The sequence below is a fragment of the Vombatus ursinus genome, unplaced genomic scaffold (genome assembly GCF_900497805.2).
Source record: "Vombatus ursinus unplaced genomic scaffold, bare-nosed wombat genome assembly UNPS02014355.1, whole genome shotgun sequence".
Classification (NCBI taxonomy): Eukaryota; Metazoa; Chordata; class Mammalia; order Diprotodontia; family Vombatidae; genus Vombatus; species Vombatus ursinus.
The window spans coordinates 278,745-350,833 of NW_020954133.1; the positions used below are offsets into that span (position 1 = coordinate 278,745).

Below are 72,089 nucleotides of genomic sequence, written 5' to 3' on the forward strand. Positions count from 1 at the left end.
AGATTTAGCAATTAAGAGTTCATTAGATATTTTCAATAGCAGTTGTAGTTGAGTGAAGAAGTTGGAAGCCAAATGTAAAAGGTTGAAAAGTGAGTGAGTGGCGAGGAGAGGAAGTAGAAGAGATGAATGTAGTCTAGTTTTTTTCGGAGCCTGAGGACTAGTAGCAGGCCCTCTTGGAGCTGGAGGAGATGGTTTGAGACCTAACTCACCTCATCGGGAATCCCCGTGGTGAATTTATTTTCCTGGTAGAGTTCATAAGCTGATAATAAGAACCAACTCTAGAGAGTTCAGAGAAAGTCTAAACATGTCGCAGAGAATTCAGAAGTCAACACTGGAAGGACCACAATTAACCCAAGACAAAAGACTAATTGTAACAAGGGATTATTTAATAATTTTTTAATAATTCATCATAATTTCTGCTATTCATGCAAATGTACATTAAATACAAATTATTACAAGCAGATATTATAATTTTACTTCAAAATAAAAACTTTCATCTTACTATCTCTTATATGTGTAAATTCAGTATGACATTTAATCCTGCTTGGTCTGGAAAAGATTAATGAGTTTGAAGTCATGAGAAACCTGTGGTCAAATCCCACCATTGATCTTTGAAATTTACTAATTGTGTGACCAAAGGTAACTCACTTAACCTGTTTGATCCTCAGTTTCCTTATTGTAAAATGAGATTGTAGAGGGCTATTGTGAGAATCAAATGAGAAAATATTTGGGAAGCTTTTTGCAAACCTTAAAAGGTGGAGAAATCATGAGATATAGTGGACAGAGAGCCAACTTTGAAGCCACTGGATGTGGGCTGAAGTACCACCTCTGACTCATACTTGTTGTATGAGCCCCAGGGCAAGTCACTTAACCTCTTAGAGCTCTGGGAAACTCCCTAAAAACATGAATTGCAGAGAAAGTGGCAAATTGCATTGGTAAAGGTTCCCTATGTAAATGAAATCACAAGTCCAATCCCTAACCCTAAAATACTACACAGCAACTGTTAATTATCACTATCGATTGGACCTTAAAGATCCTGTAATCCAACCTCTCATTTTAGAGATAATAATAAGAGCTAGTATTTTACAAAGCACTTTAAAGTTTGAAAAGTGCTTTACAAATATTACCTCATTTGAGCCTTACAATAATCCAGGGAGGTAGGTGCCATTATTATTCCCATTTTGTAGATGAAGAAACTGAGTCAGACAGAAGTTAAGTGACTTGTCCAGGGTCACGCAGCTAGTATCTGAGATTGTATTTAAACTCAGGTCTTCAAGTCCAGCAGCACTCTATTCATTGTGCCACCTAGCTGCCTTTGATGGGGAAACTGAAATGGAGAAACCGAGGCCAAAGAAGAGGGAAAATGAATGTTAAATATAACAAAAAAGAAGAGAAAAATGTCTTAAAAATTTGTTTTCTCCAACCTCAGCTGGATTATCATTATTGCATGGCAATTTTATTTATTTCTGATTGATTCTATGACTCTTCACATTGTCTATGCCAAATCTGCTCTCTCTTCAAGACCCTAATTCCACTATGACTCCTCTCTTTCTCAATAGATAACCTTTGTCTTCTACTTTACCAAGAAGATTAATGTCCTCAGTTGTCTCCTTTTCTCCATACCCTAAAACTTATGTCTTCACCTTGCTTTTCTTTCCTATTTCTGTCACAAAAGATGAGATGTTCCATCTCCTTTTTAAAACTAACCCTTCCATTTGTACCTTTGATCCCATTCCCTCCAAGTCCACTGGAACCTTGCCCACTGATAAACCTCCAATGATTCATAGGAGTTTAAACTACAAGGCATCTTAGAGCTCATTTTGTCCAACCCCCTAAGTCAGTCAGTCAATAAACATTGATTACTGCTATGTGCGAGGAACTATGCTAAATGTTGGAAATACAAAAAAAGACAAAACAGTCCCTGCCCTCAAGAAGCCCACAATCCGATGGACAAAACAATATCAAAAAAAAGTGCTTTTTTTAACTTTAACTTAGCTGAAAAATGGAGGTGGGGAGAAGTAAGGGAGGGTAATTGACACAGCATGGTGATGTTCTGCAGCCAGGTGGGAAATGAAGAAGTGACTGCCCTGAGTGCCTTCATTAAATGGTGGAGGATGTCTGCGATATCAGCCCTCTACACTCTCCAATTAGAGGTGCCTCAGGGGCAGGGGGTACCAGGAAAATGTTCAGGGTTCATAAGTTTCTGGAGACAGTGAGGAAGGCCAGGAGAATAATCCTTCTGCATTCTCATTCTATAGATAAGAAAACCAAAACCCAGGAGATGAAATAATTTGGCTAATGTTACTCAGATAAGGACTAGAGCTGGGATTTGAACTAAAATCTTGGGTTCTTTACCCTAATCTATGGTTACTCCATCAATTTTTTGTCTTATTTCATCTTTAATCTAGCTCTATTCAATCCTTTCCTCATTATCTATAAATATGATCAAGACTCCTGTTCTTAAAACAAAATAAAACAAAAACAAACAAAATTTCTCCCCCTGCCACTCCACACACATCCTGTTATCCCTCAAAGATGTAGCAGGTTCAAAATTGGACTTTGAAGGAAGGGAGTTGTTGTTCAGTCATTTTTCAGTCATATCAGACTCTTTATGACCTCATTTGGGGTTTTCTTGGCAAAGACACTGGACTGGTTTGCCATTTCCTTCTCTAGCTCATTTTACAGATGAGGAAATGAGGCAAATAGGGCTAAGTGACTCTCCTATTTTCCAACGTATTGTCTTGTATCCCTGCCCTTAACTGTGACAACTCAGCCTCCTCTGCCACCTCAATAATGGATTAAAAGGTAGTGTGGACTTTCCTGATCTTCCATCCATACTGCCCCCCCTCACATCCCTACATACAGACCCAGGAATAAATAAGGGTTGAGGCTCTAGTGAGGTAACATCCTCTCACTGCCATCTCCAAGTGAATGGAAAAGGAGAGATGGAAAACAGATGTCCTTCTGCCTCCAACACACAGAGAATCCTCGTAGACAAAAAAAATAACAAATGATCAATGGGGGCAAGGGGAAGAAAGCTGATTTCCCGGGAGGGTAAACAGAGAAAGAGGTTCATTTGGGGAGAACCCGAGGGAAAGAACAGAGGAAGGTTGGAAGTTCCCTCATAGAGTGGTAGCTACGGCATCCTTTTCGCATTCCTAAGCTTCCTAGGCCTGGGCCCATAGGTCTGACATTGGTGGGAGAGGGGAGTTGCTTTACCCATGCTGTTTTCTGTCTTCTTTCTCCAACCTCTTCCCTGAGATTAAGTTCTAATTGTGATCCTAGATTTGGGAAGATGATGATGGGGGCTGGGGCTAGACAAATGTATTCCTGCACAAGTATATGTGTGTTTAATTGTGTATGAGTATATACCTTTAGGGATATTATTTGTGTATGAGGTATGTAAGTGTACCTGTATGAGTGTGTGGATGTGGCTACGGCTGTGGCCTCTGGCCTTCCTTCCCCAAGGGCACTGAGCTTCACATCAGTGCTTGCTGAGTTAAATACTTCCCCAGAGACACACAGGAGCCTATGGCCCTAGAGACCTGTCCTGGGGGGAGGAGGTCTTTGAGAATACTATATCAGTTTGTTGCCCCCAGTCTCCCAGTCAAGGCTCCCTCAGCAGGCAGCCACTTCAGGCCCTGACTTGTCCATCTATCAATCTGCTCTTCTGAAGGGGGTGAGTGTCTGTGTATCTGTCAGCATCGTGGTAGGAGTGACAGTGTGTCATAAGACTGTGGGCTTATTTATATGTTTGTGTGTCCAAAAGGTTTATGTATGTGTATTACATACATATCTCTTTGTAAGCACAGGTGAATTGGAGTCATTGGTAGCATCTAGTCTGACCTAGTCATAACTCTTTAGTCCTGACTCTGTCACTGATTTCACACATACACACACACACACACACACACACACACACACACACACACACACACAGAGTCTACTAGTAGGAAGAAAAGAGAAATCAATGGACAGGGGAGAGTATTTATTGGGCTGGGGTTAGCTGAGGTGCTTGTTGTAGTCATTAACAAGCTTATGAATTCTTAGAAAAGAGGAAATAGATCTCAAGCTGGAAGGGAACTTGGACGGAATCTAATACAGCCTTTCATTTTATAATTAAGGAAACTGAGGCCTATAAAGTTAGATACCTTGTCTAAGTTCACTTAGTAAATCACAAAAGCAGAATTTGAATCCAGAACTTTGGGATTCAAATCCAATACAGAACTGTTTGCAGTATAACATAACATATCTCTAAAGTTAGCACATTTATTTTGGGAACTCTAGACCTAGTACAATTTGCTCCTGTTCCTTTCATTAACAAACTTATTCTACTTTCTCTAGAAAAGCAGATTCTCTTTAAACAGTGAACCTTCCCTATCATGAACTTAGATAGATCAAGTATTGAGAGGCTCCTAGCTAAGCCAGTGGGACAAGTTCTGGACAGTAACAGCATCCTATCGGGATAGCCAATAGAGATAAGGATGGTGATACATAGCAGGGACAGTGAATGGAGAAGGTGCCAAAGATGATGCTCTTCAGAGAATGGGCGTGTGTGTGTGTGTGTGTATGAGTGTGTGTGTGTGTGTGCATTTGAATTTGTATACAAATCTACACGTATGTGTATTGGAATATATTTGTGATTACATAAAACACAGCTTTCTAATCAGAAGGCTCACATCTTGTTATAACTGTATCTGCAGCTTTCTCCTGGGCAGCCCAGGATTGCCTCCACTCCATAGTACCCCTAGATCCAAGCCTCTTGCATGTGTCCTGTAACATACCTTCCTCACCTTGCCAATTCCAATGCAACTCATGCAGTCATATTATTTCACCAAAGGGTCCAGGAAACTTATTGCACAAACTGTACTGAAGGTTTGATGTCTTGCAGTTCTTTCCTGTTGCCAGTTCTAGTTTCCTCTCATTTGTATCTCCAGTCCAAAACTGAGCTATTCTCTTCTGTTTTCTTGAGCACGAAAAATAAAGTCAAGATCCTTTTCTCTGAGGCCTCACGTCCATCTTTTCATGCTGGAAACATTTCCCTTTCCCTTGGGCACTCAGTCTTCAAGTCAGCTTACCTGAGCAGCAACTACCCATAAATGTACCTCTGTACTTCTGCACAGAGCTCTACAGCTTGTACTCATCATCTTATTTCCTTTTTCTTTCTGAATCATCTACAACTATCAGGGTTCTTCACAATATCACTGATCTCCTCCAACAAGCCTCAGCATCACCATGGGGCATCAGTCAAGTTCACCTAAATATCGATAATGTCTCCCGGTCTTCTCAGACAAACATTAACATAACTAAAATGAGTTACATTTGGGTTACTTAGGACTTGGCCAGACTGGGGTTTATTCTCAAAGCCTGATATATTAAGTAAAATGAAAGAAGAAAGTCTGGCATAGTAAAACTCAGAGACAACAAACCTCAGTCCTACATCTGGTTCTGGCCCTGACTTATGGTGTAACCTTGGCTAACTTACATGCTCTCTGTGGGCCTTATTCCCTATTTATAAAATGGGGGAGTTGGGTACAATTATTTCTAAAGTCCTTTCTAACTCTTAACATTCCACATTCTATGTTAAGGCCCTTCTAGCTCTGGTATTCCATATTTTGGGTTGAATGATTATTTCCAGCTTAAATATTCTATGGTTGTGTGATTCAGGGACAATGAGAACATTTGTCATAAAAAAACAAAAACAAAAACAAAACAAAAAAAAAACTGCCAAAGCTCTCCCAAGGGGAGAGGCAGCATGGTATAATCAACAGAGGGCCCATCCTGGAGTCTGGAAGTCATAGTCCCATCTCTAACTCCCATTTTCCGTGTGACCCTAGGCACGTGATTTCACCTCTTTGTGTTCCCAGGCAACTCCTTGAGACTGAAAAATTCCAGGACAGTTGGGAATCTGCATTAACAGAAGGATTTTCGAAAGCAGGAACTATCTTTTGTCTTTCTTTGTTATCCCCAGTTTTTAGCACAGTGCCTGACACTTAGTAGGTGCTTAATAAATGCTTGTTGACTGGTTGTCCTGATGAAATCCAAGGCCTAGGACAAAAATAAATAAATAAAATTCTCCCAAGTCATTGAGAATAATGACAACCAATAATAACAATGATAAATGATAATAGCTGCTGACATTTATACAGTGTTTTAAAGTTTGCAAAGTGATTTATGTATGTTATTTCATTTCAATCATTTCAATTTCACAATAACCTTATGATGTATGTATTATAGATGTCATTATCCTCATTTTACAAATCAAGAAACTATACCTTAGTAAGGTTAAATGATTTACCCATGGTCATACTTAGGCTAGTGAGTGTCAGAGGCAGGATTTGAACCTAGGTCTTCCTGACTCCAGGATTCCTTCCACTGTGGGATCGTGTAGTATGGAGTGGTATGTGACTGAATTGACAATGGTCCTTATTGGAAGCTAAGCTTGGGGTATTTTTTCCAATGACAGGCAGAGTTAACCCATGGGAGTCCTGGCTAATGTCACCCTTTCCCCTTCACCCTTTTTCCTGACTGGCATCCCTGGTCTAGAAGCACAGCATGGCTGGCTCTCCATTCCCTTCTTTGCCATGTACATGGTGGCAATCATGGGCAACACCCTGATCCTGGCAGCAGTGCGAGTGGACTCCTCTCTACATGAGCCCATGTACCTATTCCTGTCCATGCTGGCCATCACTGAAGTAGGTGTTTCTGTCTCCACATTGCCCACCGTAATGGGCATCCTCTGGTTTGATGCCTGTGAGATAAGCTTGGGAGGCTGCCTGGCCCAGATGTTCTTTATCCACACTTTCTCCTGCATGGAGTCTGGTGTCCTGCTAGCTATGAGTTATGATCGCTTTGTGGCCATCTACAACCCACTGCGTTATACGACCATTCTGACCCTGCCCCGAATCGTCAGCATGGGTTTGGGCATCACATTGAAGAGTGTGGCATTCATGGCCCCACTGCCATTCCTACTGCAACGCCTGCCCTTCTGCCACTCAAATGTCCTCTCCCATTCCTACTGCCTCCATTCAGACCTGATCCAGCTACCCTGTGCTGACACCACCATGAACAGCATCCTGGGCTTGTCCATTGTCCTGGCTTCCTTTGGGCTGGACTCACTGCTCATAGTGTTCTCCTATGCCTTAATCCTTCACACTGTACTGGCCATGGCCTCAAAGGAGGGGAGACTGAAGGCTCTCAACACCTGTGCCTCACACATCTGTGCTGTACTCCTATACTATGTGCCTATGATAGGAGTGTCTGTGATGCACAGAGCTGCCAAGCATGCCTCGCCCATCGCCCACACTCTCATGTCCAGTGCCTACCTCTTCGTGCCCCCTGTGCTAAATCCTATCATTTATAGCGTCAAGACCAAACCCATTCGCAAGGGAATACTTTTCCTCTTCTCCTGCAAGAGGGTTCTGCCCTGAGGACTTTTCTTGTCTAGAAGCAGAGACGTTGAATCAATCAGGTGGCATGGGTATAGCTCTCTGCTAGGCCCTAAAGTGAGAAAACAGGAAAAAAAAGTGTGCTACTACTACAAAATGTATCATTTGATTATAAGCTGCTTTGTACAGGTGGCTACTTGTTTCATGGGCTAGTCTTGATTCTTCAATCAGCCTGGGAACTCCCTAAATGTAGGGGGTGGGGCAAAGTGAAGGGGCAAGGACAGGATTTCTGTCTCCATCCTTCCCAGCACAGGTTTATTTACACCTGTAAAAACTTCTTAATTCATTGAAATGCAAGAGTCCTGGTGCAATGCATCAGGAACGTTTTGGACACGTGTTTACTTGAAGGTAGCAGAGTTATTCTATCAGATGATTTTAGCAATTACCCAAATGGAGTACAATATTTTTACCGTCATCATGCCTGTTTTTGTTACATTATTAATTCAACCTGTGGACAAGGGTGTTGCTCGGAATATAAAATGTTATAGAAATTTCGAGAGTGTTGGTTTATTACATAATCAAGCACTATACAGAACTTTCAGTCTTATAAAAGATGAATTTTTTAATGTTGCTTGTGCCTCAAACTGTTAAAAATGAAATAGTAAAGGTCTTGGAGAAAAAAAAAGGAAATGCAAGAGTCTCATTTGTTTGGAATTAGGTTGGGGGGGGAAGGGGAGGAAGGAAAAAAGGTGCTTTCAAAAATTGTGGTTTTTAACCTGAAAGGATTCTAGACGCCGTGAATTGGAGTGAGGGGAGGAATCAGGTGACCTAAACTCTGCCTTCAGAAATGAAGATGAGGTTACTTAAGAGAACCAAGGTTGGGTCTGACTTTTGGGATTGCCTGGGCCTGACAGTCTCTGCCTCCTAGTAGGAAGTGGGGGAAGGAAGAAGGACCCCTATGTAGGATTTATATTTATTTTATTTTTACTTTTTGTTATTTTGCACTTGACAAACTCCAGCAAACAGGACCATTTCTCTCTGCAGAGAAGATCACTAAAAGAGGATGACATGAAACCAGCAAGCTCTCCTCTGTTGGCTTTAAAAGAGAGGGGAAGATAAGGGAAAGATAAGAATGGAAGAAATCTCCCAGTTACACCAAGACTCCAATTCATAGCTCTGTTTATCTTGTTCCCTTTCTGTGTTTAATTTATGTTTACCTTTTATTTAGGAAAGACTTTTTTTAAACCTTATCCACTTCTATTAGATCAGAGGGGACTTGAAGGATTTAAAGAGTCCTACTAGTCATCAGAGAGGCCCTACTGGAGTCCAAAGTGCATTTTTGGGTTCCCTGACCCCTAGAACCTGGATTTTAAGGCCTTAAGAAGTAAATATTAAGCCACAGATAGGGCAAGTCTGTTTAACTCATTGCTTTTAGGAACAAATAAAAACACTGAATCTAGCCTGTGAATAGGATGCTGGTCCTGGGGTCAGGAAGTTATTGTTATTCAGTCATTTCAGCCTTTTCTAATTCTTTGTGACCCCATTTGGGTTTTCCTTGGCAAAAATACTAGAGTGGTCTGCCATATCCTTCTCTGGCTCATTTTACAGACGAAGAAACTGAGGCATATGGGGTTAAATGACTTATCCAGGTCACACAGCTGTTAAGTATCTGAAGCTGGATTTCAACTCATGAAGGTGAGTCTTCCTGGAATCAGGAGACCTGAGTTCAAATTTGGCCTCAGGCACTCATTAGTTGTGTGACCTGGGACATCCCTTCACCTTTGTCTCCCTCAATTTAAATGACATTGTTCCTTTCTGTTAATCTAAATGTTTGTGCCTCAAGCTGTTAAAATGATCTAAATGTTTGTGGAGGAATGTACTTTCAAATGAGTCTGTTTTGAAGTTTGTTTAGAAAAATTTGTTGTTTTGAAACAAAATACAGAAATCCTTTTTTCTTTTACATAAAAAAAAGAAAGTGCTGTGAGAATTTTTATTTCCAGTAGAGGATCTGTAACAGAGAGAAAAAGCATGTGTGGAAGACAGGAGTGACCCGGAGATGAGAAACTACAAGGATAGCATTATATTCCCTGCTGAATTATCTCTATCATCTCCCTCCTCTCTGCCCCCCCCCCGTCACCCCCACAACAAAATAAATCAGAATAAAAATCCCAAAGCTTATTTTTTGATTGTTGACTTCAAAAAAGGACAAGATAGTGTCTATATAATAGGAAATGTTCAAAATGACGGTTGAATTTAAATAGAATTAAATGCTAAAACAGGAAACTAGACTGGTTTGTCACCTAAACCTGTTATGTTGGAGGATGATTCAACCAGCTTGAAGGTCCCCAGGGAGAACAGAGCTACGGCCGCTGCAGCGAAGCAACAGCTGTTTCCTTCCAGAGTCACTGGTGTGAATGGATGGGTATGGAGGGCAAACAACTATGTTTTTTTATGTTTCCCTCCCCAGCTACTAGTACAGTGCTTTGCATATAAAAGAAGTTTATCAAATGTTTGGTTAAATGTTTGTTTTTCAGTTTAAAAAAAATCAAACACATTTTGAGGCACTGATGGATAATGGCTTATGTGAAAATAGTAAGTCCCTTTACAGAAGCACAATATTCAGAATGAGATCCCTTGTTCCCTAAGGCCACAGACTTTTCAGTTTGGAAGAAACTTCAGAAGTCATTAGGCTGAACTCACACCTAAGTAGGAACGCCCTGTACAGCAGGGATTCTTCTCCTTTTGGCAGTTTGGTGAAGCCTATGGACCCTTTCTTAGAACACACACACACACACACACATATGCTATATGTATACGTGATATATGTATATGTGATATATATATATATCCATAAAATAAAATACACAGGAATAAAAAGGAAACCCATTTTTATTGAGATGTTATCATTTTTTTAAAGCAAGTTCACAAATCTTGGCTTTAGAATCCCTCTTCTACTGTATATCCACCTTCTTCCAAATGGTTCTTAAATTTTTCTTTATTTAGGGTCACCTGGAAAGGGTGAATCATTCAATAGCTCAGTGGCACCACTAAGTGGAGCTCCTGTGATTTTCACCCTTCACTGGCCACCACTTCCCTATATGTGTCATCCACATCTAATAGAAAGTAAGCTCCTAAGATCAGTTAATGTCTTTCTTTTATATTTCTATCCCTAGCCTATAGTGTGCCATGTGCCTGAAGCATAGAAAGTACCCAATAAATACTTTTTTTTAAAAATGTGCTCATTCATTCATTCATTCACTCTATGCCCTTCAGTGAAAGGAAAGCTTCCTCATTCAACATCTTCACTTCTGTGCCTGTCTAACATTAGGAAGTTTCTCTTTACATTGAATTGTAATCTTCCTTTCTGCAACTTCCCCTCATTGCTATTTCTGGGGTTTTACAAGATAAATTTACTATCTCTTCCACATGATACTTAATTTTTATTTTTTTAGGCAATTGGGGTTAAGTGACCTGCCCAGGGTCACACAGCTAGTAAGTGTCAAGTGTTTGGTCTGAGTCCGGATTTGAACTCAGGTCCTCCTGAATTCAGGGCCAGTGCTCTATTCACTGCGCCACCTAGCTGCCCCCGATACTTAATTTCTTGAAGACAGAAATGCTGATCCCTGTGAGTCCAGGGTAAATATCCTCTGGGTATGGCACGGTCTCCAGGACCTTCACCATCGCAGATACCCTCCTAGAGAATTGTGCCAAGTTCATCTTTGTCCTTCCTTAAATGTTGTAGCCAGGCCTGAGCATACTATTCCAAATGTCTTCTGACCAAGGCAGAGTACAGCTGGACTATGTAACTTCCTTACTTCTGGATGCAATATTTTTCTTTTTGAATCTTCATTCCTCTCCAGGCTCCACTCCTGACTAATAATAATAATAACATACCAATACAATGATCCAATGATCCATACCAAAGGACTAATAATGAAGCATACTATCAGACTCCAGAGAAAGAACTGATATTGTTTGAATACAGACTGAAGCATGCTATTTTTCACTTTCTTTTATTTGAGTCTTCGTATACAAAATGACTAATATTGAAATGTTTTACGTGATTGCAGATGTATAACCTATATCTGATTGCTTACTGTATCAGGGAAGGGGGAAGAGACGGAGGGAGGAAGAGAATTTGGGACTTGAAACTTTAAATAAGATATTTTAAAATTATTTTAACATGTAAGTAGGGAAAAAATAAAATATATATTAAAATAATAATAGCTCACATTTAATAGCAGTTCAAGGCTTGCAGAGCGTATCATTTCACTTTGTCCTTACAATAATACTGAGAGAGAGGTGCTATTATCATCCCTGTTTTATAGATAAGGCAACTGAGTTAAGTGACTTGTCCAGGGTCACAATGCTAGTATCTGAAGCAGGATTTAAGCTGATTCTAGGCCCAGTGCCCTATCCATGGCGCCAACTCGCTGTCATACTTTCTCGAACATGCCACAGCAACCTCCTTGCCCTAGAAACTCATTCTACCCTGTGGACCCTTCCTTTCCAAAATAAGTTGTGTTGGTTGATTATTGGTTGATTCTTCCATTTTAAGGAAAGTGCTCAGGTCATTCATTTCTTCATTCCTCTTGGGGCCTCATTCTCAATTCTTTGGGTTTTCTTCACTGTTCCACTGAACAGGATGCTTTCCTTCTCACAACTCCCTATGCCCCCATTTCAGCTTTCTTTTATGTGTAGTATTACCCCTTTAAAATGTAAGCTTCTTTAGGGAAGAGCTTATCTTTATTTCTGCTTATATGTGTGTATTCCAAGGGCAGCTAAATAGTTCAGTGGATAGAGTGTCAGGCCTGGAGTCAGGAAGACTCTTCTTCCTGAGTTCAAATCCAGTCTCAGACACTTTCTACCTGTGTGACCCTGGGCAAATCACTTAACCCCGTTTGCCTCAGTTTCCTCATCTATCAAATGAACTGGAGAAGGACATTCCAGTATCTTTGCCAAGAAAATTCCAAATGGGGTAATGAAGAGTCAGATATGACTGAAAAAGACTGAACAATATATGTATTCCCAGCACTTAGTACAGTGCCTAGCACATAGTAAGTGCTTAATAAATGCTTGTTAAAAAAATAAATAAATGCTTGTTAAATGACTGATTTTTTTTTTAATTGTCACGTGTTGACACATATTGACCTTGCATTTCACCAGAAGGCTTTGGCTTTTGTTTTTGTTTTTGTTTTGTCCAATCTTTGTAATTTTTAGTAATGTTGTTTGTTTTGCAAAGCTGTAACTAGAGTGGAACAGCAAGAACATTGTCTTAGGATGATGAATTTAAAGGGTACTGACCATATGTCTTTTACCAGGAAGAAACAATTGTACTTAGAACCTAATTAGCAAGAACATTTGATTCAAATAAGAAACTATCATGTTGCATATCCTTCTTCTTCCCAATATCCCATCCCTATTACCTAGGCCCTAGGTGACTTCCTCTCCATATCCATCCTCACCCTCAGTATATCCTTTCAGGGTCTCTAATACACCCCCTCCAACCGAACTGTAATAGTTCTATCCTTTCTCCTCTCCAAACCTCTTTCTACCTTCCCAATCTCTTAGGTATTAACATATTTTACTTTAAGTGCTTAATAAATATATATGGATTGACTAACTGACTCTAGTTCAGAATGGTCACAGAAGGGAAGGGACTTCCCCTACAGTGAGAGGAAGAGATAGGGCCCTCATCCATCTCTAAGGGTTGTAAAGCCTGATATCTTTTGTTTCCTGGACCAACATCTCCCGACATTGACAAAAGTTCTTGAATATGGTCTGAGAAGTACACTATCATTTTTCACTAAGTCCCTGGCTCAATCACTGTGAATTTAAGGGGTCAGAGATCCAGGGAATGTGATAGATCTTCAGAAGTTGGTCTAAAAGGAATGTTTAGATTCACATCCATTAAATGTGCCTGCTAATATGTCAAAAGAGTGAGATTGGGTGACTGCTACCATCTCTTCCCTCAGGCTGACTTCTGGTGACTTCTTTCTCTAAGGCCTTTCCATTTCCTAATTTTGTTGTTCCCTTAATGGAGGGAAGATTCTATGGAAGATGGAGGTGAAGAAAGGGGAAAGAGCCCTGAAAAGTACAAAGAAAAGAGGATGAGCTAGAGATGCCCCCTTCTGGCACTCACAACTAACACCCACCTGGAGTTGTCAATGGATTCCATATGAAAGCCTCTGAATAATAAGGGGAAATTTGTGGTAGGAAAATAGAGCCATCTAGTTTGAACGTTCTCAGACGGTGTTTTCTTAGAAGGTTGGGCTATTCAAAGTGGCCAGGCATTCAGACCCTCACCTCTTATAAATTCTAATAAGACAGAAAAAAAGATTATAATGTAAATATTTAATTAGAACTCTTTAAAACAAATGATCCATTTCACATATTAGTCAATTGATCAGTCAATAAGTTTTTAAAAAATATCTACCATGTGCCAGGTACTGTGTTAAATCTTGGGAATACGAAGATAAAAATTAAGTAGTCTCTTGCCCTTAAGGAACTTAAATTTTATCAAAGGGAAAAAAACAAAATATGCATACACATAAATATTTATAAATTATCAGGATTTGCACTAGACCTATACTTTCACTGATACAGGAAAATTGTGGATGAGGAATCTCCCTCTACCAAGGTGGGTCACAGAATCATAGAATTTGGGAATTAGAAGGGATTTCAGTGTCCAGCAAGTAAAAGCCATACCAAAAAAAAAAAAGAATCTTCATACCAATCAAATAATTGTGTAACCTTTGTCAACGTCCTCTCTGAGATTTCTAGTCTTACAGAGGTGTCTAGAGCACTGAGACTGGCCCAGGGGTTACAAAATCAGTATATGCCACAGGGAAGATACAGGTTTTCTGTGCTCTAAGGCCTGTTTTCTATCCACTGTACTATAGGGCCTCTCATAAACAAATATATGCCAAGAAATACAAATACATTTACGATGTATTTGGACTGTACTTTCCCCCCCGTATAAACTTTATAGCACACTGGAATGTTAATGCTCATTTTATAAGACTGGGTTATAGTTCTCGTATCTTTGTTTTTACAATAATAGCTGGTCACATCCAAAATTTATTTGAGTCCAGTCTTTGGTTTTGTCTCCATCTTCAGTGTTTCCGTGGGACGGTGTGATTCACCAAGAATTCACTTTATGGCACCATTTTCAGGATATCATTCATTTCAAAAGCAGGTCTTACTTAAGAAAAGTGTTATCTTTAGAAAAAAATATAAATGACTGGAATTGTGTTCTATAGCCTGTGACTCAGTGAGCCGCACTACAGAAACTTGTCCAAACAGATTAGATCACAGATCCATCATCTAGATTTCCTTGTCCTTCTAGTGGCACCCTATCTAAATGATAAGTATAGAAAATAGGAGATAGGCTTCCTATGCTTCTTTACCAAACCTAGAACTACAGCATGTGGTGTAGGGAGCTGGTGGTTCATCCTAGCTCCCTCCGAACAGAGCTTCTTGCTGGGAATATCCTGATGAGCCTCCAGCGGATCTCTTTGGTCTTGATGGAGTAGACGACAGGATTGAGCATGGGAGGGACAAAGAGGTAGATGAAGGACATGACTGTATTTAGAAATGGAGGGGCATGCTTCCCAAAGTGATGGGCCATGGACACACCCACCATAGGCACATAAAAGATGAGAACAGCACAAATATGGGAAACACATGTGTTGAGTGTCTTAAGTCGCTCTTCCTGAGAGGCGATTGCCAATACGGAGCGGAGGATGAGTATATAGGAGAGGAGGATGAGGACAGAGTCCAGGCCAAAAGCAGAAACCACAATACAGAGGCCATAGATGCTGTTTGGAGTGCTGTCCCCACAGGGTAGATGGATAAGATCTGAGTGCAGGCAGAAAGCTTGGGACAGAGTATTGTCCTTGCAGAAGGGCAGATGCTTCAGGAGGAAGGGAAGCGGGAAAACCATGAAGAAGCTTCGGAGTACAATTGCCAAATTCATTTGGGTAACACGGGCATCAGTGAGGATGGTAGAGTACCGTAGTGGGTTACAGATGGCTATGTAGCGGTCAAAGCTCATTGCCAGAAGGATTCCTGACTCTGTCCAAGAGAAGAAATGGATAAAGAACATCTGGGCCATACAGGCCTCAAAGGCAATCTCTCTGGCATGGAAACAGAAGGTGGCCATCACAGTGGGCAGTGTGGACAATGACACACCCAGGTCATTGACTGACAACACAGCAAGGAAGTAGTACATAGGCTGGTGAAGACTTTCCTCCTCCTTAACAATGAAGAGGATCAGGCAATTACCAACAACAGAGACAGAATAGAGGGCACCAAACAGCAGGAATATCCACTGCTGGGAGGCCTCAAGTCCTGTGAAACCAGTTAGGATGAAAGGGGGTAAACCAGAGTCATTGGTGAGGAAACCTTCCACGTTGGGACTTTTGATCAGACTACACAGCTACATTTCAAAGAAAGGAAAGGAAAGGACATATCATTGTGGAGTACCTCAATGTAACTATCAAGGTCATACAATAAAGTTTATTTTTCCCTACTCCCCAATGTATACATTATGTTCCACTTATGTGGGTCAATCATGGTTTCTTATCCTTAATCCCTTTCATTTTTATTACATGTCTAGAATATCCACCCTTCCCTCCTACCCCATATAAAGTTTCCTTTTAGACCCCATTCAAAGTTCATCTCTTCTAAGAAGCCATCCTCTGACAACTCTAACACAAGAGAACCTCCTCCCTTCCTGTCTATTCTCAGGATTAATAGTAATAATACTATTTATCATCACTGCTCTTCTTTTTAGAATATATGTGTACATATGTATGTGTATATATGTATGGATGCATATAGGTATACATACATAAGTGTGTGTCTAGAAAGAGTCGGTAATTCATGGATGCCACTTGCCCAAGAATAGAGACAGCTATAACAAGCATACCCTCTGATGTTCATAGAAAAACTCATCAAATCTCAGTAATAAAACTAGGAGAAATAGAGATGTTAATGTAAGATGTTGAATTTTTACTTGATAGGTAAAACTGAGGCTCTCTGAGATGGTATTCATGACAATAAAATGGCCATACTTTATCCAAGACTTACAAAGCACTTTAGTTAAAGCTATTTTTTTGTACCCTGGTTTTCTCATTCCCCCTCCCCCATTTTCTAATTCCTATTCAAATTACCCTGAGACCTACTTTCTTTTTTTTAATTTTTTATTAATTTATTTTGATTTATCAATAATCACTTCCATATGCTTTTGAGTTTAAAATTTTCTCCCCCTTCCACCCCACCACCCTCCCCAAGACGGCACACAATCTGTATATAGGCTATACATTTGCATTCATATTAAACATATTTTCACATTAGTGATGTTGTAAGTAGAAATTAAAACCAATAGGAGGAACCATCAGAAAGAGGAAACAAAACTCAACAGAAGAGAAAAAAAATAACAATTCAGCTTCCATACTTCTTTGTTTGAGTGAGGATAGCATTTTCCATCACAAGGCCTCTGGAGATATCTTAGATCCTTGTATTGCCAGGAAGGGTTAAGTTTATCAGTATTAGTCATCACACAACGTGGCTGTTATTGTGTACAACGTTCTCTTGGTTCTGCTCGCTTCACTCAGCATCAGACCATATAAGTCTTTCCAGGTTTTTCTGAAGTCAGCCTGTTCATCATTTCTTATAGCACAATAGTATTCCATCACATTCATATACCACAACTTGCTCAGCCATTCCCCAATTGATCCTGAGACCTACTTTCACGTCATTCAGATAGATATAGGCACATATATGCATATGTGTATATGTGTATATATATGTGTATATGTGTGTATATTCCTTTGCTTAACTTTATCATTACCCTTTATCCTTATCCTTACTCTCTAGTGGCCAGCAACTCAAAACTGTTAGAAGAAGAGGAGAATCTCCATCATGCTACCATCAATCTGCGTGTAGCCCCTGGCTAAGATGGAATATGTGTACCTTTAAGCATAAATGCTTTAAAACAAACTAAGACATGATCATATTCATTTGTTTGTTTTTTAAATAGTGGAAAATATATAGGAAAAGTAACCCATGAAAAATAAGGTATGAAAGCTTAAATATACATTTGCTTGGAAGCATCTACATTTGATTAAGAGTAATTAAGACGGGAGCTGTGAGAGCCAAAAAAGCTGCTCACACATTATTGTAAATATTTCTGCCATATCAATACATGTAGGTATATTATGTGTATATAAATATATATATATATATTTGCATGTGTGTATATATGTATATGTGTGCGTGTCTATGTGTGTGTAGAAAAATCAATAATTCACAAGTATCTCCTGGGAATATCCAATAATAGGTGTAGTAATAAGAAATATGTCCTCTGAGGTTCATACAAAAATTCAGAAAATGTCAATAATGAAACAAGGTGAAACAGAGATGCTAATATAAGATGTGGATTTTTAACTTGATAGAAATAGTATTTGTGACTGCAAAATGACTATACTTTATTTACAAGAAACAGATTAAATTAGTTTGACTCCAATTTCTAACAATATTCTTGAATGTGTTATTAAAGGGAAGATTAGTGAACACAGAAAAAAGGAAGTGATGATTACAGAGAGCCAATAAAACTTCAGAATGAACAGATCTTATCAGACTACCTTCATTTTGTTTGATGGCAGAGTTACTAGGCTGATGACTGGAGAGAATGATAGGGAAATAATATACCTAGATTTCAAAGATCATTTTACAAAGTTTCTCATGCTATTCTGGGACAAGAATGGGACAAATTTTAAAATATGAAATTAATAGAGTTAAGGTAAATGTTTATGCTCGAGTTAAAAAATAACTTCACAATCTTGGTTAGGCAACAGTTTGTTAAAAACATTGACACCAACCCCCTAAGGATTAGTGTATTCCAAGTGAATATCAATATTGTGACATAACCTGCCAAAAGAGCTGGTATGATTTTAGGCTATATTAAGAAAGGCAGGGAGTGATGGTTCTCTGTCCTTATCACCATATCTGGTAATTATGAAGATGCAGAATAACTTAGTGAAAGTAGCTTGTTTACAACCTAGAATCACCTACCCAGCAAAACTGAATATAATCCTTCAGGGTAAAAAATGGTCATTCAATGAAATAGGGGACTTTCAAGCATTCCTGAGGAAAAGACCAGAGCTGAATATAAAATTTGACCTTCAAATACAAGACTCAAGTGAAATATGGAAGATGCAAACAGGAAAGAAAAATCATAAGAGGCATATTAGGGTTGAACTGTTTACGTTCCTACAGGGAAAGATATTTGTAACTCATGAGTCCTTTGTCAGTATTAGGGTAGTGGGAGGGAAAAAAACTATATGTATGTATAGATATAGAGAGAGAGGGCACACAGTGAGTTGAAGATAAAGGAGTGATATCTGGAAAATAAAATTAAGGGGTGAGAGAGGATTATACTGGGAGAAGGAGAAAGGGAGAAGTAGAATGAGGTAAAATATCTCACATGAAACAGACAAGAAAAGGCTTTTACAATGGAGGGGAAATGGGGAGAGGTGAGAGGGAATGAGTGAATCTTATTCTCATAGGAATTGGCTTAAGGAGGGAATAACATACACAATGGGGTATGGAAATCTATCTTACCCTACAGGAAAATAAGGGGGAAAGGGGAGAGAGCAGGGGGTTGGTAGAGGGGAGGGCAGATTGGGGGAGGGGATAATCAGAAGCAACACTTCTGAGGAGGGACAGGGTCAAAAGAGAGGATAGAATAAATGGAGGGCAGGATAGGATTAAGGGAAATAGAGTTAGTTTTTCACAACAGGACTACTATGGAAGTGTTTTGCATGACTACACATCTATAACTTGTACTAAGATGCTTACCTTTTCAATGAGGGTGGGTGGGGAGGGAGGAAGGGAGGAAATTTGTAACCCAAAGCTTTAAAAATACATGTTAAAAATAAAAAAATAAAAAATTTATAAAAAAAAAAGAAAGTAGTTATTCTATTTCATCCCAAAGGATGAAAGTGAGAGCAATGATAGGAGTGAAGGAGAAGGGAGAAGTTGCAGCTAAATAGATATAAATTTAATTCAAGAAAAGACTTTTTGGCAATGAAATCTGTCCATAATGGAATAGCCTACTTTAAAAAGTAATAAGTAGCACCTTACTTATTCTGACCTATGAATGAAATGGTATAAGGAACTCCCACTTTCAAGTCAGACCAGTTGCTGTTGTAACATTCAGAATCTTAGTGAGTTGCCTTGGAGCATTGAGAGGTTAAAAGACTTACCCAGGCTCAATTAGCCAAAATATGTCAGAGACATTTATTAAGTGCCTGCTATGAGCCTAGTACCTTGATAGGCCCAAAGAATACAAATACAGTATGACAATTTCTGCTTGCAAGAAGTTTCTCTTCTAATAATGAGACAGCAAGGACATACAGGATAACTTAGAAGTCTTTGTGTACTTTTAAACTGTTTGGGTTTATTAGGGTTGTTTTAAACTTAATAGTTTAAAATTTAAACTTTAAAATTTAAATTTAAAATTTAAGTTTTAATAAACTTAAAACTGAACCCAGATGTTGGGGACCCCCTGTGTATAAGTATACATAGAACAAACATGAATATAAAAAGAGTAACACATTAGGGAAATTATTTTGACTGTTGTGTGAATGATGGATTAGAGACAATAGATCTGAGGCAGGGTGAGCAGCTGGGAAGCTGTTACAGTTGAGATACAATAACTAGGGTAGTGACAATGGGCTCTGTTTAGGGAGATACTGCAGAGAAAGGTTCAACATAAATTGGCAACTGATTGGCCACTGGGGAGAGTAGGGAGAGAGCTGAAACAAGGATAAGCCTCTAATTTGTTGCCTGAGTGACTGAGAGGAATGATGTAATCAGCAGAGGCAGTGGAGTCAGGTTGGAGGAGAACTCAGAGATATTTTAGAACCTTTAGTGAAAGTGAGTAGGAAAGTGAGTAGACTCTTACAGGGTCTTATTAACATGGGCTTTGTAATGACTGTAGCAAAGTGTCAGAACTACACAACAACTAGCCAATCAGAAAGGCTTCTGAAGCCAAAAGCTGCTGGACATAGCAGTGCGCCTTTGTGAGTGAACTCTAGCTGATTTTGGAGAAGCCTGTAGCTGCCCAGAAGTCAAAAAGCTCAAGGGCAACTGTGGGCAGCAGCTGCAGACTCAAGACCTTGCTCCGGACTTTCTAAACATCCTGGTTTATTGTGTCCACAGAAGCCTGCTTCCTTAATCACCCCCCTCTCCCCACCCCCATAGAAATTATATTATCTCGCCCTTTTTCCACTCCCTTTTGAGCAACTAAGAACTCTCTCCCTCTCTGCTCCCTTGTAACTACTCCCCTCCCTTACAGATTCTTCTTAGACAATAAACGCTTTAAATTAGTGTATAGGACAATTTCATTTCAGGTCCATTTATGAGCCTGGGGGTCTTTTGTTAACAGTCTCAAATAGCTCTGCAAAAGTGGCTTCTGAATCCTGATTTTTAGGGAAGGTTGTCTTGGGATGAGATTATACTTCTAAGGAAGGAAGTGGCCAATGCTCATTCAGACCCATCTATCTAGCAGATTCTAAGTGGCTCTTCTTAGAGACCAAGCATAGCCCTTGACAGGTATTACCGGGGAGGGGAGCACAGAGTACTTACCTTCCTTGCCTAGAGGGCAAAGGAAGGGCCTTGGGTAGAAGCAGCACTGCCACCAATCCCTGCCAGCCCTCTACATTGATGATGTAGTCTCCCAGGACCAAGAGCTTTATAAAGGAATCACAGGGGAGTCTCCAGGGATTTAGGGACTCAGAGGCCCTGAGGTCTATTCAGTCTACCAGGAATGAGTAGAAAGCTGAAAGGAAGGAGGAAGGTAGAGAGGGATATGTGGTTTCTTGGAGTCTAATTTGGCAAGGTCAGTTTGGCTAAGATTCCTGTCTGTTAAGCTTAACTACCAGTTATCTCTGAACAATGTATAACGTTAATCATCAGTGCAATTGGTATTTGGCTCTGAGCTTTCTCTTTTTATACACTGCACCATGACAAATTCTGTCCGGACTGAAACAAGCTAATGACACTTCATTAAGGATGACTTTGTGACCAGGGTTAGAAGTTCAGTGTAAGACTAAGGTTGGGGTCCAGGGCTAGACTTAAAGCTCATTTCCAGGTACAATTCTCCAATCAGAGTTTTAGCAGCATCTGGGATAATCTTTGACAGGGATTAGGGAATTAGTCAGAGGTTAGGATTAGGATTCATGAAGTGACCAGAAATGAGGATCAATTTGTAACCCATACCAGAGATCATTCTGTGGAAAAGTTTAAGGTCAGTTTTGGCCAGGAGCAAGCAGTCTTTAGTAGGGTTCAAGGCTTTGAGCCTGAAGTTAGGACTCAAGATATGACAGGACTTAGAAGACAGTTTATGATTGAGGCCAGCGTTTAACCTAGGGATGGTATCTGAGCTCCAACTGTATGCCTATGGGTACAGTAGTATTCAAACTTTTTGATCACACATCTCTATCAGTAAAAAATATTTAAGCATGCATCACCTACATATGTATATGTGTTTACTTATAAATTATATACATGTAAAACTACACTAATGATTAGTTGCATTAAACATTTTATACAAAATAGAAATTAAAAGGAATGAGATAAAGGTCAAAAATAATAATCTCATCTCTCCTAATCCCAAAGGCATCTGCTTATTAACTAGTTTGCGCTGGGCCCTAGCCAAATGGGGCCCTGGCTTTTGTCTACCCTGTAAACAGAAGACAAACTGAGCTGGTCAAAGATTCCCAGAGAGATTCTTGTGTCCTTGGTCCCTTCATTAGAGTTTGGGGGGTCTGGTTTATGAAGGAGAAACTAAGCCAAAGAGATCCTGATGGGGCCATTAGATTGCTAGAGGGAGCTGGACTTCATGACCAGGTCATGTCTCCACTCAGCTCCCCCCTTTAATGATGAAGTAAATGAGAGGGGCTAAAGACTCTTAAACCACCACCTCATTAAGTGTTCACCAATTAGAGTTGAATGTTTTTCTTGTCTGGGGCAGTCCCAATAATGTGCAGTGGCATTCAATAAAAGAAGTAATAATAAAGGAAAACAGATGGGCATTTAAGATGATCTGAGACTGCCTTAGGTTACCAAGAGAGATCACTTTATTGATCAATTTATTGATTATTGGCCAGTCTAAATAATAAATTGATTTTTAATAGCTGGAAACCTTGGCTCTTGAAATTTTTTTCTTGACAGATTGGTGAACCTGTGTGCTTATAAGGATGATGGGAATTCTAGGGTAATAAGGAAATTTAGAAGATGGGTGCGTATATGGAGGAAAAAAATGTTTTAGTGAGTTTAGTGAGTTGTCTAAGTAAAACTGAAACCCATTTATGACTGCTTATCATCTAGTGAAACTTACTCTTTCCTTCTAAAAATTAAAAGTGGGAAAAAAGGGACTCTTCCTCATGATTACAGCCCCAAAGTATACAACCAGCCCTCAGATAGGTGTCTGTTGTGTCCATGTGGTGATTTGAGGTCCAAAAGGTTGGTATAATGGGGGTTGGGAAGGATTTGGCCAATAACGTTAATGCAGCAACTACTGTCTTTGCCCAGGTGGAGACTTGGTTATAACTGCCTCAGCAAATGGCTAACTCCTGGTTCAGAAATAAGGAGGTTGGGAGCATGGATGGCAGACAGAGGGAACAAAATGGAGAAGTGTTGAAGGATAAAAGTAGGTGTGGTTGTGTGGGAGATGGACCCCATAAATGGCTATCATGGGGGAGAGGGGGAAGTGACCTATCTTCCCACCCAACAACTGGCTGATCCCGTATTCATTGGGGGCAGGTAGGACCCTTTTGGGTGTCAAGCTTTATGGCCTCTAATTTGAAGGCCAATAGACTCGAACTTTGGGCTGAACCTGATTAGATGAAGTTTAATTTAAAATAGTTAAACAGAAAGTCTTATTGTCAGGAGCAAAAATTTGGTTGGAAGAGGCAAGGGTAAGATATCAGGGAGAAGATCTGGGCAAAAGAAGTAAATGATTTGTGTATGTAAGGAACAATTTTTGTGTAAAAAGGATCAGCCTATGTATCACACTCAAGAGTCAGCATTACTTATGCCTGTACAATGTAGAATGTATGGGAGCTTTGGAGCCATGTATGAGTCAGGACTAAAGTGCTTGCATTTTGAGAAGCCAAGAGCCAGAAGAGCTGATTGCTCAACAGATGTTTGAAAGGGACTCAGTACCCTTAGTTTCTCTTCTTTTTAAGCTGCAACTCACATTATAATTGTTTTGAGTCACTTACTGTGAGGGGGAGTGGGAAAGAGCAGCTTACCCTGTTTCTCATTCTGGCTTCCAATTGGCTTATGAGCACATGACTTCTAAAGCATATGCCCTACTTCAGCAAACCTAAGGGTAGATTTCAGCTCCTTCTTTGGTGTTTGTTCAAGATCAACATGTCCTGGCTTGGAGCTGACCTCATGAGTTTAAGAGATCTGCAGGTCTTGGGTCCCATTGGGTAAGAGCCAAATAGTGGGAGGGAGGCCCCAGCAACTATTCCAGAGCTGCTAGAGAGGGCTGCCACCAAAAAAAGAAGAGAAATGGACCAAGACTGGCTACTGTACCAGCAAACATTTTTCTGAAGGTCTTTGGACAGTGTGGAACAGAAGTTTACAACCAAGAATCTCTGATTTAGAGTCAAAGTGATTATAAAATGACTAATTAGCAGTCCTGCAAAAAATCTGCTTTATATTCTGATGAAATTTAAATATCAGTCTCCCAAGAGACTGTAATAGTAGTCATATCTTAAATTACTGAAACTTATTTTAAATTGTTCTGTTAATGCACCCTGTGTATCTTTTATTATTAGCCTTTCTTTTGTGAATAGGAATAAAATACCTAATCCATACCTGAGTCATATTATATGCTGAGTACCACTTTTAACTCCCTTCCATTTCTCGAGGAAATCCTAAATGTGAGCCAAGATCTAAGCTAAGTAAATTTGTCTCTAGGGCACCACTGTAATTGTTTAATGAGCTTAAGAGTATGAGAAAAGGGAGCCTAATTCCCCCCCTGATTAGAGGCCAGGCTCCCTAAAACTAGACCCAGTTCAAATTATCTGCCTGGGTCCAGAGCAGAGGGATTCATAAATGGTATTTCATACCACAGACCCTGTGGACCTAATGTTAACCAGGAAAGCCTTACTTCATCCAAGGCAGCCTGTTCCATTTTTTGACATGTTTATTAGAAAGACCTTAGTTCTGCTGAGCTACAGCCTTCCTCCCAGTGTGTATCTTTTACCTCTTGGATTTAATTTCCTCTGAAACCACACAGAATAAATCTATTAACTACAATCAGAGTCAAGATTTTTGCCTATGTGACAATATCCTGCAGTTTTGTTTCTCACATCCTACTAAAGCAATAAAGATGGCATACAGACAAGGGGATATGAGCCCAATAAATACTTGTTGAATGACAGTAGATGTTAGGACTAGCAGAAATAGAGGGAGAGGTTATAGAACTGCTTGCCCAGGTGCTCACCTTACCACATCTACTTAATGAGCCAGTGTGTCTTACATAGTGCCCCCCAGATTCTTCACTATTGCCTCAGGCCCATCAGGATAGCACCTTAATAAATTCTTTTTTAGGATCAGAGATTTTTATTTAGCATTTGGAGAAACCAGTCATCTAGTCCATTTATAATAATTGACTTTTACATAGCATTTCAAAATTTACAAAGTGCTTTACACTTTACAAAGGCTCTTTCGAGCCTTACAACAATCTTATGAAGTAGGTACCACAGCTATTATTATACCCATTTTACAGATAAAGAAAATGAGGTTCAACATGTTAAGTGATTTGTCCATGGCCACACGGCTAGGAAATATCTGAGGTGAGATTTGAACCCAAGTCATTGAATTTGAAATCCCAACAAGAAGACCTCCAGAACGGGGTGGGGGGGATTTCATTATTTCTTGGGATAGCCCTTTCCATTTTGGGATAGCTCTAAAGTTTTAAGAAGTTCTCCCTTACATTGAGCTGAAATTTACATCTCCAAAAACCTCACCCATCCACCAAAATTAATCTTAGTTCTTTCCTTTGGGCTAAACTAATTAATTTCCCAGGTTCTCTTTCACCTGACCTCCTTTTAAATCCTTGAAGTTAGTATTTATATCCCCTCTAAGTCTTCTCTTTCTTAAGCCAAAGATCTCTAACTACTTCAGCCAATCTTCATATGGCATGGTCTCCAGTCCTCTCATTATCTTGATGACCCTCTTGTAGACAAAGTAAGTTCTAGTTGGTTCCCATCAGAATTTGACCCTGAAAAGCATCTTCAGTAGCCTGCAGCGTATTTCCTTTGTCTTGATGGAGTAGATAATGGGGTTGAGCATTGGTGGCACAAAGAGGTAGAGGATAGACATGAGGATATGGACCACATGGGGAAGGCTGCCACCAAAGCGGTGCACGATGGACACACTCACCATGGGCACATAGAAGATGAGCACAGCACAGATGTGTGACACACAGGTGTTGAGTGTCTTGAGTCTCTCTTCACGGGAGGCGATAGCCAGTACAGAGCGGAGGATCATGATGTAGGAGAGGAAGATGAGTGCAGAGTCCAGGCCAAAGGTGAGGAGTACAATGGATAGACCATAGTGGCTATTGAGGGTGACATCAGCACATGCCAGCTTGATCACGTCCACATGTAGGCAGTAGGCATGAGAGAGGACATTTCGTGTGTGGCAGAAGGGCAGCCGCTGAAGGAGCAAGGGGAAGACCAGAATGAGCAGGAAGCTGCGGAGCAGTGTGGCCAGCCCCATGGCAGCAATGCGGGCACTGGTGAGGATTGTGGCATAGCGAAGTGGGTTGCAGATGGCTATATAACGATCAACGCTCATGGCCAACAGGATTCCAGATTCTGTCCAGGAGAAGAGGTGGATAAAGAACATTTGGGCCAAGCATCCCTCAAATGTAACCTCAGGAGCATGGAAGCAGAGGGCAGCAAGGACTGTGGGCAGTGTGGACAGTGAAACACCCAGGTCATTAACTGACAGCAAAGACAGAAAATAGTACATAGGTTGGTGCAGACTCTGTTCTTCCTTGACAATGACTAGGATCAGGGCATTTCCCACAAAGGAGATGGCATAGAGCAGGAGGAGTGGGATGGCCAGCCAGGGCTCCATTGCTTCCAGTCCTGGAAATCCTGTTAGAATGAAGATAGGGGAGCCAGAAATGTTGGTCCTGAGACTGCCCATGAGAGAAAACATGGAGTCTTTGTCAGCATCCAAAATAACTTTCTGGAGACACAGAATGAGAAGAAAAGAATATCAGACAACTTGTAGTTCAAGAGATATAGGTTATCACTAAAGATAAGCCAGAATGTGTCACCAGTGTGTTGGGGGAAAAGGGATGTGAGATAGCATATGTACTCAGGAAGCACAAGATAGTCAGAGTTCTTTCAATTTTTATTTAGTCTTCTATTCCCAAGGCTCACAACTAGCATGGACAAGAGTGTGAGACCCTCTAATGAGGAATGGAGAGAGATTTTTTGTGTGATGCAATAGAACAAATACTAGATTTGCGGTAAGTGAATCTGGGTTCAAGTCCTGGCTGTGTCCCTAATACATATATCATTTTGAACAAGTGCTGTCTGTATTCTAAGTCTTAGACAAAAGTTGAGTAAGACAACCTTTCTTAAGTATCTATATCCCCAGAGTTCACTGTCTCTTGGGACTTTCTGCTTGGATCAAATCTTCTCCATTATCTCTCCACTTTACATTCTCCAAACTTTTCGTCTGTGACATTATTCTCTTCTCACAAGAACCTTGTTATTATCCCAGTTAGATAAAGGAGGAAACTAAGGACTGCAAAGATGCGTCAGTTTACTTTGGGAGTCTCACATGGTATTAGTGGCAAAGCCAGGACTAGAACCTAGGTCTCTCATTTATAGATGGCTATTTATATTCTTATCTACATAAATGTGTTTACATTTCCATAAGTCCCATGTTTCAGGGTAAGAGGAACAAATGCACTGTCATGGACTCTCAGCAGCTCCCTTTCACTTGCAGGATCAAATAAAATCCTATGTTTGTCATTCAAACATTCAAAGTCCTTCATAACCTGCTCCTCTTACCTTTCTAGTCTTCTCAGCCCTTACACATATACTCCCCACACTTGCCCCCCATAGTCTGAGATCAATGATAATGGCTTGCTTACTGTTCCTTGAACAAGAGACTCCATCTCCCAGTGCCAGGTAGTTTTTATTGGTTGTTTCCTTCTGCCTGGAATTGTCTCCCTTCTCATCTGTGGCTCCTGCCTCCTCTGGCTTCCTTCAGTTTCCAGCTAAACTCCCACCTTTTGCAAGAATCCTTTCTTGATCCCTCATAATTCTAGTGCCTTCCCTCTGTTGATTATTTCCAATTTATCTTGTGTGTAACTTGTCTGTATATAGTTGTCTACATGTTGTCTCTCCCATTAGACTGTGAGTTCCTTGAAATCAGAGACTTTTTTTTTCTTTCCCCAGCTCTTAGCACAGTGCTTGGCACATAGTAAATAGATGCTCAATAAATGTTTATTGACTGGATGTCAATTAACACTGAATATCCTGGGTATAGGGCAATAGTAGGATGATAGCCTTAGATGACTGTATTTCCAAGGAAGAAGCAGGTAGATTGTGAACTCAAAAAAGCAGGTTGTGATGGAGGAATGTAGTATTTAAAGCAGGAAAGGAATTTAGAGGTCACTGCTACCCTCTCTCCCTCCCCCAATCATTTTACAGAGGAGGAAACTGAGGCCCAAAGAGGGGAAGAGACTTCCCCAGGTCTTTTAGATAGGAAGGCTCTGTTATTCTGACTCAATGAAGTTTTGGATCCAGGGGGCCTGAAGGTGGGGAGCTGTGGGGAAAATTAGAATCAAAGATTTGGATCTGGAAAGGAGCTAGGATCAGAGGATTGTAGATTTAGAACAGAAAGGGACTACAGAAGAAGTTCATCTGGTCCAACTCCTTCATTTTGCAGATGAAGAAGCTAATGCCTAGAAAGATTAAGATGCGGCCAAGGTTACATAGATAATAAATGTTAGAGCCAAGCTTCCTCTGACTCCAAATCTGACAATCTCTGACAACCCATGGCCTCTGACTCCAAATCAAGCATTTGTTTTCACTGGACCAAAACAAGGAGGCTGAGGGCCCTTCTCTCTAAGGTGTTGCCTTGAGTCCACTCTAGGTAGGGCTTAAAACTAGGCAAAATAAGTAGAGGACTAATCACCACCCTTTAGCTGGTAGGGGTGATTCTAGATGGGCAGCTCAGTGGCACAGTGGATAGTGTTGGAGTTAGGAAAACTAGAATTCAAGTTTGGCCTTAGATATTTATTAACTGTGGGACCCTGGGCAAGTCACTTGACTTGTCTCCTACAGTTTCCTCATCTATAAAATGGGGATAATAATGACACCTATCTCCCAGTATTGTGAGAATAATATGATAATATTTATAAAGCACTTTACAAACCTTAAAGCTCTATCTAAATGCTAGTTACTAATATTATTATTATCATTATTATTATTGGCAACAAGGGTCTAAGCCAAAGGAAGTTAGAGAAGCTAACATAATCATATAGGTTGAAGGAGCATTGGTTTTGGAACCAGAGGACCTGGGTTCAAAGCCTGACTCTAATATTTACTGACCTGCATGTCCTCACAAATGTCCCTTTGTTGTGTGGGGGGATAATGATATATATATATATATGTGTGTGTGTGTGTGTGTGTGTGTGTGTGTATATATATATGTGTGTGTGTGTGTGTGTGTATATATATATATATATATATATATAAAATTTTTTTTTTTTGCTTTTTGGTGAGGCAATTTGAGGTTAAGTGACTTGCCCAGGGTCACACAGCTAGTTGAGTGCCAAGTGTCCATGGTCCTCATTTTCCTCTTCCATAAAATAAAGGTGCTCATTTCTAGTTGTAAATCCTAAGATCATAATGACCTGAAAAAAGGACTAAAGAAATTGAGATGGTTTGCCACCGCACTTCCAATAAAACAGGCCAAAGGAGTTATATTTCTTTCCCAAATCTATGAAGGTTTGTTTGAGAAGAATCTTGGGAGAAGATATTGAGCTGTTACTTGAAAAGAAAATTGAAGAAGACAGTGGGCAAAATGAAAGCAGGAAGAAACCGGTTATACACAGACACACACACACACACACACACACACACACACACAATATAAAGAAGACTACCTAGAGAAAGGGATAAAAATCAAGTCACTCTTAGATTTAAAAAAAAAAATCAACTTCATAAGTCTAAGATGAAGGAGACATGGCTAGAGCTAGATGTTCATCTGCATGAAAAAAAGAGAAAAAACTGATCTGGAGAAGTTTTAGCGGATGTCGAACTCAATGACTAAGCAATGGAATATAGTAGGCAAAAAAAAAACCTGATGACATTTTTAGACTGAATTGAGAGGAAGAGTGTCTAGAAAGCAGCAGATGATCGCCTATTTTCTTCACTGATGAAAATGTAATAAGAGTATTGTATTTACAGTATGAGTATAACGTTTTAGAAAGGACACTGATAATTTGGAGATCATTTTGAGGAAAGTCACCAAGAGGAAGACCTTTGAGAAGATTTTATATGAGGAATTGGTGATGTTTAGCCTGGAGAAGATAATACTTATGCTTCAGAGTTGGGAGGCATCCTGGTGGCCACTTAATCCAACCCATAACAATCAAGTGATCATTTAATCTTTACTATCTTTATGTACTTGTGCATTTGATGTCTTGAAATTCAACATAAAACTTTGTTTTTCCCCATTAGATTTAATCAGGTTAGATTGAGTCTATCATTCAAACTTGTTAAAAGGTTTTTGGATTCTGGAAGACAACCTAGGAAGAAACATAAAATAAAGTCATATGGAATGATCTTGAGGGCCTTTACCATCTTGGTTGATCTCCTCGGGATGATCTCCAGCTTACCAATGTTGATCCTAAAATGCTCCACTCATACTGTTAGCAAGACTGCTCTGTTAGATTCTAATCAATGAAAACTAAAGGTAGTCACTTCTCTTTCTTGCCTAATGCATTAATTATTCTTCCTAGCTTTAGGTCAACTATACCTTTCATAAACAAGAATAAACGAGCCACCAATATTATCATCTGGCCCATTGCTAAGGATTTAAAACTGGAAGAGACTTTGGAGGTCTTCTGGTTCAACTTCCTCGCTGCACACATGAGTCCCAGAACAGGCTAAAGTCGTATGTTCAAAGTCACACAAAGAGTAAGTGACACAGCGGAATTCGAACACACAGTTGGGATTCCAAACTCAGCACAGTTTTGGCTACAACCACAGCTTCGTTTGAAACACTGAACAGCCCAAGGCCAAGAGCATAGACTCTCAAGGTCCAGAGAGGGTGATAGCAGAGAGAGGGCTCATTTTGTGGCAGGACAGAAGGATATCTGGGGCACAGTGAGGGATAACAATTGAGAAATAAGGTTCTCAAAAGGCTAAAGCCCCCTTCTGTGTGTGCTGTGTGTTCCACACACAGCCTTAAGGGAGCTGAGACTCAAACTTCCCCACACACAACTATGGTATCTTCCTGGCCAATATACCATTTACTATGCTCATCCCCCAATCTAAAATCAAGTGGGATTTCTTATCTATTTTTGTTTTTGGTTCTATACGTAATCAAGAGCCTAGAATAACCTCATCCAATCCCACCTTCCTTCCAGAGGAGACCCTACCTTAACAGGATGATAATTTTTCATTGTTTTAAAGATGTTCAAAAAAGAATTCACCCATTCTTCATATTTTCACCAACAGTTCTAGGGTCTAGTACCTCTCACCATCACGAAGTTGTATCTGGAGTTTAATCTTAGTACCTCTGGTTCTAGGTTATGACCACGTACCTTTCTTCTCTCTTTGTCAAAGGTGAGCCAGAAGAACAGCCCTGTAGAGTTTTTTTTAGTTCTGAAGCCTCTCTGATCTGGTCTAGAGAAAAGGGGGCTGATTCCATAACTGGAGCAGGGAGGGAGAGAGGGGTAAGACCAAGAGAGAAGGGTCCCTGTCAAAGAGACAGGAAAATGTAAGAGAAAGGAGAGGAGGGAAACAATAAAGGTGAAGAAGCCCAATACAGCGAGAAAGGGAGAGAGAGCAGATGAGTAGGAGGGGAGAGGAACAGAAGATAAAAGGAAGAAAGAGATGGAAGAAAAATGAGGGAGTAAAAAAGAGAAACCAAAAAGCAAGTAGGAAGAGAGAAAAACAAAAACAAAATGAAAAGGAGACGCGGAACAACTTCAGCAGGGCTGAGAGGGAAGGGGAGCCCTCCCCCGACTGGCCCCACAGGTTCTGGGCTGAAGAAGTCGCAATGGACCTCAGACATAGCTTTCCCAATGGCAGGGTGTCAGGAGGGGGAGCTGACACCCCATTCGGGAGCTGAATTTTTGGCTCTGTGCTCAAAAAGGAAGGCTTAGTATCTCCCTCCCCAAGAGATGAACCTCTGGGGATAGTCTAATCACTATGACATCCCAGGAGTACTTAGCTAGGCTGAGGCCTGACCAGGCCTGATGCTTAACCCCAGAAATTCTGGCAAGGCCTCTCTGAATTGGGAGAATATGTGATAGAAAGAGTGGTTGCTCTTAAAGTCGGAAGATTAGAGCAACAATTCTAACTTTCAGAGACTCCAGAACTTGTCATATAACTGCTCTAACCTTCTTACGTAAAACAGAGGTATTGAAAAAACTCACATTTATATGGCACTGTATGACTTATAAAACACTCTTCTCACAGGGGTCTCAGTAGGTAGGTGGTGTAAGTTATTCAACAAGTATCTAGGATTATTTAATTTACATATGGATATGGAGGTGTATAAATAGGTATATGTGTATATGTATACATGTATGTATATTTGAAGACCTATATACACACATGTATATACATATATGCATGTATACATATGTGTGTGTACACATATATACATACACATACATACATGCACACATACATGCATACATATATCCTTATCTGTTAAGGAAACATCCTAGGGTATCCCAGAGATCCTAGGATATTTAGGTGGCATAGCAAATAGAGGACCTGGAGTCGGGAAGACCTGAGTCCAAATCTAGTCTCAGACACTTATTAGCTGTGTGTTCATGTCCAAGTCACTTAGGCTCAATTTGTTTCAATTTCCTCATTTGGAAAAATGAGGATAATAATGACACCTCCTTCCCAGGTCCACAAAGTTGTTATAAGGATAGAATGAGATAATGTTTGTAAAGCACTTAACATAGTGCCTGGCACATAACAGACACTATATAAATGTTAGCTAATAGTAATGAATTGAGTACTAGGCCCAGAGTCAAGAAGATCCAAGTTCTGGCCTCATACTTACTAGCTGCATGGACCTAGGCAAATCACTTTACCCTGGCCTCCATTTCCTCATCTGTAAAATGGGGATAATAATATCATTTCTCTCTCAGACTTGTTGTGAGGCTCAAATGAAATAAAATATTTTAATATATAAGAAGTTCAAGAGACATAGTTTCTGGATAATTAGTCATTTTATTAATTATGCTAGCAGATAATTTAATATAAGGGGCCATGGCACTCTAGAAAGTGTCAAAGACCCCTCATGGATCCCACTTACTGTTTATATGCCCTTGGAAGAGTGGGTGTTTCTGAGGGTGACAATCAACTCTGATTAACAATTAATGAGAAGAATGAGTTTTATGATGACAGGTGGACCTATTCTAATGAGAGGCTAAGGGATGTGACTCTGATCAGTCTTCCTCTCAGATCACCCCCAACCTCCAGCAATCTAGACAAAGGATCTACCCCCCCCCCACACACACACTCAAGTCTGGGTAGAACACAATGGCTTCCCCACTTGGGTAGAATCTGAACAAGATTGAGGAGAAAGTTAATCCAGTCTCATTATCAGCAATGTCTTTCAGATGCTAGCTTGACCTAGTAGAAAATAATGAAAAGGAAGGGAAAAAAAAACTCTGGATATCCCCAATAATTTTTTTTAATAATCATTTCTATCAATAGTAAAATAGTTTGCCATTCTAAAAGCGCTGCATAAATGCTAGCCATTATTATTATTATGAATCATAGGATCATAGAACTAGAGATGAAGGAGACTTCAGTGGCCATTTACTTCAACTCTCTCATTTTACAGTTGAGTCAATAGAGGCACAGGAAAATTAAGCAACTTGAACAAAGTTTATAGGTATCATGGGTGGTATTTGAATGTGGGCCCTTCATAAACAGTGCTCTTTATGCTATAGCACATTCCCTCCATAAAGACTCTGGGTTGGAATATTGGTTCTGCTATTTGATAGATGTGTCCCTTGGGGTAAGACATTTGACCTCTGTGGTTCTTGGTAAAACTGAGTTTTAGATGGGATAATTTCTGAACTTCCTCCTAGCTCCAGATCTAAATCCTATGAACATTACTTATGATGATCACTCTATAAACTCTATTCATTATTTGTGTCAAATACATAGTCTAGTATAGGCAATAGAAGCCCTCTCCTTCCCATTGTGAGAAAGGGTAGGACACAGTATCTTTCCTAGGAGTTTACAGAAAGTTGTACACTTATAAAACTCCAACACATCTCTGGACAGAATGTACTTCTGGTGTAAGAAGTCCAGTGGTGGAGTAAACTTCTTGGCTTCTGTGGCATCTAGAGAAAGTCTAGAGGGTCAAGAATAAAGCTTGAAGAAGAATGAAGAGATGGCTGGCCTGAGTGCTTTCCTTAAAATGGAGGGTTTTTTCCCCATCAATTTTTCTGCACTTCTCACAGAATAATATCCAAACTCTATAAGCTGGGAGTTCAGGTCTCTATGTTTCTATTATCATTTAGCACAGTGGAGATACTCAATGAATATATTCTGCTAGATTTTGAGTAAGCAAGATTTAGAACCCGATACAAAGATAACAATCTTGAAGTCATCAACAAAAATATAATAATTAAATGCATGGATTACTGAACAAGTAAAGAGAAAAAAGAAGGCCCTGGATAAAATAGAGCCATGGGGGACACCCAAGGAGGTAGGGCATGGCTGTTGATTCGGCAGAGAGGATTAAATGGTGGGATAGGTTGAAGACAGATGGAAGAAAACAGTGTAACTAAGGTTAAGGAAGAAGAAAGTATCCAAAAGCATGGTCAGTGGTGTCAAACTGGTGAACTGTGGAAAGGTCGAGAAGGGTGAAGATTAAGACAAAGCTATAGGATTAGATGTCCTCAATTCAAGTTTGAAATTAAGACATCCTTGGTAACTTTAGAAATTCATTTGAATGATGAAGTCACAAACTAGATTGCAAGGGACTGAAAAGTGAGTTGAATGAGATGAAATGGAGACAAAGCATATAGAGAACTCTTTCAAGAAGTTTGACTATGAAAAGAAAGAAAGATTATAACAATTTCTTGCTAACTAGGTGATACTTGGGCCTTGTGTGGCTGGTCCAGGATGACAGGTATGGAAGAGGTAGAGGTTTGAAATCTTTAGCCACCCACCACAGCCACCACCACACCTGTCTACTTAAAGGAACAATTGCAGACATCCATCCCTTTCTCTGTGCTTATGATGGTTGAGGCTCCATCTCAGGCAGAAGATGCCAAACGACCAGGACCTCCAATGGGAATAGTAGCTTATCTGAGGACTCAACCAAGGCTCAGCAGAATCATGCTCTTGGAGACCCCTAAAGAAAGGGCACATATGCTCACCACTCAGTGGGGAGTGGAAGCTGATGTTGATTGATTGCCTATTCCTGCTCTCATTCTCAGTCTGTTGCCAAGGCCAATATGCCACCACTTTGCAGGTCTTCTGGTCTCTCCATCCCCATCATCTCCTAAAGTAGTTTAAATATTAGGGGCTACCCTTTAGTTCTATCCTCATTCCTCTCTTCTCATCCTTGACTTGTGTGGGATATGCCCATACAATTAGAGCCCTTTTTGCCGAGGTTAGAGGAAATGTGGATCTGATTTCCCCCAAACAGCACTCTTTGCACTCTACCCATGTGGTTTCTGTTTTGAACAATTCCAGTGGAGTCTTCAAAATCCTTCTTCAGACTTTCAAGGAATGTCATCTGGTTCTCAAGCTGGCGACAATATCCCCCAGCAATATATCATCTTATTTTGATTCTGTATGTATGTAAGTTTGTGTGAATGCGTATGTGTGTGCATCTATCTGTTATGTTTCTTGAGAACTGAAAAATCTGATTTTTAAGAATATTTTGAACTTGTTCCTATATTATTGAGTTCCCAGAGAAGCATCATGAGGTAGAAGATAGATCATGAGATTTGGAATGAGAGGACCTGGGTTCTAATCCTGCCACTGCTACTTACTACTTGGGTTACCTTGAAAAAGTAACTTGATCTTTGTAGGCCTCATTTTTTTGTATTTGAAATGAGGGGATTATTTTTGTACCACATGTATAAGCTGTGGGCTTACTCTTTCAGCCCTCACCTTGCCTGGCAAGTCAGGTCCCCAAAGTAAAGCTAGTGGTCTCCCTCATAGTTCCAGGGGTAACCCTGAGGTGTTGGCATGATTCCTCCAATGATATCACTCACAGACGGCCCCATCCGATATATTCCACCAATGTTATCATTGATGGCCATCTCCCCAATATTATTGCTAGTTGATACGTCTCCCACATAAAATTGACCAGTTATTCTTTTGATATCACAATAACCATAAACACCAATTAGCTTCCAAAAATGACATTTACTGAGAAGACATGGCAAGACATTAAGTACAAAAACATTGGAAACCAGGAGCATATTTTCCTCTACCACTTCATTCCCTAGGAAGAAGCAAATTAAAAATAGTTGCTAGAAACATTCCTCTCATCAAATTCACTTCTGGGTACAGTACAGCCAATAAATATGCCACTCGTTTGCTTGAAGAATATGTTGTCTCAGTTGGCAGGAGGAATCACTGCTTGACTGGTTCATGCAGTTAGGGGCAACTAGGTGTCACAGTGGACAGAACGCTGGCCCTGGAGTCAGGAAGACCTGAGTTCAAATCAGGCCTCAGCTACTTACTAGCTGTGAGACCCTGGGCAAGCCACTTAACCCTTTTTGCCTCAGTTTCCTCATATGTAAAATGAGCTAGGCAAAATCCTTCCAGTATCTTTGCCAAGAAAACCCCAAATGGGGTCACAAAGTGTCAGACATGACTGAACAACAACACCAAGTTCTGGTAGGACTTTTGGTAGAGTCTATGACGGACTCTAATTTCTGCACCTCTTGTAACTTCCCTGACCTTTTGAAGCTCACAGGGCCATTCTTTCTCCTAAAAGCAGAAAATGGGATAGGAGAAATAGCAGGGCCATATATTTATGGCCACATGTCAGCTAGGATGGAGAGAGTAGGCAACTGATGCTACCTCTACCCTCCTTCTACCTAGATTTACAGGAGTTCCTGCCTTGCTTGCTACTAGGGAAGAGAGAGAGTTTTTATCTGTTCTTGCCTTTTGCATGCACCTTCAGTCTCGGCTCCGTAGCCAGTGAAAAGGCTTTCTGTTACCACACAGTGAACAAACAGAAAATAGTCACTGGATACCTATACGCGTTCTGAAGTGGAGTGTGGGTCTCCTCTACAACATACATCATCATACATTTCTGGAATGAGGCTTCCCATGCCTCCATTTGGTTGCCATCAGGCAGAGCAGAATCTGCATGCTGGACAGCTTGCCATTACGTATCTGGCTAAATTCAACACAACAAGCATTTATTAAGCATTCTCTATGAGTCAAGAACTATACAAGATGCTAGGGATATCCTCTACCTTCAAAGAGTGTACATTCTGTTAGAGGTGACATAACGTAACAACAATAAATGAACACAAAGTACATACAAAGTAATTTTTCTGAGGAAAGTCAGAAGGAAGGTTTCTTTTAAGATCTGGTACTTGAGTTGAGTCTTGAAGACAGTGTTCCTAAGAGCTGGGAGGAAGGAGAGAGAGAGAGAATTCTAGAATGTTGAGTATGGAGAACAGCAGATAGGCCAAAGTATTTGCCCTAGAAAATGGAAGGCATAGGATTAGGGAAGTACATGTATGGTGTGAATGGGTGATCAGTCTGAAGAAAACCTGATTATGAAGGGATTTAAATAACAAATGTGGTAGTTTTTATTTTATCTTCAAATTGATAGATAATCATTGGAAGCTCTTGAGCAGAGGTCAGACTTGTACTTTAAAAATGTCAGTTTGGCAGTTGTTTGGAAGATGGATTGGAGAGGAGAGAGACTGGATCAAGGGAACTCATTCAGGAGGCAGTTGAAATAGTTTAGACGGGTGCTGTCAATCTCAAATAGAAACAAGGATCACTAATCCATACATAAGGATCCCTACTTGATTAGTTTTAAAATACAATGTTATTCATGTTTGATTGTATTTTGATTTATTTTGTTGAATATTTCCCAATTATATTTTCATCTGGTTCGAGCCATACTTGGAGTGTTGTAGGCTACATGTGGCCCATGGGTCCTGTGTTTGAAACCTCTGGCCTAGACGAGAATTGAGAACAGGAATGAAGGCCTGGTGCAAGTAGACAACCTTATCTGAAAAATAGCCTACATATCTCACCACAACCAATGAGTGACCATTTAGCCTTTCCCTGAAGCTTTCCAACGAGACAGCTAGAGACAGGCAGCCTGATCCACTTTAATTCAATAAATATTTATTAAGTGCTTACTATGTGCCAGGCATTGTGCTAAGCACTTTGGAATGATTCTAAATTATTATGGATTTATTATTTTTTCCATGACATCAACATTAAAATAGACCCTTTGTAATTTCCACCCATTGTTTCTGGTTTTTCCTTTGAGGCAGAACAAGAATGAACCTAATCCACCTTCCATATGAAAGCCTTTTAAGTTCTTGAACACAGCTCTCCTGTTTCCTTTGAGTCTTCTTTTGTCCAGACTATACATCTCCACTTTCTTCCAGTGATCCTCAGATGACACATACTTGCAATTCTTGACCATCTGCATCAAATTTTTATGAATGTTCTCTGGCTTATCAATGTTATTCCCTAACTCTGGCATTTCAGATGTAAACTAACAGGGCAGAGAATGGCATGACTACTGCCTTCTTATAAAGGTATGGAAGTATGCTAAGTAGTCTAAGATTATTTTATTTTTTGTTTTGTTTTGGTTGTCATATCATGCTATTGTCTCACATTAAGCTTGTAGTCCACTAAAAACTCCAGATCTTTTTTCAGATAAGCTCTTGTCTATATATACCTGGCCCTTCTTATACTTAACGAAGTCAATGAGAGTAGTAACAGTTGACATTTCTGTAACTATTTTAAGATTTACAAAATGATTCCTTCACAATATTTCTTATGAGGCAATTAAGGCAGGTATTAACATCTCCGTTTCACAAAAGAAGAAAAAGGGGCTAACTGGCTTATTTGGGGTAACATACTTCATAAGTGTCAAAGCTGGGAATTAACCTAGTTCTTCTGATGGTATACATTTGCTCTCTCTTACCTTTTTACAATCCTGAATGACATCCATTTATTCATTCATCTATTCAGTACTCATTTCCATAATTGGTCAGAAATTCAAACAAAGTCTTGACCTGGAGACATTAGCCTCAAGATCCTTCGCTGGATATCTTTGGTCTTGGCCCCATAGATAATGGGGTTGAGCACAGGTGGCACCAACACATATAGGTTGGCCAGAAAGATATGGACATGTCTGGGGACGTGATGGTGGCCAAAGCGATGAGTGAGGAAAGAGAAGAAAGCAGGTATATAGAAAACCAGGATGACCCCAATGTGGGACCCACATGTTCCTAGAGCCTTGCGTCGTGCATCACGGGATGGAAGACGGAATACAGCATGGAGAATGATAGAATAAGAGACTGCTATGAGCACAGAATCCAGACCCATGGCCAAGAGGGCCACAGTTAGGCCATAGACAATATTCACTGTGATATCAGCACAGGCCAGCCGGGCAATGCCCATGTGTTCACAGTATGTGTGTGCCATGATGTGGTGCCCACAATATGGCAGCCTCTGCAACAGGAAGATGAAGGGAGAAACAATAGCCACACTCCTAATTAATCCAGCAAGGCCAATCCTGACAATGACACCATGATTGAGGATGGTTGTATATCTCAGTGGGTTGCAGATGGCCACATAGCGATCAAATGCCATAGCCAGGAGGACAGACGACTCTAGAGCAAATATTGAGTGGACGAAGAACATCTGGGCCAGACAGCCTCCAAAAGTGATCCGACCAGCATGAAGCCACAGGATTGCCAACATTTTGGGCACTGTAGTAGAGCTGAGAGCTAAGTCTGTGAATGAAAGCAGACAGAGGAAAAGGTACATTGGTGTGTGGAGACTGTGATCAGTAGATATGACCAAGATGAGGATTAAGTTTCCAGCCAGAGCCACCATGTACATAGAGCAGAAGGGAATAGATATCCACATGTAGGCAGGCTCTAGCCCTGGAATCCCTGTCAAGAATATGGTAGTTGGGAGGGAGTTGCTGCTGTTGGAAATAGACATAACCAACTTAGTCAATAGAGGTTGTTGATTGTGATATTGCCCCTAAAAAAGAAAACAAACAAATGTTTAAGTGGAGTCAAGATGGTGGATTAGGGGCAACTCAACTGAACTCTCTCACAACATTCACCTCCAAACAACTTTAAAATAACATCTTGAATAAAATTTTGGAGCAACAGAGCCAATCAAAGGTCAGGGTTATACCTTTTCTTTCTGGCCTAAGAAAACTTAGGAGTTCAGCAGGAGAATTTTATGAAATCATGGTGGAAGACTGTCAAGAGCCCACATATGCAAAGCAGCAACAGCAGCAGCAGCTTTGAAAGCTCTCAACCCAGAGACAGTAAAGAGGTAAGCCACTTGGTCAGAAAGAGATTACAAAAGACTCTTTGCTGGCACTGCATACAGCTGGCACTGATTGGCAACTCTATTGCCTATACACAGTTTTGGGTCACAGATCCATGGTGGAGAGGACCACTGGAGGTTGGTCACAAGGGAGCAGGGACCATGGTCTCAGTTTCAAGGCAGAGAAGAGCACTAGTATTTGTGGCTACAGGAAAGCAGGGGCCCTTTTCAGATAAAGAGCAGAGCATAGACCTGGAGAGCAATGACCACACTCTTTCTGCATCAAACCACCTCAGCACCACCAAAAACTTGCAGATTCCCTCCCTCCTGCCAGAACTAGCTCTGGAAAAAGCCTGAAACTTGGGATAGTGCCTTCCTACCCCTAGGTGAGCAAACTCCAACTTTAACATAAATTTCAATGTCAAAAAAATAGGCTGGAAAAAAGAGCAAACAAGAACAACAAAAAATAATTTGACCATAAGAAGTTACTATGGTGGCAAAGAAGACCAAGACGAAAACTCAGATGAAAACAATGTAACAACAGCTACAAACAAAGATGTAAAGAAAAATGCTAACTGAATCCAAGCCAACAAGAATTCCCAGAAGAGGTTAAAAATAGTGATAAGAGTGGTAGAGGGAAAACTGGAAAAAAGAAATGAGAGTGATGCAAGAAAATTATGAAAAGAGACGTAACATCTTGGTAAAAGAGGCACAAAATACTGAAGAAAACAACACTTTAAAAATAGAATTGGCCTAATGGTAAGAGAGCTTCAAAAAAATCACTGAAGAAAAGAACATTTTAAAAACCAGAACAGGCCAAATAAAAAAGAGTTAAAATTAATTGAAGAAAATAACTTCTCAAAAACAGAATTGGCCAAATTAAAAAAGAGGTACAAAACCACGCTGAAGAAAATCATTCCTTAAAAATTGGAGTTGGGCAAATGAAAGCTAACGACTCCATGAGATATTAAGAAATTATATATAAAGTCAAAGGAGTCAAAAAGTGGAAGAAAAGTGAAATATCTCATTGAAAATGACAAGTAACCTGGAAAAATAGATGAAAGAGAGATAATTTAAGAATTATTAGACTCCCTGAAATCCATGATCAAGGAAAAAGTCTATATATCGTATTTCAAGAAGTTAACAAGGAAAACTGCCCTGATATCTTAAATCTAGAGGGTAAAATAGAAACTGAAGTATAATTTTCTCACTTTATTTTCCTTGCTTTAAAAAATGTTAATATGAAAATGTGTTTTACATCATTTTGCATGTACAATTGATATATTGCTTCCCTTCTCAGTGGGTGGGTGAAAAGGTGGGTGGGAGGGAGAGAATTTGAAACTCAAAATTTAAAAAGAAAAAATGTTTAAAATAAATAATAAATTCAAAACAAGCAAAGGCAAATTTTCTCATTGGGAAAATCATCATGTTTCAAAAGTTATCTTCATGAATGCTCCTGGTTTGCTCAGGGAACAACTCTTATCTTCCCCTTTCCCACCCAATCTAGACCTGGGTTCATTTTACCTCTTCTTCTAAATGTTACTACTAAGTGACCAGTCTTCTGTTGAAAGAGGCTGTACCTAGCTCCCAGACAGAAGATATTCTCCTCCTCTTTCCTCTCTCATTTTATTACCAAGAATCATTAGATTTATAATTTACCTGCTGTATTCCATGTCTGCTCAAAAAGGTGAAAAACAGCATCATCCCCAACCTCATGGGAATGAAATTCTTTCAGAAGAGATGAGGCATCCACACAAATAAATTTAAGGCAAGAGAATGATGAGGGCAAAGGACATCTCTAGACAAAGAGCTCTAAGAAATCTGGGACAGGAGAGATCACTTTCAGCTGAAGGGATCAGGGAAGCTTTTATGGAGAAGGGGTTACTGAAGCTGAGCTTTCAAGGAAGATGAGGTTTTTCAGCTTTGTGTTGTTATCAATCAAGTAAGTAATCAACATTTATTAAGTGCCTACTATGTGCTAGGCACTATGCTAATCACTAGGGATACAAAAAGAAGCAAAAAAACAGTCCCTGGCTTCAAGGAGCTTTAAGATCAAATGGAGAACAGCAAGCAAACAAATCTATACAAAGCAAGCTGTATACAGGATAAATAGGAAATAATTAAAAAAGGAAAGGCAGTGAAATTAACAGAGGTTGGGGAAAGCTGCCCATAGAAGTTGGCAATTTCAGTCAAGACTCAAAGGAAGCCAGGAAGGTCAGTAGTCAGAGTGGAAGAGAGAGTGTGCTTCAAGTCCCTGTCAAGAGATGGAATATTTTGTTTGTTGAACAGTCAGGAGTCCAGTGTCGCTGGACCAAAAACTACGTGTAGGGAATAAGGAGTAAGAAGCCTGGAAAGGCAAAAGGGGGCTAGCTTATGAAGCACTTAAGACAAATCAAATGCAGAATCCAAAGGGCCCAGACCCAGAGGATCCCTCCACGAGGTCCTGAATTATCAGATCTGCTTTTCGGACATCTTGTCAAATGGTCAAATGTATTCGATCTCTCTCTACGTACAGTCATTGGGTATAGTGGGAAAAGTGCTAGTCTTAGAGTCAGGGTTCTTAGGTGCTAAAGGATTTAAATTTAGATTTACATTTGATCAGTAAATCAATCGTGAGATCACAGACATAGAACTGGAAGTAACATGTAATTCCTACACCCCAATTTTACACATGACGAAATTGAAGCAAATAGAGCTGAAGTGACTTGCCCAGGGCCCCACACCTAGTAAGTGTCTGAGGAAGGATTGAAACTCTTCCTCACTCCAATTCCAGTCAGTGCTATATCTGTTGCAGGAATAATGGGTAAACCTGAAAAGCTAGGCTGGAGGCAGTCACTTAACTGACTCTTAACCTCAGTTTCCTTGTCTATAAAAAGAGGATCATAATTACATTGGTACTACTTACTTCTCAGAATCCCAACTTCTACAAAAAGCCTTTCCTGATCCCCTTTAATTCTAGAGGCAGCTAGGTAGTGTAGTGACTGGAGAACCCTGGATGAAGAGTCAGTAAGACCTGAGTTCAAATTCACTCTCAGACACTTATTAGCTGTGTGACCACGGGCAAGGTACTCAACCTCTATCTGCCTCAGTTTCCCTGACTGTAAAATGGTGATAATAATAGCACCTACCTTGCAGGTTTGTTGTGAGGATCAAATTAGATAATATTCATAAAGTACTTTATAAACCTTAAAGCAATATTTACATAAATATTAATGCTTTCTATATGTAATATACATATATATATATATACATAGACACATAATAGTGCCTTTTCTCTGTTATTTCCAGTTTATCCTGTCTACAACTTATTGCACATAGTTGTTTACATGCTGTTTCCCCCATTAAACTGTCCTTGAGAACAGAGACTGTTTTTTTTTTCTTTGTATCTGTAATGCTTAGGACAGTGCCTGGCACATAGTAAGTGCTTAACAAATGTTTATTAACTGATGACTAACTTCCTAGGGTTGACGTGGGTAAAGTGCTTTTTAAATTCACTAAGTCCAAAATGTAACGTATTATTTTTCTCTCCAACTCAACCCCTTCTCCTGAATTTCCTTATCTCAATTGAGGATATCACCATCTTTCAAGTCAACCAGGTCTGAAACCTTGGAATCATTCTCAACTCTCCCTCTCTCCCATCCCACATATTCAAATAGTCGCAAAGGTTTATCTCTATGATTTTCACAGCATCTCTCTCATCTGTTCCCTTCTCTCCATTCACTCATAACCATACTTCTAGCATAGTCTTCATCATCTCTTATCTACCCTATTATGAGAACCTTTATTTTGTCTCCCTATTTCTAGTCTCTCCCCTCTCCAATTTTATTCTCCATATGTCTGCTGATGTAAGGCATAGGTGTGACCATGTCACACCCTTACCTTTTTAGCTCTACCATCATACACAGAATGCTTTGTTTGTAATTTAAAGTCCTTCACAACCTGGCATTAACTTACCTTTCTAGGCTTATTATACAGGGTGTCCCCAAAATCTTAGTGCAGCCTTAAACTTTAATAATTTAAGTATATATACATGCTGCAAATTCAAAAAACAACATGCAAACTTATAAAACCAACACTGTCATTTGATGTTCAAATTTTATAAAAACTTGCATCAGCTGCTGCGGCGCAGTGACTAAAAGGATTGCATTTGTTATCCTGACCTTAAGATCATCCTAAGAATGAGTCATAATGTATATGTGACAGTTTTGATAAAACCCTACAGGAAAATGTCTGATGGTGACTGAGATGGCCTTATTAAAAGACCTCTTCTACCAAATCATTGGTCTGAAAAGTCCAAGAAAGTGTCATCCAGAAACTGTTGCATGCACATCGTATAATGGAGGATGACTCATTAACTTCAAAACAAAATATTTATTATTCAAAATTCACAAAATTATGTCAATGTAAAAATGTAAATAATTAAACTTTTAAATGATATTGTTATGTTAGTAGTATTTATATTTCTGAAGTTATTAAAGCTTAAATATCATTCTTCAGACAGCTTGGTATTACCGCCATTCAAATACTCTTTGGTCCATCCAAACTGGTCTTCTTACCATTCCTAACAGATGGCATTCCATCTCACACCTTTATACCCATGTATAGACTCTCCCATGCCTGGGATGCACTTCCTTCTTATCTCCACTTCTTAAAAACCTCTAGTTTTGCTGTGCTCTTTTCAAGTGCTATCTTTTCTGTGACTCCTTTCCTGACCCTCCCTAGCTACTAGCATCTCTCTCCCATCACCTTGCATTTCTTTTGTGTGTATGTATTACCTACTGATATTATTTGCTCCTAAAAGAATATAAGTTCTTTGAGGGCAGAGGATATTTCTTTTATGTCTTTGTATCCCTTGGTGCCTAGCCCAGTGCCTAGCACATAGTAGGTATTTAATAAATGCTTTTAATTGATTGATTAGGCCTTAAATGGCTATATAAATATAGATCATAGGTTTCATAGATTTAAACAAATTTCAGAGTTGGAAGGAACATCAGAAGCTATCACTCCAATCTCTGTATAGGAATCCTACCTTCCACATTCCTAGCAAATCGTCATCTCTGTTACCAAGGGTACTTGAAGACTTCTAGTGACGGAGAACTGAGTGCTTCAATAGTCAGTTCATTCCCTTTTTTGACAATTTTAATTATTGGAAAATTTTCCAATGCATTGAACCAAATTTTTTTTTTTGCATTTAATTGTTTCCTCTACAAGGAGTTCAGCAGCAAATGTGGCTTTAAAAATGTTTATTTTCAAGTTTGGAAAAATGGATTTATTACACTGTGCCTATTTCTTCCTTACATCCTCCTCAGTCACATTGCTGTATGTGTTAGCTTTTGAACCTCAATGCAAGTCTTCCTGACTGCAGCTGGGTGGCACAGTAGATAGAACGCCAGGCCTGGAGTCATGAGAATTCCTTTACCTGCCTTTACCTGCGTTTACCTGTGTCTGGCTTCAGACACTAGCTATGTGACCCTGGGCAAGTCACTTAACCTTGTTTGCCTCAGTTTCCTCATCTGTCAAATAAACTGGAGAAGGAAATGGCAAACCACTCCACTATTTTTTTTTTTTTGCCAAGAAAACCTCAAATGGGGTCATGGAGAGTCAGATACAACTAAAACAACTGAAAAACAAAAACAACAATTTCTTGACTGCAAGGATGGCTCTTTATACACTATGACTCCTCTTTTCTTCTACATAGTAGAAGGACATAGGACTTAGTAATAATATTTTAAACTGAATATAGTCAGAAAGTGTTTCCTTGTGTTGAGCTGAAATCAGACTCCCTAAGAAGTCTGAGGAGTGATGTGCTCCATCACTCCATTCAGTACTAATTTTGTCCTTCTCGGTAAAGGAGACTAGATCTAAGACTTCTTTCACATGTAATAATTCTTTCTTTAAATATTTGACAACCCGTGTGACGTTCACCCTAAGTCTTCTCTTCTCTGGTCAAAAATTCCCAGTTCATTTAGCCAATCGTCATAAGGTCTGTAGTGCCTTTTAATCCTAGACACTTTTCTCTGGCCATCCTTCAACTTAGTGCTTAGACCTCAACACAATTAACCAAATGGGTTAGACAATGGAACTATTGCCTCCCTTGTTCTTAACACTGTGCCTATCAGTGCAACTAAAGACAGTAAGAGAGCTATTCTGGTAGCCCTGGGACACTGTTGGCTTATATTGAAGCTACAGTCCATTAGAATCTTCAGACCTTTACACATGAAATGTCCTTTAGTTGTATCCACCTCATTGAATACTTACATGTGGACCACCTGGATTTCCTCCAGTATCAGCATCTCCCAGTCCTAGTTGAGGCTGTGTTCTTGTCTTTTTAAGGTTGACAGCTTCTTTCTCTTCTAGTCAGCTTTGTTGCTCACCTGTAAGCTGACTACTTGGGACTGTGATCATGTGGTTGTTAGTGTTTGGGTACATATGTGAAGATGAAGGTTTGTCTGACTGGGTCTCTCTGTGCCTGTATGCTTCTGTTTTGTATGTGTCTGTGTGGAATTGCATGTATGTCTGTGTGACAGCATGTATGTGGGTCAAGAATTCTTCAGCTCTATTGATTTCCTTAATTATCCTAAACCTGGATTCCTGCCCATCAATCACCATAGGGCAAGCATGTAGCAGGTACCACTCTGTCTGTCTAGTTAAGGAACAATCAGCCTTCTACAGACACCACTGGCATTCTGGGAAGAGGTTTCTCACTGCTCTTTTTAATAGATTCTGAGTCAGAAAGCCCAGTGGGTATGGAAGCCAGGAGGGTCCTGAAATATTAGGACTAAGTTCCCTAAGAGAGAAGAGAAATGAAATGGCTATTCTGTTCTGTAAGCCCATATAGGATCTGGGCCATTAGGGACCCAAAGAGGGGAATCACATTACCTATGTTGAGACAAGAAACTCCCATCTCTCATTACTAACCCTGCAGAGATTTCTTCATCCCCCCACTCCCCTCTCCTACCCCAGTGATTAGAACTTGTGAAGCTGAACTTTTAGAGATTCAACTTACTTAAATAAGAATCAGGAATGACTTCTGACTCTTTAAAAAAATCTCCAAATTCATATCAAGCACCTTCCCAACAACTCTGTTCCACAGTAATTTCCCTCTACTCTGAATTCCAGCTCTTGCAGGTCACACTACTAGAAACTCTGAGTTGCAAAGCCCCTATATTAAACCTGTGTCATTACTCCAATATCTCCAACATATAATAACCCAACTTCTAACTGTCTTCATTATCTTCATCCCATTCTACTTTGGTACAGCTCCAATTGTTAAAAAAGTTATTCCTTATATTAAACTGAAATGTGACTTCCTATCACTTCTATTCATTAATCATGGATCACTTATCTGGGACCAAGCAAAAGATATCAAATCCCCTTTCAATATGGCAGCCCTTCAAGTACTGACATCCAGCTTTCATGTTTTCCTTTAGTCTTCTGTTCCAAGATGGTGGAGAAAAAGGCAGGAACTTGCCTGAGTTCTCCCACATTCCCCTCCAAGAACTTTAAAATAATGCCTCAAAAAGAATTCTGGAGCAAGAGAATCCATATAAGGATGGGGTGAAATGCTACTGCCCTCCGATTTTGGAAACTATTTGCTAAGGTGTAGACATTTTTTTTTAATTACTGTGTAAGAGTTTGTTGTTCTCCTTATGTTTTCATGGATTAGATTTGTGAGTTCAATAATAAGCATGTAGTTGATATATTTTGAGCGGTAGCAGATCTTATTGCTAGTTTTTATGTGAATTGAGGAGTGGGACAATTTTTCTTCTGCTTCTTGTCAAGGAAACTCTTAATTCTGAAAGTCTTATGGGAGGACATGATAATGAGATGATAGCCAAGATTCCATCCAACCAGGATAGGGGAGCTGTTCTATCCAACTTCAAAGAGAACTCTGGGGTTATTTGAAGGCTCTTCCTAACTCTCAGATAACTCGATACTTGTCTCCCCTTAGTTTTCCCCACTTTGTGTGGTGGAACACTTGTCTCTACTTACCATTGATTTTCCCAATCACCTTATCGCTCATTATGTTCCTACCCATTGGCTTATTTCCTTCATTGAGTCACTATGTATCTTATTTATGCACTTGTGAATCACTTTATTATGTAAACTTTAATCAGAGTTTTGTAATTTAATTCAAAAGGCAACATTAATACCCTCAGGGTAGGCATCTCTCTCCAGCCCTCATGATTCTCTTCACGTCAGGCAGCTTCTCTCTTTTTAGCAGGCATTTTGAAACTTGGAAGTTTAATTCTTCTTCCAGTTGCTCCCATAGGAGCTCGCAAGGTCATGAACCATGGGGCTTTTCTAACCACAAGGAAACCTCTTGGAAAATCAGTCCCAAGTCTGTGGAGTGACTTCAAGAACTCAGGGTCACTTCTTTTTTCTAATTCTGCCTCTCTTGAGGAGCCACAGGTTTTGAAACCTGACTGTATTTGGCACTAATCTTTCACCTGAACAAATATCACCTTTGGTTGCTGCCTCTGTTTGCTGATCTGAAACCACTCTCAGTTTTAGTCTGTATGTACAACAGCGATAGGGAAGAGACTCCAGGTTGTACCAATGTGGCTACAGTCAGATAGTCATAAATTCTATATAGTACGGCATGGGGAGCTGGTGTTCATTGTTCAGCTATCTTGTACTTTCTTTTTCAAAAGTTCATGACATTCCCTCAGTTAAATGGCATTATGCCCAGGAGTAGACAACTTTTTCAACCTCCTCCTCTAGCATATGCAGGCAGGAGCACATTCCCAGACTCATTCACCCTCAGGTTAAGGAAGTCAATAAAGAGAGTGACAGTACAAGGATAAATGCAATGTACCGTTAACTTTTTGAGCTTAAGCATATATATAAGACTGTCAACAAAATTTAGAATTTATAGTACAAAATAGAGTAGGCAGCTATGTGGTGAAATAGATAGAGTACTGGGCCTATAGTCCAGAAAACTCATCTTCATGAGTTCAAATCTGACCTCAGACACCTACTAGTTGTATGACTCTGGGCAAGTCACTTAACTCTGGCTCAGTTTCTCATCTGTAAAATGAGCTGGAGAAGAAAAAGGCAGAGCATTCCAATATCTTTGCTAAGAAAACCCCAAATGGAGTCAAGAAGAGTCAGACACAACTGAAAAAATGACTGAACAACAATAAAATGGAATAGGCATGGTTAGATAGCAGTTGGTCTGAAAAAGATTAGCTTTGGGGGGGCAGAGTCAAGATGGCGGAGTAAAAGCAGTGACCTGCTTGAGCTGTCTCCCAAACCCCTCCAAATACCTGTAAAAATGGCTCTAAACAAATTCTACAGCAGCAGAATTAAGAAAAAGACAGAGTGAAACAAATTTCTAGCCCAAGGCATCCTAGATGGTTGATAGGAAAAGTCTGTTGTGCTGGGCTGGGAGAGGAACACAGTTCAGCATGGGCCATGCAGGCAAAGACTGGGCCTCAGGGACCCTGAAGCAGCCTTAGGGGACTGAATCGCTAGCAGTTATAGTGGTTTCCAGACTTCTCAACCCATAAACACCAAAGACAACTTAGAAGGTTAGTAGGAAAGGCCTGTCAGACCCAGGTGGGAGAGAAGCATGGTCTGGCCCCAGTCCTGGTGCAGCCCCAAGGTGGTGGCTGCTTCTGGAGCTCTCAGCCTACAGACAGTGGAGGAATCAAGTAGATGATCATAGCAGGATTGCAGGAATCTCTTTGCTGGTGCTGAGGCAGGATTCTCTTACTTTGCCCATGCTTGCATCTGGGTCGCAGCCCTAGGTAATGGTCCTGGGGCAAGGAGGAGTGCTGGCATGGTAGAGCTTGTGGCAGGGGTGGAAAGGGAATCCTCTTCACAGTTCTAAGGCAGAAAAGAGTGCTTGAGATCACTCATAGATCAGAACACAGGCCAGGAAAGGAGTAAACCCCTTGCCTTTGATCATACCACCTTGGAAGAACTGAGAATTTGCAGGTCCCTGGAAGTATCTCTGAAAACAGCTGCACAAAGCCCCTGAAGCTTGGGACAGTACATTCTGCACACTGAAAGCAGACCTCTACCTTAACAAAGAATTTAAAAGTCAAGTCATTGGCTGGAAAATGAGCAAGTAGTGCAAAAAAATAAGACCCCAGAATCTTACTTTGGTGACAAAGAAGATCAAAACATAAAACCAGAAGAGACAACAAAGTCAAAGTTCCTACATCCACAGCCTCCAAGAAAAATATAAATCAGTCCTATGCCATGGAAGTACTCAAAAAGGATTTTGAGAATCAAGTAAGAGAGAAGGAGAGGTAAGACTGGGAAGAGAAATGAGAGTGATGCAAGAAAATCATGAACAAGTCAACAGATTGCTAAAGGAGACCCAAAAAAATACTGAAGAAAATTACTCCTTAAGAAGAGCCTAACCCTGGGGCAGCTAGGTGGCGCAGTAGATAGAGCACCGGCCCTGAAGTCAGGAGGACCTGAGTTCAAATCTGGCCTCAGACCAAACACTTGACACTTATTAGCTGTGTGACCCTGTGTGACTTAACCCCAATTGCCTAAAATAAATAAATGAATAAATAGATAAATAAAAATAGCCTAAACAAAATGCAGAAGAGGTCCCAAAAGTTCATTTTGCACAACATGACTACTATGGAAGTGTTTTGCATGACTACACATGTATAACCTGTATTGAGTTGCTTGCCTTCTCAGTGAGGGTGGCTGGGGAGGAAGGAAGGGAGAGTATTTGGAACTCAAAGTTTTAAAAATAAATGTTACAAATTGTTTTTACATGCAGTTGGGAAATAAGATATACAGGCAATGGGATACAAAAATCTATCCTGCCCTACAGGAAAGTAGAAGAGGAAGGGGATAAGAGAAGGGGGGATGATAGAAAGGAGGACAGATTGTTGTTCAGCAACTTGCCCAAGGTTACACAACAAGAAAATGTCTGAGGCTGGATTGAATTCAGTTCCTCTGGATACTAGGACCAGCACTCTATCATCTATGCCAATTAGCTACCTCTGTGTACTATGTGCAGTTCTGGGTACCACTCTTAAAGAAAGACATTTATAAACTGGAGACCTTCCAGAGGAGAGTAAATAGGATGTGAAGGGTCTGGAGATCATGCCATATGAAGATCTTTTAAAGTTACTAGAATGTAAAGCCTGGAGAAGAGAAGACGTGGGGAGAGGCAAGCAGAGAGATAATAGCTGTCTTGGAGTGCTCAAAAAAACTATCATGTGAAAAAGGGATTTGATTTATTTTCTTTGGCCCCAGAGAATAGAATCAGGAACCATGAGACATTGGGAAGGTGGAAACAACAACAACCTTAGTCTTGATGTCAGAGAAAAAATAATTCCTAACAATTCATTCTCTCTAAAATTCTAATGTGTTTCCTCTGGAGATAGTGATTCATTCTTAATTGGAAATTTTTAAGCATTGGTGTGCTAGTAAATGTTTAACAATTGGCCCTTCAGGAAAAAAAAAATTTCCACCAACACACTTTTAAGTTTAATCTGCACATATTTTCTCCATCACTTTAAGTCCAAACAATTAAAAAAAAAACCAATAAATTGAGTTCTGATTTGCTGCAATGCTCGCACTGAGTATTTAACAATTGGTTGGCCCTCCAGCACAATTCTGCCTTCAAAGAAAGGCCAGATGACCAGTTGTTAGTTATGCTGTAAAAAGATTCTTTTTCACAGATGGTTTAACCTAGATGGCCACTAAGGGGTGCGTGCACATGTGCATATGTCTCTGTGTGTGTGTGTGTGTGTGTGTGTGTGTGTGTGTGTTATACTGAGTGCAAGAAAGACTCAGGATATGTGCGTATGATAAAGTACATGACACTATAAATGTATGTGGGAGACTCAAGGTATGCATGTATAACACACTTGTGTAGATAATTGACTGAATATGCATGTGAGAGACTCAAGTGGTATGTACATGAGAAATCAAGCATGAGTTTGAGTGTAAGTAACTGTGTCTAAGTGTGTAAATGTGTGAGACTGGACTGTTTGTGTGGAGGAGGGAGTAGGTTGGTAGGAGCAGGGTTTGTATCTTTTCTGTTGCCCATCACTAATCCTCAGGGGTAGGATTAAAAGGAGCAGGAAGATTGAGGCCAATTTGACCTGAATAATAGCAAGAACTCATTCTGTGCCACACAGCCCAGAGTCCCCTGGGAAGAAGCAAGATAAATACTACTCCTTTCTCAGGGATGTCTCTTCATGCACTGTGTGTGCTCATGTTTATAAATACATTTGTCTATCTGTGGCTGGGTCTCTGAGTCTCCATGTCCGTTCTAATCTCACACCAAGGATAAGATTAGGTGAGTCCATAACTTTCCTGGATCAGTTTTTGAAAATGAAGACCTCCATTGTGTCCATGCTATTTTTTCCATCAATCCATTATCATTGCAGAATCAGAACCCCCAGGCCTATGCTTTTTAGACAGCCTTAGGGAAAGAAGTGATGGAGCTGAAGACATTTAGGTTAGACCTCTAGAAAAATTTTCAGGGAATGAGGGGTGTGAGGCACAGGGACCTAGTAACAAAGGATAGTGGAAACTAAAAAGAGAAGAGATTTTTCTAGGTCTAGGTAGGTTTAATGTTTCCCTACCGAGAGACTGGAGAATAGTCCTGGAGAACAGACTGGAGAATTAGAAGGCCACCCAAAGCGTCCCCTGACCTAAAGATTCGAGAGAAAAGCAGATCGAATCTTTTCCCCCTCTGCCACCAAACTTACACCCTTTGGGGCAGATCTTTGCCCTTAATCTACTGGAAGGGAGAAAGAATAGTAGTGGGGAGAAAGGGGTTATCTCTTTTTTCTTTAGAGAAGGCTTTTTCCAACACCACAGAGAAAGGCTACATTCACAAGTATCTCAAGTGACTTTTAAAATTTTCTTTCTCTTTTTCTCTGAAAAGTTAGGAGGATTGTGGGTAATGGTTCATGAAAAGAAGAGAAAGAGAGAAGACCTTTGGATAAGCTAAACAGATGCAACTCAATAGGTCAAAATGATGACAAATTGCAAGGAAGTGAGCTTACAATAGACTTAATAAACCACCCAAAATTATAACTTGAAGATTCACTCTGACTAGGCAATAAACACTAGCCATAAATATGCCAGAGGCTTCCAGAAGTAGTCAAATTTTTCCTTAACTCAGCAATGAGAAAAAGATAAAGAATACCAGTTATGCCCAATAATTCTAGTTAAAGATTTGTGCAGATACTTTTAACTAGGCAGTAGTATGGAAAATGCAAATCGACAATAGAACAATCCAGGGTCATTAATAGGCTTGGGGGTTGGGTAACTTGTAAGGAGATCTGAGTAGTCTGAAGTCATTAATCTCAGTTCCCTGCTGTTTTGTACCTGCTTAGAAAAACCTACCTAGTCACATCAACCTCTCCCGTGAAAGATAGCTTAGTTTGTGCATAGTCAATTCTGGGGGGAAAAAAAACAGAGTAGATTAAGTAGTTTGGGAGAGTATTTTATAGCCGGTGAGAATGATGCTGCATTATAAGTACACGTTTGTGTTGTTGTTGTTGCTGTTTTGTGTTGTGTGCCATAAATCACAGTTTATTAACTTTTTTTTATGTCATGGTCCCTTTCAGCTGAAAGCCTATGGACCCCTTCTTAGAATAATGTTTTTAAATACATAAAATAAAGTATATATCATTACAAAGGAAAACTATTACATTGAAATACAGTTATCAAAAATATATATTTAAAACCAAGTTCATAGACCTCAGGATAAGAGCCCCTGTTCTAAACTGCTTATCACATTTTAATTAAAATAGACAAAGGAAAAATAGGAAAAAATAGGGGCAGCTAGATAGTGCTGTGCATAGAACTCTGGCCTTGGAGTCAAGAGGACTTGAGTTCAAATCCGACCTCACATACTTGACACTTACTAGCTGTGTGACCTTGGGCAAGTCACTTAATCCCGACTGCCTCACCAAAAAAAGGGCAAAAAAAAAAAAAGAAAAAAATGATGAGATGAGGAGGAGAGGCAGCAGTCATAGGGAAGAAGGAGAAGACTTTGTTTAGATGACAAAGTTTACAGTGTAAAGCCCATTTTATCTTATCTTGAATAAAGCAGTCTAGGTAGATAATGAGGGGGATGTAACTTCTTTCTGTTTTCTGCTAAACCTATCAACTAATTTCATTTTTAAACTGAAAAAAACAAAAAAACAAAATAGAACGGATCGTCTAACAACCCAATCAATACCTGACTAGGAATCTCCTCTCAAACATTCCTGATCAGTGGTAATCAAATCCCAATCTGAAGACCCCCAGTGATAGAGTACTCACCACTGTCCAAGGTTCATTTCACTTGGGGACAATTTTAATTGCCAAGAAGTGTGCTCTTATGATGAACTTAAACCTGCCTTTGTGAGACTTCTATCCAAGTCCCTTTAGGGTAGTTCATAAGACCATGGTATTAAAAGCAGAAAGGGGCTTTAGAAATAGTGGAGCCTAGTAATTCTTAACATCTGGTCTTCAGACTCCTTTACATTCTTAAAAATTATTGAGGACTGCAAATAGTTTTTGCACACATGGATTATATCTGTCAATATTTTTTGTTTTAGAAATTAAAACTGACATTTTTTAAATGTTTGTTTTGTTTATTTGTCCTTTGTTTTCTTTTTTTGTTTAGTATTTTAATTTTCCCCAGTTACACGTAAAAACAATTTTAACTTTTGTTTTTAAAACTTTGAGTTCCAAATTCTCTTCTTTCCTCCCTCCCCCCCACCCATTGAGAAAGCAAGCAATTCGATATAGGTTATACATGTGTAGTAATGCAAAACATATCCATAATAGTCATTGTTGTGAAAGAAAACACAAAAAAAATCCTCAAAAAAAAGTGAAAAAAAAGTACATTTCAATCTGTATTCAGACACCATCAGGTTTTTTTCCCCCCTGGGGATGGATAACATTTTTCATCATAAATCCTTCAAAGATGTATGGCATCATATTGCTGAGAATAGCTAAGTCATGCACAGCTGATCATCTTACAATATTGTTGTTACTTTGTACACAGTACATTGCACTTTGCATCAGCCCATGAAAGTCTTTTTAGGTTTTTCTGAGAGCATCCTGCTCATAATTTCTTACAGTACAATAGTATTCCATCATAATCACATACCACAACTTTTTCAGCCATTCCCCAATTGATGAGCATTCCCTCAATTTCTAATTCTTTGCCCTCAGATATGAGCTGCTACAATTATTTTTGTATATCTAGATCCTTTTCCTTTTTTAAATCTTTTTTGGAATAAAGACCTAGTAGTGATATTGCTAGGTCAAAGGTTATGCATGGTTTTATAACCCTTTAGGCATAGTTCCAAATTGCTCTACAGAATGGTTGAATCAGTTCAGAGCTCCACCAACAGTGCATTAATGTCTCATTTTCCCCACATTCTGTCCTATTAGCCAATCTAATAGGTATGAGGTAGAACCTCAGAATTCTTTTAATTTGCATTTCTCCAATCCATAGGGAGTTAGAATATTTTTTCATATGCTTATAGATAGCTTTAATTACTTCATCTGAAAACTGATCATATATTTTGGTCATTTATCAGTTGGGGAATGGCTCTTATTTTTTATTAATTTGACTCAATTATCCATATGTTTGAGAAATGAGGCCTTTATCAGAGAAACTTGCTTCAATTTTTTTTCACAATTACTATTGCCTCCATCCTATGGATCCCTACTATATCCCTCCATCCTATCCCCCCATTTATTCTATTTTCTCTCTCCTTTTACCTTGTCCCTCCTCAAAAGTGTTTTGCATCTGACTACCTCTTCCCCCAGTCTACCCTCCCTTCTGTCACACCCCCTTCCTCTTATCCCCTTCCCCTCCTACTTTCCTATAGGGCAAGATATAATTTCTATACCCAATTGAGTATGTATGTTATTCCTTCTCTGAGCCAATTCTGATGAGAGTAAGACTCATTCACTCCCCCTTACTCTCTTCCCCTCAACTGTAAAAGCTTTTTCTTTTCTCTTCTATGTGAGATAATTTACCCCATTCTGCCTTTCCCTTTCTCTTCCTCTCTGTACAGTCCTCTCTCACCCCTTTTTATTTTTTAGATATCATCCCTTCATATTCAATACACACTTGTGCCCTCTGTCTATACATATACATATATTCCTAGCTACCTTAATAATGAGAAAGGTCTTATGAGTTATTAGTATCTTCTTACCATGCAGAATATAAACAATTTAACCTTATTAAGTCCTTTATGATTTCCCTTTCTTGTTTACCTTTTTATTATTATTTGAAAGTCAAATATTCTATTCAGCTCTGGTCTTTTCATCAAGAATGCTTAAAAGCCCTCTATCTCATTGAATGTGTACATGTTTCCCCTGTTAAATATTTATTAGTGCACTTTAAAACAATAAAACCATTACATGTTAACATAAATGACATTTTTTATTAAAAAAAAACAATTTTTCCAAGACAAAGAAAGTAAAAAAGACAAAGAGTAACATGTTGTACCTATTTTTGCAAATCTCTTTAATATTGGCTTAATAGAAGGCAGCCAAATTCACATACCTGCTTCAGCATTCAATTGTTGAAATATATTTTTTTTGGTTAAAGTATATAGAGAAAGTTGGGGCAGCTAGGTGGCACAGTGGATAGAGTACCAGCCCTGAAATCAGAGGGACCTGAGTTCTATCTGGCCTCAGACCAAACACTTGACACTTACTAGCTGTGTGACCCTGGGCAAGTCACTTAACCCCAATTGCCTAAAAAAATAAAATAAAAAAAAAGTATGTAGAGAAAGTTCAGCTTCACAGATATGTGGTTGGAAAAGGGAAGAGCTTTTCAATAGGTAAATAACATTTTAGTATTACTATGCAAATAATTTTGACCTTAAAAACTCCCTGAAAGCATTTAGAGCACAGACTCTATACTTTCAGAACTTCTGGTCTAACCCAACTTATCTATTTTACAGATGAGCAAACTGAGGCTTGAGAAGTAAAGAAACTTAGGAAACAAAACCAAATCTTATCCCTTTTCCATATGTCAGACCCTTGAAAACTAGAAGACAGCATTTTCTTTTCCAAACTAAATCTCTCTAGTCTCTTTAATGTTTTGGTCATATGGCATGTTTGCTAGTTCTCTCATCAAATCTCTTGGTCTACACCTGTCTCTTACCTCTGGCTCGGGAAATTCCTAGACATCTTCGAAGTACAGATTAGGTGCTACTTCCTATAGAAGGTTTTTCCCAGTCTCTGTAGTTATCAGTGTTCCCTTCTTCCTCCCTACTCTACCAAAAAAAAAAAAAGTAGTTTGCACTTACTGTGTTTGTCTTTTATATATTCTTATCTGTGTGTTGATGTTCAGTTGTTTCAGTCTTGTGACCCCATTTTGGGGTTTTCTTTTTTTTTTTTTTAGACAATTGGGGTTAAGTATCTTGCCCAGGGTCACACAGCTAGTAAGTTTCAAGTGTTTGGTCTGAGGCTGGATTTGAACTCAGGTCCTCTTGACTTCAGGGCTGGTATTCTATCCACTGCACCTCCTAGCTGCCCCATTTTGGGGTTTTCTTGGCAAAGATCCTGGAGTGATTTGTCATTTCCTTCCCCAGTTCATTTGAAACATAAGGAACTGAGGCAAACAGGGTTAAGTGACTTGCCCCAGGGTCACACAGCTAATAAGTGTCTGAGGCTAGATTTGAACTCATGAAGATGAGTCTTCCTGATTCCAAGACCAGTGCTCTATCCACTGCTCCACTTAGCTGCCCTCTTATCTATGTACATGATGCAATATTACCCACCCATTTTCAGTAGAAGTAAGCTCCTGGAAGAATTGTCTGATTTTTATTTTTATATTCCCCACCACTTAGCACAACGCTTAATACATAGTACAAGTGCTTGGTAAGTGCATGTTTAATTGAATCTAATTGAACTGAATTCCTCCCTATCACTCTCTCTCTAGGTAGTGACCAAAGCAAAGTCCAAAAGTTGCAGAGGAGGACCTGATCGCTACCATGTTGCTAGCTAACCACACCAAATTCCACCCAGCTTCCTTCATGCTACTGGGAATCCCAGGCCTTGAGGCTAATCACCTCTGGCTTTCATTTCCTTTCATTATGATGTATGCCACAGCCATGGGTGGCAATATCCTCCTTCTCTGGGTCATCATCTCAGAGAGGAGCCTCCATGAACCTATGTACATTCTCCTCTCTCTCCTTGCCATTACAGACCTCATCCTCTCTACCACCACTGTGCCCAAGGCTCTGGCCATCTTCTGGTTCCAAGCTCATTATATCCCCTTCCCTGCCTGCCTCACCCAGGTCTTTTTCATCCACTTCGTCTCTGCCCTGGAGTCAGCCACATTGATTTATATGGCATTCGATCGTTATGTGGCCATCTGCGACCCTCTGCGCTATGCATCTATCCTCACCTACAAGGTCCTTGGCAAGATGGGCCTGGCTGGTTTTGCTCGAGCTTTCTGCACTGTTGCCACCCTTGTCTTTCTCCTCCACCGGCTGCCGTACTGTGATCATCATACAGTACCCCACACATATTGTGAACACATGGGTGTGGCCCGGCTGGCATGCGGGGACATCCGTGTCAACATCATCTATGGTCTGTGTGCAGCCCTCTCAACGCTAGGCATTGATGCGGTTCTCATTGTTGTCTCCTATGTTCTCATCCTCCATGCTGTCTTTCGCCTGCCATCCCAAGGTGCACGCCATAAGGCTCTGGGCACCTGTGGTGCCCATGTCTGCGTGATCCTCATGTTTTATACACCTGCCTTTTTTTCTTTCCTCACCCATCGCTTTGGCCGAGGTACCATCCCCCGCCATATTCACATCCTTCTGGCCAATCTGTATGTAGTGGTACCACCCATGCTCAACCCCATTGTCTATGCAGTTAGGATGAAGCAAATCCGGGACAAGGTTATTCAGAGTTTCAGATGGATGGGGAAAGGAGGTCACTGAGAGAGAGAGAGAGAGAGACGTAAGTAGCAGAAAGGAAAATCTTCATGTCATATGAACAAAGAGCAAATAAAGTTCCTTCCGTCTCTCAATCACAGGATCCGATAACTGAAAGCTAGAGGTCTACTTTACCTCTAAAAAGGTCTTCTACTTCTAGGACAACAGAAATGGAAACTCAGTTCTCTCCTTTTACAGATGGGGAAGTCCCAGAGAAGGGAACTGATTTTCCCAAGATCTCACAGGTGGTAAACTGCAGAGCCTGGATTTAAATCAAGGTGTTATCATTCAAACCTCCAGTGTAATTGACATTTCTGCTTTCAGAACTTATATTCTGGCTAAATAAATCTGGTTCAAAATTCTGCTTTGGGAAGGGAGTAGGATTTCTTTAATACAGGCATTCTTAACCTCTAGTTTGTGATCTTGTTTTTGTAATATTTTCATAACTGCATTTCAATATAAATGGTTTCTTGTATAATCCTAGGTATCTTATTTAATGTATTCAAAAATATTCTGAGAAGGGGTCTATATGCTTCATCATGCTTCCAAAGGGTTCAGTAATACACAAAAAAGATTAAGAATTTTTGCTTTTAAAGATTAAAAAATTTTTGCAGATTTCAAAGTGAGGTAGAAGCTGCTAGGGTTTTGATTAAGAAGAACATTTCATAGATTTTTATTTTAAACCCAAGGTAAATACCACTTAGCTAAGCAGGCAAAACCTCAGGGAAATTGTTTCCTAATTGAAAAAATCAATTCACTCCTGAGCATTCCTACTTTGAATATGCAGAAATACTGATGACAAAGGTGGTCTATTTTTCTGCCTGCCATGTGGGAGATGGTTGTATTAATGTACTATTATTGTACTTGGATGTTTCCTTAATATTTGAATGGATCAGTGATTCTATTGGTGTGAGTTTTTTAGAGAAGTGATCCCAACCCAAGGAATTCAGGATTTTTCATCATTTTCTTTCTGTCTCCTAGTAAATCCTCCACCAAATGTGCTGGGGGCTTTCCTGAGGGTTCTTGACATTGCACATTGCATGCATTTGTCTTATATATTATATGTATGTCAATTAGTCACCCTATTTGACTGTAAGTTCTGTAAGAGCAGAGTACTTTTCTTATCTAAACTTTTTGTCTCTGGGTGCTGGCAGTGCCCAGCCCATTGTTAATGCTAAATAAGTGTTGAATTTGTTGTTGGGTATATTAGAGCTGGAGAGAAAGACAGAGCTGGACACTTGGCAGAGTGCAGTCTATACCTGGAATGGAGGTTTCTCTTGCTGGGTAGAGAAGATCAATGCTTCCAGAAGAAAAGTAACCTTCAATGACTGTTGTTACCAAATTAGTCTGATGCCCCAAAGAACCAGATCTGTAGCCAAGACTATGTTTGTGAAGGGTTTCTGATGCCACTACGGGCTCACAATGAGTTGGAACTATTCAAACTTATTTAAAGGGCAGGTAGGTGGCACAGTGGATTAGAAAGACTTATCTTCAGGAGTTCAAATCTGGCTTCAGACACTTACTAGCTGTGTGACCCTAGGCAAATCACTAAATAACCCTGTTTGCTTCAGTTCCTTATCTGTCAAATGAGCTGGAGAGGGAAATGGCAAACCACTCCAGTATCTCTGCCAAGAAAACCTTAAATGGGAGCACAAAAGTCAAACATGACTGAACAACAACAAAACATTTTTTTTGGCAACAAAACTTATTTAAAACACACACACACACAACACAGAGAAGATCAAGAAATTATTGAGAAAAGTTTAAGTTCAGAGAAAAAGATGCCAAGTTCTATTTGTATTTCTTTAGATCTTACTCAAAATTGTGTTATAGGTTCAAATAAAGTAATTAAAGATAAATAATTTTTATAGTTGGTAAACAAGCATTAGTGCCTACTGTGTGCCAGGCACTGTCCTAATTGCTGGGGATATAAAGAAAGGCAAAAAACAGGTATCTCTTCACTTACAGAGCTCACATCTAATAAGAGAAACAATATACAAACAACTATGTACATATAAGATATATCCAGGGTAAACCTGAGATAATTTCAGGGAAAAGGAATATTAATACGGATAAAGGAGACAGTAGAAGGGAGGGATCCCAGAAGGCAGGATTTGAATTGAGATTTGAAGGAAGGCAGAAGGAAGAAATGAGAAAGGAGAATATTCTAGGCATGGAGGACAGCCAGTGAAAAGTCATGGAGTCAGGTCATTGGACGCAGAGTGTTACATTTGAGGATCAGCAAGCTGGCCAGTGCCAATGACTGGTGGAGTACCAGGAGGGAAATCAAGAACACTGCAAAGATAGGAAGGAGCCAGATTGTGAAGGACTTTAAAAGGCAAAGAAAGGAGTCTGTATTTGATCGCAGAGGGAACAGGAAGCGACTGGAGTTTCTTGGGGGGTAAGTAGGAAGGGGTGAGACATGGTCAGACATCCATTTTAGAAAGATCACTTTGACAGCTGAGTGGAGGACGGACTAGAGTGGGGAGAGACTTGAAGCAGGGAAACCCACCAGCATACTCTTGCGATAGTCCAGGCTTGAGGTATTAAGGATCTGCACCAGGGTGGCAGCTTTGTGGGTGGAGAGAAAGTGCTAATGTACAAGAGATGTTGCAAAGGAGAAAATAAGATTTGACAACAGATTGAATTGTTATATTCTATGCATTGAAGAAAGAATTCCACTTATGATCTTAAGGTTGAATAGAAATGCTTAGGTGTCCTCTGTGTCAATCGATGAATAATTAAGCATTGAGTATTGTCTGTGTATAAGACATTGGGCTTGGTAACTACAAAGCCTTAGGGGCAGCCTGGCTGTTTAGACCTATAGTAATGATTCATAAGCCTCTCCCTAGTGGCAGCTCACCTGAATTTCTGACAGGCCCTGTCCACCTGAGGAAAACCAATGGCCATCTGCATACAAAGTTACAGAATTTGTTCTTTTATCATATTGGTAATGAGGAGCTGCAGAAGGTTTATGAGAAGGGAATTAACGTGATTGGGCCTGAATTAGGAAGATTTTGAGAGACAAGGCAGGGAGACCAATTAGGAGGCTATTAGAATGCTCCAAGGTTCATCTACATTCAATTACACATGTAGTAATACTTGGGCAGCTGGGTGGCTCAGTGAAGTATCCTGGCTGGAGTCAGGAAGACTCATCAACCTGAGACATTTACTAGCTGTGTGACCATGGGCAAGCCATTTAACCCTGTTTGTCTCAGTTTTGTCATCTGTAAGATGAGGTGTGCAAGAAAATGAAAAACCCCTCTAGTATCTTTGCCAAGAAAATCCCAAATGGGGTCACGAAGAGTGGGTCATGACTTAAAGATGACTCAACAACAAAAACAATACTTACATTCACTCACATAAAACAATTCTCAGTTTCACATACCGTTAGTTACACAGAAAATCACACACAGTCATATAATGACAGAATCTTGATAGGTACATGGCAAAGCAGAGAAGGCATTAGTTTTGGAGTCAGAAAGTCCTACATTCAAATCTAGCCTCAGATATTTACTAGATGTGTGACCCTGGAAAGTCACTTAACCTTTCTGTACCTCAGTTTCTTCATTTGCAGAGTAAAGATAGTATTAACAGTGACCTCCCAGGACTGTTGTGAATATAAAATAAGCCATTTGTAGAACACTTTACAGAGCTTAAAGTGCTATGTAAATGCTAGTTATTATTATTATTATTATCATATTAACATATTATTATTATAATCTCATAGTTGATAGGGCCATCTGAGGTCATCTAGTCCGACCTATATTCTATATTCTTCAATGCTTCCAACAAGTGACCATTAGGTCATTGCTTGAAGATCTCCAGTGAAGGAGACTCCACTGGCTGGCAAGGCAGACCATCCAATGCTTGGACTGCAACAATTATTATGAAGTTTTTCTTGCACCAAGCCTAAATGTGTTTCTCTGTAACTTCCACTATTGGTTCCTATCCTTTCATTCCATCACTCTTCTCTTCTCCTTCTTCTCTTCCCCCAAACATGTTGTTGTTGATATTCATTCATTTCAGTCATATCTGACTCTCTGTGATCCCATCTGGGGTTTTCTTAGCAAAGATACTTTTGGTTTGCCACTTCCTTCTCTAGCTCATTTGACAGAAGAGGAAGGGTAGTGACTTGCCCAGGGTCACACAGCTAGTAAGTGTCTGAGACCAGATTTGAACTCAGGAAGATGAGTCTTCCTGACTTCAGGCCTGAAACTCTACCCACTGAGCCATCTAGCTTCCCCCAAGTAATAGTAATAGCTGACATTTATATAGCACTATATTCCAGGCACTGTGCAAAGGGCCTTACAATTATTATCTCATTTGATTTTCACAACAACCAGGAAATTGAGCCAAAGAGTGGTTAAGTGATTTGCTCAGGGTTACACAGCTAGTAAGTGTCTGAGGATGGATTTGAACTCAGGAAGATGAAACTTCCTGAATCCAGGCACAGCACTCTATCCGCTGCACCACCTAGCCCCACAAACATACTCTGGTACAAATGAGCACCAAAGTTAAATCACAAACACTCAAAGAATAACAGAAAGGACCTCAGGATTTATCAAGTCCAATCTCCCTTCCAATAGAAGACTTCTTCCTACAGTCTCCTGGAAAGGAAATCATTCAGATTCTGATTAAAAGACTCCAAACGGATGACTTGAAACTCACAACTTACCAAGGCAGTCCTTTCCATTTTTCAGATAGCTCTGATGTCAGAAAGACCTCTTATCATGTTGTTGACTCATGTTGAGCTCACACAGATCTTTCTTAGATGAATTGCTCTTTACCTGGAACCTTTTAACAAATGGTTGTGCTCATAAGCAAAGGCAGAGTCCAGGGGAAGGTTCAATGAGAATGCTCCCATTTGTGTGCCATCAAACCCAGCTCATCTACTTTGCAGGCCTTTGCTTGTGCTATCACCATCCCAGGGTTATGGTGAGCAAAGCGATTGGTTAATTTTAAATCATGAAATAAACACAAAATGTTATTATAATTCTTTTATTTTATTATTAAAAGAACTAGAGGAAATCCTTCAGAATGGTTGATTTATCAACTTTGGAGAATTTATGTCAGGGCATGGACAAAGGTCTCATTAGATGAGATAGCATGAATGGACACATCTCGTAGATTCCCAGACCACTGAAGGAAAGGTTCTCAAACTTTATGGTCTCAGGACCCCTTTATACTGAAAAACAATTGAGGACTCCAAAAAGCTTTTGTTTATGTGAGTTATAACTGAGGGTGTGCTGGTACGTGTTTAACAACTGACTCTCAAAAAAAGAAAAAAGTATACCTGGCACACTTTTAAGTTTAATCTGCATTATTAACATTTTCTCCATCACTTTCTTAGTCTATATAATCAACAAAACAATGAATCAAGTCCTAATTTATAGTATTTGTGGAATTCCAAGATGTAAATGCTCACACTGAAAATTTAACATACTCAGTTGGAGCTGGCTCCAGGATACCCAATTATCTATATTTACCATATTAGATATGAAAACATATATTTACTTATTTTTTCAAATTAGTCATGTTGTAAAAGTAGATACAGACCAAAAGACAAAAAAAACATAAAAATAAAGTGAAAAATAGTGTGCTTTTATCTGCATTCAGACTCTATCAGTTCTTACTCTGTACCTCCACTCCCGAATCTTGAAGATTACAGAATTCCAGACTTTGAAGGAATCTTTTATTTTTTAATTAATTAATTAATTTTTTGTTTTCAACATTCATTTCCATAAGCTTTTAAGTATTAAATGTTCTCCCGCTCCTTCCCCACCTCCCTTCCCAAGACAGCATGCAATCTGATATAGGCTCTACATATATATTCCTATTAAACATATTTTCACATTAGTCATGCTGTAAAGAAGAATTAGAACCAATAGAAGGAACCACAAGAAAGAAGAAACAAAACAAAACAGAAGGAAAAAAAGAGCAAATAGTATGCTTCGATCTGCATTCAGACTTCATAGTTCTTTCTCTGGATGTGGATAGCATTTTCCATCATGAGACTTTTGGAGTTGTCTTAGATCCTTGCATTGCTGAGAAGATTGAAGGAATCTTTTAGAAAGAATTTAGTAAATAATCCACCTTTCTCTTCCTTCTCCTCATCTTTCTCCTCCTCCTCCTCCTCCTCCTCCTCCTTCTCCTTCTTCTCTTCCTTCTCTTTCTCTTTCTTCTTTGTCTTCTTCTTCTTCTCTCTCAAAATTCTTATGAATCATTTTTTTGTTTTAACTTTCACTAAAACTGAAAACCATTAAAACATGTGAACAAAAAACAAACCCAAATCAAAACCAATCAAAATTGACTACCAAACAAAAGCAAATAGAAGAGAAAAATAAAAACAACCAAGTAAAATGACAACAAGAAGTGGTTACTACCTTTCTGTTATTTACTAATTATTAGAACAAAGGAAGACATGGATATTGCCTTCAAAAAGGCAGCACAAACCATATGAGATTTGCTGTTGTCTAATGATGTCTTTATTTGCAAATGTATAGTGTGAATACATTGTTTATCTGCTTTTGATTTGATCACTTGACCTCACATTATATGTGATCATACATCCACGTCTTCATAGAACTAAGTTCCTTTTCCAATCCTGACCCCTTGGTGACCTCATTCAACTCTATGCTGTCCTCTCTTTCAAGGTTCTTACCACGTTATCCTATCACCAATCTTGCCCTGCCAAGTCTCAGCCTGGGATCACTCCTCCCGTACTCCATTCATGGGATGCTGAATGAAGCAGAGAAAAAAATAAAAAAACTATTCTCTAATTGATTCTCTATCCCACTCACTGCAGTGGCTTTTCCAAACCTTCTTATTACTCCTCAAACCTCCTGTGGCTGCCCCACTTCCTCCCTGCTAAGAATCTTACCTCATGTTTTACTGAAAAATTTGAAAAATTCTTCTCCTTTCTCATTTCACTTCAGTCAGATGCCTTCTGCCACTATCTCCTCCTTTACCTATTATCTCACAAAACTAGATGACCTTTCTCTTTGTCAAGACTAAGCCCTCTGCATTCACAAGTGATCACACTCTATCCCATACGCTCCAGCAGATTGTTCCCCCATATCCTCCTTTCTTGCTAATCTTCAATCTCTCCCTGTCTACTGATTTCTTCCCTATTTCCTAAAAACATGCCTATGTCTCCTAGTCCTCAAAAAAAAACCCTTGCTTAATCTCTCTATCCTAACTATCGTCTCTTATCTTTCTCCCCTTGTGAGGTTTGACTTATCCAGAAGATAGTCTAAAGCTGGCATCTCCACTTCCTTGCCTTTCACTCTCTTAACTCTGCAGTCTGGCTTCTGATCTCATCATTCAACTGAAATTACCCTCTTCAAAGTTATCAATGATCTCATCATCATATCTAATGACCTTTTCTCAATCCTCATCTTTTTTGACCTCTCTACAACTTTCGACACTATTGATTACTCACATCTTCTTAATATTCTCTTCTATGTTTTTGTGATACTGTTCTTTCCCAATTTTCCTCCTACCTATCAGATATACTCCTTTTCAGTCTTTTTTGTTGGATCTTTATCCAGGTCAAACTCACTAACTGTGGGTTCCCCGCCAAAGTTCGTCCTTGGTCCTTTCACTTGGTGATTTCATTGGCTCCCATGGATTCAATGATCATTTCAATGCTGATGATTCGCAAATCTACTTCTAAGCCCTCTCCTTACCTCCAGCCTCATATCTCTACCTACTAGCCATCTCCATTTGGGTATCCCATAGACATCTTAAACTCAACATATCTAAAATTCAACTCATATCTCTTCCCCAAACCATTCCTTTTATAATTTTCCTGTAATTGTCAAGGGCACCACAATCTTCCCTGTCATCTGGGTCACTCTCTAACCTCACAACTTAGGTGTCTTCCTGGACTCTACTCTCTCACCTCTCAGACATAATCTGTTGCGAAGTCTTATCTCTACCTTTGCTACATGTCTCAGGTGCACCTCCTTCTCTATTCTGACACTGCTAACACCTTAATTCAGGTCGTCATAACCTCATACCTGCACCGTTGTAAAGCCTGCTGGTTAAACCTCCTGCCTGACGTCTTTCCCTACTCCAGTCCATTCTACACCAAGATGATCATCCCAAAGCCCAGGACTTGCCATGTCACACCCCACTCCCCACTCCTGTCAATAAGCTCCAGAGACTCCCTATTACCTCTAGGATCAAATAGAAAATCCTCTGTTTTTAAAGCCTTCCATAACCACATCCCTTGATTCTTTTCCATTCTTCTTACACTTTATCGCTTTTTGCACACTCTACAATCTGGTGACACTGGCCTCATTGCTTATTCTTTCAACATAACACTCCAACTCTTAACTCCATGCCTTTTCCCTGACTGTCCCCCACTGTGTCTCCTAGTTTCCTTAAGTCTCAGCTAAAATTCCACCTTCCTCAAGTAGCCTTAATACTTGTGTCTTCTTCTGAGAGTACCTTCAATGTATCACATAAACATGTAGATATATTTTGTATGTAGTTGTTTGTATGTTATTTCTCCCTTTAGACTGTGAGGTCTTTAAGGCAGAGACTGTTCTTGCCTTTCTGTGTATCCCTAGTGCCTAGTACAGTGCTTGGCTCACAGCAGGTGCTTAATAAGCTCTTGATCAAGGATAGCCAAACTATAGCCCAAGGGTCAAATCCTACTACAACCTGTTTCAGTACAACACTGAGCTAAGATTATTTCTTTATAGTTTTAAAACTTTATTTTAAAATGTAAATAATTTTAATAGTTATAAAACTTTATTTTAAAATGTAAAAACCATCCTTAGTTGGAGGTCATACAAGACCCATGGGCCTTCATTTGCCAACTTCTGTGCTTGCCAATCAGTTCTGTGCTGATTATGATGGATGGTGATGATGATGGTGATGATGATGATGATGAAGGAGAATGGATTGAAAGCAGGGTAGGAGCCTTTGGAATAATTCATAAAAGAAGTTATTAGGTTATGGTGCTGTAAGAAATGATGTGTCATGAATACAGAGAAGCATGAAAAGATCTATGTGAACTGACACAGGATGAAGTAAGCAGAGTCAAGAAAACAATATACACAATGACTCAATAATGTAAATGAAAAGAACAGCCACACACACACATGTACACACACACACACACACACAGTCAAAAGTGAATGTAATCAAATTGTAAAGATCAAACATCATTTGAATTAAGACATATGGGAAGAAAACCTCAAGTCATCACTTCTTGGAATTGAGAGGTCCACATTGCACATGTCTTTAAATTTCTTTCAATGTACCAATCAGTTGTGCTGATATTTTTCCTCTTTAAGAAATACTGTTTGTTATATGAGATATTATCTGAGAGGGGAAAAGGGAGGGGAAAGGATTCTGGGAGTCATTCTGATGATGTACAAAACAAAAGACATCAATAAAAACTTATTTTTTAAAAAAAAGGAAGTTGTGAAGGCCTGTACCAAGGCTATATGAGTAAAGAGGAGAATGATGAGAGATTGGATAACTGACTCTATAAAAGGGTTGAGTGAAGAATCAAGTAACACTGAGGTTATAATCCTAAAATGTTTTGATCCTGAGTATTCCAATGATGGCATTGCCCTTTACAAAAGGGAAAGAGGGAAGAAATAGATTTGGGGCAAAAGATAATCCAATGAGGATGCAGACTACAATCTACTGCCACATTGCAAGCATGACTGCTTTTCCCTTGAGATTCACTCTTCCATTCCAATGGAAAGGGTGTATGGTAGAGCTCATACTCCCTGCCCATTGCCCTGGGAACATTCCAGCTGAGGGGTGTTTGGAGATAATGTGGTGGTGCAGCATATAGATATGCACAGGAGTGGGGTATATATTCTGTATGGTTCCAGTGGAGCTGCTAGTCCAGGGGCCTCAGTTAAGGTTAAGTGAAAATGTCCTGAGAGGCCCAAATGGAGGCAAAAAAGGAAATAAGAAGTTTGCAAAGTTGGGGGAAAAGGCCAGAGTGGTATAGTGTTGTTGTTAGAGACGAGTTAGAGACAAATCTACAATATGGATTTCAATTTGGATAAATAATAGGAAGGGTGGGATGTAATCCATCTTTACACCTTCTGATACACAATGCACCACTTTGGGTCATACTATGACTCCTCTTTGAAGACCAGATTACAGTGAACCAGGGGAGAAGTTTAGCCCAACCTATAGAAGAAGGGAAAATCAATTGCTTAAAGCTAGAGAGAATGAGGAAGTAAACAAACAAGTAGAGACTTTATGTAGGCAAAATGAGTTCCCCTCTCCCCACCACCAAAATCCTGTAACAAAATAATCAGATATGCATGGGGCTAAGGGACAGCTAGATGGCTCAGTGGACAGTGCCAGGTCGGAAGTCAGGAAGACTCATCTTCCTGACTTCATAGGTCTTCCTGACTTCATATCTGTCCTCAGACATTTACTGGCTATGTGACCCTGGGCAAGTCACTGAACCCTATTTGCCTCAGTTTCCTCATCCGTAAAATGAATGGGAGAAGGAAATGGCAAACCACTCCAGTATCTTTGTCAAGAAAATCCCAAAAAGGGGTCATAAAGAGTCAGACATGACTGAAAAAAGACTAAACAACATTGGACTAAGTGCATGGTGAACGCTGACCATGTTTCTGTAATTTACCTTTTTTCCCCCGGCTGAGTCCTTGGAGGCTAAAACAGAGAAGATCTTGAGGCTCTTTGATTTCCTATGTAAGACTTCTGAAGGGCAAGGCTTAACCTTAGTTTGGGAACTTTTTGCCTTTTTTTGTTAGCTGAGTGTAATGGTTCTGGCTTATTTAGCTTTCAGCCTCTCTTTTTTTGAGAGAATTCTAGTCACAATGTTCTATATGCTAAAGCTGAGATCCGGAAGAGTTATACTGAGATATGTATTCCATACTGGAGAACTTGTTGGGTCTGGCACTACCTTGAGTACCACTGGGCTGAGAGCATCAGAGACCAGCAGAGTTCCAGAGACCAGGCGCAAGAGTCACCAGGAGACACTGGACAATACATGGTGAAGCCAGCGGGGACCAGCAGAGGAAGTAACTCATCCAAGACATTGCAACCAGGGAGCAGCAGGCCCAATGAGATCAACTTCATAACATCATCAGAAGCCAGCCACAGGGTTCCTGCAACGTCAAGGTGGAAGTTACCCCTGCAAACACCTACTGCCCCTATGTGGGCCCCTCGTATGAGAGCCTTATGCCTGTGCATTCCCTCCATTGACACATATCTTTATGAGAAAATGTTCTGTATGTTTAAGGGAAGAGTATTCCAATGTAATTCTTAGAACATTATTTCACTCAATGTCTTTGTAATTGTGTCCTTTAGTGAATACTAGAGGAAAAATAAGCATATCTATATGTATCATGTACTATTGGGGGTTTCGTGTACTATTGCTTTGAGTGGACACAGACTTACAGAGTATCTTAAAGCTTGGGGAGGGATTCTTCATGTGAAGAAGGGAGTACCTCACTTTAAAGGGAGATTAAGGATCAAAAGGGAAGTAGATATTTTGGGGAGAACTCCTGGGCATATAGTCCTAGGCTGAGAAAGGAAAGAAGACTGGACCTGAAAACCAAAGGAGAGGGAGAAGGCAGGGCAGAGGGAGAAGGAGATAGAGAGAACCAGAAGCCCCTATTTTAGGCCATACTCTAAACCTATTGTGTCCCTGAGATTGATTCACCTTGTCCAAAGGCACCATCATCACTGCCTCACAAAATGGGAATAAAATAACTTTCAATAGGTTGTCCACTCTGCTGAAGATAAGTATTTTTTCCTAAAAAAGGGTGACCCTGTGATGAAGGTAGCTATAACTCCAAACCTACACCAATAACTCAACCCTTCAAACAAAGTGACACGGGACACATGCAGCCAAGCAGCAGCCTTTTAGTGGAGAATGAGACAGCTGCCAGAGTGGTGCTGTCCACAGTGATCTCCGATTTGCATAGGAGATTATCCGAAAATGAGTTATTTCCTCTTCCTCTCTCTCCCTCTCTCCCCCTGTCCAGGCTTCCCAGGGTAGTATTCAGGGTGCTAGTTCTGGGGGGGCCCCAGTAGCCTGTCAATAGCAGCATGGATGTCTCCACCAGTGGCACTCAGCGCTTGCAGGTTGGCATCATGGTTGGAGAAGCCCATTGCCTTCAGTTGATCCAGCTCCTGCTGGAAGCGGCCCTCCGCTGGGGGTGGTGGCAGTAGTGGTGGTGGTGGGGTCTGAAGGGTATTGGGGCTCGCATGGGCCAAGGCCTGGAGGAGCTGCAGCACAGCTAGTGTGGGTTGCTGGGAGGACACTCCTGAGTTTGACCTACCAGCCACACCTCCCCCATGACTCCCACAGGGCCTTCCAGAACCCCGGAGGCAGGGTTCCAGCCCTGGAATTTCCATAAAGAGTGTCTGCAGACCCTGCTCAATCTGCAGCCAAGCCTGTAGAGCCCGTGGATTAGTGAGGATAGGTAGCAGTGGCAGACGGGGCCTCAGAGGGCTACCAGCAGTGAGCTGGTGCAGTAGGGTTGGGTTCTGATGCAGTACATTCAGGGCATTTCGCAGGGCAGACACAGAGGGTATGGATGGGCTTGGCAGGGAACCTTTGCCTATAGTTGGGGACACATCCTGTGAGCCAGGTCCCAAACCCATGCACAGATTGGGCATGCCAGAGCTATAGGGTGACGTAGCCTGTGTAGAGGCTCCCAGAACCTGGCCCTGGGCCCCAGGCCACATATTTCCCAGCCGAAGAGGCCCCACTGAGGGAGAAGAACTAGAAGAACCAGACAAGGAAGCTGGGCCTTTGGCACGGTGTGCTGAGGCTGGAACTGTGAGCATCAGCTGTTGGATATCAGCATAGACCTGTCTCAGAGCGTTGTCGCCCCCAGGAACAGCCTTTAAAGCCCCCAGGCCTCTCTTGTCTGCTCTTAGCATCAACAATTCCCTCAGCAGAGCAGGGCTCCTCAGGGCCTCAG

The 72,089-nt window shown here is 40.1% G+C and overlaps 6 protein-coding genes across 7 annotated transcripts in view; 2 read left to right on the top strand and 4 right to left on the bottom strand.

Moving 5' to 3' along the window:
* Positions 1–6,479: 6,479 nt before the first annotated feature.
* LOC114042329 (olfactory receptor 51I2-like) lies at positions 6,480–7,589 on the top strand. The gene has a single exon (XM_027861014.1). The coding sequence runs from the start codon at positions 6,480–6,482 to the stop codon at positions 7,428–7,430; it is 951 nt and encodes a 316-aa protein (XP_027716815.1). The 3' UTR covers positions 7,431–7,589.
* A 7,249-nt stretch (positions 7,590–14,838) lies between these two features.
* On the bottom strand, positions 14,839–23,725 carry LOC114042339 (olfactory receptor 51I2-like). Its single transcript, XM_027861022.1, has 2 exons — positions 23,714–23,725; positions 14,839–15,828 (listed from the first exon to the last, which is right to left on the bottom strand). Exons 1-2 carry the CDS (start codon positions 23,723–23,725, stop codon positions 14,839–14,841), a joined length of 1,002 nt encoding a protein of 333 aa, XP_027716823.1.
* A 1,960-nt stretch (positions 23,726–25,685) lies between these two features.
* Positions 25,686–26,633, bottom strand: LOC114042330 (olfactory receptor 51I2-like). Its single transcript, XM_027861015.1, has one exon. The coding sequence runs from the start codon at positions 26,631–26,633 to the stop codon at positions 25,686–25,688; it is 948 nt and encodes a 315-aa protein (XP_027716816.1).
* Positions 26,634–38,947: 12,314 nt separating this feature from the next.
* On the bottom strand, positions 38,948–40,900 carry LOC114042328 (olfactory receptor 52D1-like). 2 transcript variants are annotated; one of them, XM_027861013.1, is made up of 2 exons: positions 40,884–40,900; positions 38,948–39,884 (listed from the first exon to the last, which is right to left on the bottom strand). In XM_027861013.1, exon 2 carries the CDS (start codon positions 39,821–39,823, stop codon positions 38,948–38,950), a length of 876 nt encoding a protein of 291 aa, XP_027716814.1. In that variant the 5' UTR covers positions 39,824–39,884; positions 40,884–40,900. The 2 variants fall into 2 exon arrangements, with proteins under 2 accessions (XP_027716814.1, XP_027716813.1); XM_027861012.1 differs by lacking the exon at positions 40,884–40,900 and having other exon boundaries at positions 38,948–39,901.
* Positions 40,901–58,182: 17,282 nt separating this feature from the next.
* Positions 58,183–59,145, top strand: LOC114042340 (olfactory receptor 52B2-like). Its single transcript, XM_027861023.1, has one exon. The coding sequence runs from the start codon at positions 58,189–58,191 to the stop codon at positions 59,143–59,145; it is 957 nt and encodes a 318-aa protein (XP_027716824.1). The 5' UTR covers positions 58,183–58,188.
* Positions 59,146–71,169: 12,024 nt separating this feature from the next.
* LOC114042341 (ubiquilin-1-like) overlaps positions 71,170–72,089 on the bottom strand; it is a 1,560-nt gene continuing 640 nt past the window's right edge. The window contains exon 1 of the mRNA XM_027861024.1: positions 71,170–72,089. This exon is cut by the window's right edge and continues 640 nt beyond it. Within this exon, the coding sequence (XP_027716825.1) occupies positions 71,170–72,089 (920 nt within the window).

Bases quoted from the DNA above. Each gene is read 5' to 3' on its own strand.
- LOC114042329 (XM_027861014.1), top strand. From the start codon at position 6,480: ATGGGAGTCCTGGCTAATGTCACCCTTTCCCCTTCACCCTTTTTCCTG.
- LOC114042330 (XM_027861015.1), bottom strand. From the start codon at position 26,633: ATGGGCAGTCTCAGGACCAACATTTCTGGCTCCCCTATCTTCATTCTA.
- LOC114042328 (XM_027861012.1), bottom strand. From the start codon at position 39,901: ATGTCTATTTCCAACAGCAGCAACTCCCTCCCAACTACCATATTCTTG.
- LOC114042340 (XM_027861023.1), top strand. From the start codon at position 58,189: ATGTTGCTAGCTAACCACACCAAATTCCACCCAGCTTCCTTCATGCTA.